Consider the following 55,459-nt stretch of genomic DNA (forward strand, 5'->3'; position numbering starts at 1 on the left):
TCATTACAGCATGTCTTTGCTTCATAAATATATTGCCGCGAACCATGCATTGGGTTTGTTTATTTGTGTTTTGCTTTTACCGCCCGGCTGCGCCGGTCTGTGTTATCTCTGTGCCAAGGGAAGCGCGTGTTCCGTTCTTTCTTTCTGTGCCGCATGTGTTATCTGTTCTGATAGGCAGAGCATTCCGCTCTAACGTGAACAGCCCGGAATAATCTTCTTGGATCTACAATGTTCTCGATGCGAATCGACGGTTCGAGAACTATGCGTGCCGAAAGATAAAAAGCCGGCAGAGCAGACGCCGGGGTATTCGATTCTGCGACGTTCGCCGACGCACGTCACTTTGTTGACAGCTGTTTCGCCACCTCTGTATTCTTTTGAGTTGTTAGGGGAGCACAAGTTCGCTCCAATAAACTTGTTTCTTTTCCAAAACAACTGCGTCGTCCCTGGCTTCGTGACATCGAGGTGCGGGGTAGCACCCTTCATGCCCACTACAACCTCTGAAATCCGCCAAGCCAGTCCAACAAGAGCCAGCCTCCCCCGGCAAGATTTACCACCCGAGTTCGGTCTGCTACCGAAGAAAGACGTCGCAACCAACACCATGGTCAACCAAGCCGATCGTCCCGTCGTTCTGCAGCAGCCACGGGATCCGCCATCATTCCGAGGAGCCCCCGCAGAAGACCCAGAAGATTGGTTGGAGAAACTGGAGCGCGTCCGGAAATTCAACAGGTGGGACGACGCAGAAACCTTCCGGCATGTTTTCTTTTACTTGGAAGATTCGGCTCGCACTTGGTTCGAGAACCATGAGAGCTCCCTGACAAACTGGGCTCGGTTCAAAAGCGAGTTCCTGAAGACCTTTACTGCCGTGGTGAGAAAAGAACGCGGAGCGCTTTTGCTGGAAACTCGAACGCAGGACCCCAACGAAGGGGTCATGATCTTCGTCGAGGAGATGAAGCGACTTTTTCGCCGAGCGGACCCAGAAATGACGGAACAAAAGAAACTACGGTTTCTGATGCGAGGTGTGAAGCAAGAGCTCTTCGCGTGCCTTGTTCGCAACCCCCCCAAGACCGTGTCCGAATTCGCGTCTGAGGCCGCCGCGATGGAGAAGACGCTCGAAATCCGAACGAGGCAGTACGACCGCCCAATCAATTCGCTGGTTTCGGAGACAATTGGTGCCGGCGCTATTAACTCCGACTCACTACGCGACACCATCCGTGCAGTGGTGAGGGAGGAGCTGCAGAAACTTTTCCCGACGACGACGCCACACCCTCAAGTCGCTTCCCTGACTGACGTGATCCGGGAACAAGTACAGCAGGCTTTGGGAACTTTTATGCCGTCCGAAGCACCCCGCGAGCCAGAGGCTATGACCTACTCCGCGGCTGTTCGTCGACACCGCCCTGTTCCAACACGTCGTCAAGAGGCCCCGCCCTACCGCCGCCCACTGTCGCCCGCCCGACCCCCTGTAGTACGAAACCAGACGCCGAGGAAGACTGACGTATGGCGAACACCGGATAATCGTCCTCTGTGCTACCACTGCGGAGAGGCCGACCACGTCTACCGTCGCTGCCCATACAAGAGACTCGGACTTCGTGGTTTCTCCGTCGACGCACCACGCCCCCAACCCGGCCAGCGCCCATCTGACATTGAAGAATACCTGTCCAACACCAGCCGTGGACCAGCCCGTTTCAACCGTTCGCCGTCGCCCTACCCATACCAGTCGCCGGGCCGCCGTAGCAGTGCTGACTTCGCACGTGGAAGGTCCCCCAGCACACGCGGGGGAAACTAAAGGCGGCAACTTCTGGAGGTGAAGTTGCACAACGGCGGAAAACCGAAAACCCTCCAATGACGCAACGATTCGCCGAAGAATGTGACTTACGACATGCCCTCATCCCGGCGACCCGACCTAACCCTGACGGGACTCCTGAACACGACAACCACACGGCGCGACGCGTACTTGACATGACCAAACCTGCCGCTGAGACGACGACAACGACGACGCACAGTACCCGACCGTCAACACGCACAAGCCGAGATGCGACGCCCCGACGCACCCGGAACTCGAGGAAGGCAGCGTCCGACGTCCAGTTGTCCATCGACGGCTTTGACGTAGTCGCCCTCATCGACACGGGAGCTGACAACTCGGTGATGAGCGGGTCATTCGCGTCTAAGCTGAAGAAAGTTACGACAAGATGGGACGGTCCGCATATACGCACAGCAGGAGGCCATCTCGTAACGCCAAGTGGAACGTGCACATCCCGCGTCACCATAGACGGCATCACGTACACTGCTGCGTTCGTAATTTTACCTAACTGCTCCCGCGACGTAATACTCGGAATGGACTTTTCGACGGACAACGGCGCAGTAATTGATCTCCAGACCAAGTCGATAACTTTTTCCTCTGATCACTCCACGACGCCGCCACTGAACCCCGATCACCGTGCTGCTGTAAGTCATGGACACGGTGCTAGCTGGCCTGAAGTGGCACACCTGCCTCGTATACCTCGACGACGTTGTCGTATTCGCCCGGACTTTCGACGAACACCTCGCAAGGTTGGAGTCTGTACTCGAGGCCATTCGTACGTCGGGGTGAACGCTGAAGCCTGAAAAGTGCCGTTTCGCGTACGAGGAACTCAAGTTCTTGGGCCACGTCGTCAACGCCGCGGGAGTCCTGCCTGACCCAGCAAAAACTTCAGCCGTTGCGAACTTCCCAAGGCCTAAATACAAGAAGGGCGTGCGAAGATTTCTCGGACTGTGCGCATACTACCGGCCACGCATTGCAGAGCCGCGCTCACGCGCTTGACGAAAGATAGCACCCCTTTCAGCTGGGACAAAGACCAAGAAAAAGCATTCGGCGAGCTGAAATAACGCCTGCAAAGCCCGCCCGTGCTCGCTCATTTCGACGAAAACGTCGAAACGGAAATACACACGGACGCCAGTGATATAGGCTTGGGTGCCGTCCTCGTCCAAAAACAAAGCGGGTGCGAAAAGGTAATCGCCTATGCCAGCCGTGGTCTGTCGCAGGAGGAGAACAACTACTCTGCCTCTGAGAAAGAGTGCCTGGCAATTATATGGGCGATTTCAAAATTTCGCCCATACGTGTATGGAAGACCATTCAAGGTTGTAACAGACCACCACGCGCTGTGTTGGCTCGCCAATTTGAAGGACCCCTCTGGCCGTCTTGGGCGGTGGAGCTTGCGCCTGCAGGAGTTCGACGTTACAGTCGTTTATAAATCCGGCAGGAAACACTCCGACGCCGACTGCCTGTCCCGCGCCCCCGTCGACCCACCAGCACAAGACTCTGATGAAGACAGCGCGTTCTTCGGAATCGTGACGGAGAGCGACCTAGCCGCCCAGCAGCGTGCCGATCCTGACTTACGCTTTATAATCGACTACCTCGAGCAGCTTACCAGCATTCAGCCTGAGAAACTCCGTCCTCGTGAAGAGGAATTTCAGCCCCGGAACGAGAACGAATTACCTTCTTGTCATCCCCGCAGACCTTCGTGACGAAATTTTGGAAGCGTGCCACGACGACCCGTCTTCCGGACATCTCGGCACAGCCCGCACAATTGGAAAAATCAAGGCGAAGTACTACTGGCCCCGCCTTACATCCGACGTCACCCACTACGTCCGGAGCTGCCGTGACTGCCAGCGACGAAAAACGCCGCCGACAAGACCCGCCGGACTTCTGCAACCGATCGCCGTCCCTTCGAGACCATTTCAACAGATTGGAATTGACCTTTTAGGCCCGTTCCCTACGTCACGATCACAGAACAAGTGGATTGTCGTAGCGACAGACTACATGACGCGCTACGCAGAGACCGCCGCTCTTCCGAGGGGGACTGCACAAGAAGTGGCGAAGTTCTTTATAAGCCAAGTTGTGCTGCGACATGGAGCCCCGGAAGTCCTAATCACAGACCGCGGAACGGCATTTACTGCGGAGCTGATGCAAGGAGTATTACGCTACAGCAACACGGATCACCGAAGAATGACGGCGTACCACTCCCAAACGAACGGACTAACAGAACGCCTGAACAAGACAATCGCAGATATGCTGTCAATGTACGTTGACGTTGAACATAAGACTTGGGACGAAGTGCTCCCATATGTCACGTTTGCGTACAACACGGCTATCCAGGAGACGACGCAGCTGACGCCGTTCGAGCTTGTCTACGGTAGAAGGCCGACTACGATGCTCGACGCCATGCTTCCGCACGTAGACGACGACGACCTCAACGCCGACGTCCACGGATATCTTCAACGTGCGGAAGAGGTTCGCCAGCTCGCTCGAGTTCGTATAACGGACCAGCAGCTGGTGGATGCCGGCCGCTACAACCTCCGACGCCGAGCCGCTGAGTACCACCCAGGAGATCGTGTGTGGGTTTGGACTCCCATCCGACGACGCGGACTGAGTGAAAAACTTAAAAGCGCTGGACACATGTACGACTAGTGCACGCGATTCGCATGCGACTGATAGTTACGATTGATCTTTAGGACCCGTTTTGGCGTCGATCGCTGGTCGGAGGAGGCTCACGACGTGCGACTGGCAAGCCAGATGCAGTCGTGCCATCGTTGCCATCGTCGTGAGACCACAGCCAATGAGAGCCCGCTGAGCCCGCAGCCGGCTTGCGTTCTGTGGTCGGCTCGGGTGTTGAGAACTTTAGGCTTAGCGTCCTGGCGAATATTTGATCGCCGCTATCTGTGCAACTGCGAATGACAATCTGTAACACAACTTTGCACCGCACTATCATCCCCTTTCTCGCATGTGAAACTTTATTTGAGCTACAACTGCCGCTGGAGCGATCGGTGACCGAGACATCTGTGTAGCCTGTTTCGATGATGATGATGATGATGATCGTTGTGGCCAGAAACCCTTTGTATCGGGCGGACACCGAAATGTCCAAGCCAGGTGAAAAAGTTAACAAAATACATATAAAAAGAAAAAAAAAAACCGGCTGAATGCCTAAAGTCATTGCACCGTCCCCACCAGCGAGAAAGCTAAAGGTAGCAGTTTTCCTGCAGTCTTGTGCATATGGTACACTGCATGCGTATGTACGTTCACTGCACTGTCACCATTCACTGCAGTTCACTCGTGCGTTCACTGCACCGTCACCACAGCCGCACCCAGCCGAACCGATCGCTGCCAGAGTTGCAGTCGCTCTTTCGTCGTGTGTACGTCCATGGCATTGTCGACGCCGTCCTCGAACCCTAGCGCCTGTTGTATAGTGGCGTTGACTCTGGCGGGTGGGCGCAGCTTGTGGCAGTGCAGCACCAGGTGCTCCATGCTTTCCTCGTGGTCGCCGCATGCCCTGCACTTTGCTGCTTGAACCTCTGGTGTGCTATCGTAGTGCCGGCAGTACAGCAGCGTGCGCAGTGCCCCCGCACGGGCCTCGAAGAGGAGTGTGCTGCCGCTGCTGTTGTCGTAGACACGCATCCGGCCTATATCTTGCCTGTGGTTGCGGTACAGTTCCAGGGTAGACTTTTGGTGCATTGTGGTCTGCCAGTGAGCGCGTTCCTCTTCTTTCACCCTGGAGCACACCTTCTCCGTGATCTTGCGCGGCGGGCCCACCTCGATCGGGCTTGTAGTGAAGCCGAATTTTCGACGGAGGTGGTAGAGGCGGTTGCACCACTGTGTGCGAACACCCTTGAATGCCATGTAGCGGAAAAGTCGCCGCGCCCAGCGTTCGTCGTTCATGACTCGGAGTCGCTCTTCGAATGCAATTTTGCTGGTGGCCTCGCGAGCCTCAAATGTGACCATCCCAAGTCACCCTGTATGGCCTCCACAGCCACTCGGCCATGGCAGCCCAAGGCAAGGCGGCCCACCTCTCGCTGACCACGCTCGAGCCACCCCCGTGTTGGCGCCGACACACACACCACAGCGTTCGCAAAGGTGAGACATGGGACGTGCACCGACTTCCACAGGTCACGGACCAACAGGTATCGGTTGCAGCACCGTCTGCGCAGGATACAGCTGGCGCGTCTCGACCTTTCTTTCAGTAAAGCCTCGTGTGTAGCATACTTGTCGCCAGTGGTGTTGAAAGTGATGCCAAGGTAACAATAGCTGTGCATCGGTGGAACTTCTTCCCCGCCAGGCAGCAGCACAATGCGAGCTTTGTCCTCTGGGTCGGAGAAGCACAGGACCGCTGACTTGCGCGTGTTGAAGGCCAGTCCCAGTGTTGACAGATGCTCAGCCGAGGCGGTGACAAGTCCCTGTAGCTCAGCCACACTTCCAGCGAGCAGGACAAGGTCATCGGCGAAGACCAGCCCCGGTAGTGTCCACATTTGCGGGAGTCCATCTTCAGAATAGGGCAGCGTGAAACCAAGTCCCGACGAAATAAGGGCTTTCTCTAGCCCCGCTACATACAGCATGTATAGCAGCGGGGAGAGCGGGCACCCCTGCTTCAGTCCCCGGTGTATTGCCACTGGCTCCGTGTGGACCTCTCCGAAGCATGCCACTGCCTTGTTGCTGGTGTATAAGCGCCGCAGAAGGTCAATCCATTTGGATGGCATAGCCAGGTCGCTCATGTGCTGCAGCATACGGCCGTGTGGGACATTGTCATATGCCTTAGTGACGTCGAGAAAGCATGTCACCAGGCCGCGGGATTCTTTCCGTGCAATGTCTATGCACTGGGAGAGTACAAACAGGTTGTCCTCCACCCGACGACCCATCTAAATCCATTTTGCAGCTCCGTCAGGTGACCACTTTGCTCCGCCCATGCGCTCATCCAGGCCTTAAGCACTTGGGCAAAAAGCCTATACAGTACGCTGGTGACTGTGAGTGGCCTGTGATCCCTGAGAAGGGTGCTGTCACCGCCTTTCTTTGGTATTAATGACACTTTTCCCAGTAGCCATGCCTCTGGGATGGGGTCGCCGTGGATTATGCCGGTGAGGATTGCTGCAAAGTGTGCTTGCGCCACTTCCCCCAGACACTTGACCAGTTCCGCAGGGATGCCATCGAGTCCGCTTGCCGTGTGAGCCCCAATGCGAGCAAGAGCACGTTTGAGAGCTAGCGGTGTCACTTCCCATTGGCAGTCAGCCATGTACGAGTCCTGTTCACTTGGCGGCTCTCCTACCGGGCTGGCTTTGTGCTGGACGTCACCTTGGTTGGGTGTATGGTCAAAGATTCTCTCAAGATGCGATTGGAGGTGCCGACGTATATCAAGCACATGGAGCACAGACTGAGTGCACGGATAACGGCAATAGAGCGGCGACTCGACGCCCTGCAGGAGTTCCTGTACGAGAAGCTTGGAGGCAGTGGCAAGGACGCGCACGATAATTACAGCCCCTCACACGCGGACGCCCCAACATGGCCGGATCGATCGCCCAATCAGGACTAAGGGTCTGGCACTGGAACGCGAACGGGTTCCAGTGCCGGCGCGCGATACTACAACAACACCTGAAAACGGTGGACCGCACACCGGATGTAATAATGATACAGGAAACGCACATGGAAACTCCCCCCACGCTGCCGGGCTACAGGATGCACAGCGCCCCGCCCAGTGCGCGCGACTGTGGAAAAGGGGAAGCGCAGGGAGTGTGCACGTTCGTCAGGAAGGGTCTGACTTTTGTGCCGCGCGAGGGGTTCCTCGGACGCAGCACGATCGAGTACTGTGCAACGGAAGTGGTGACGGGCAGGAAGCGCAAGGAGACGCTGCTCCTCGTCAACGTGTATAGCAATCCGACCCACAGGCAGCAGCGGTTTAGGGCGCTCCTGCACAAGGCCGTCAGGGAAGCACAAGGCGGCACTGTTGCCGTGTGCGGAGACTTTAACGCGCCGCACAAAGAGCTGGGATACACCCGCACTACAGTCAAGGGCCGGTGCCTCCTCGAGGACGCGGCCGAAGCAGGCTTCACCCTTCACACGGACCCGGCGGACCCGACGAGGGTGGGCACGTCCGCATCAAGAGACTCAAACCCGGACCTGACCTTCGTTCGACAGTCGCCGTCGGCGCGGGCAGGGGCCACGTGGAGAAACACGGGGCACAATCTGGGGAGTGACCACTTCATACTGGAGCTGGACCTGCCCAGGTTGGTGCCGGCGGGAGGAGAAGCCAAGCGGAAGCACAAATTCACGGACTGGAGCAAGTTCCGCGAGGGGCTGAGGGAGCCGAAGAAAGAAGTGGACGATATCGAGCAGTGGACGGCCGCGATCGTGAGGGCGACTGAAGAGGCCACCTCGGAGGTCGAAACCGACGAGGAAACGCAGAGTGTGGATAGTCGGCTGGCGCACCTGATCGAGGCGCGGCAGTCCCTGCAACGCAGATGGCGACGTCAACGTCACAATCGCAAGTTACGCAAGCGCATAGCGATGTTGGGACGCGAAATTGAGAAATACAGCCGCGAGCTCTGCGCCCAGCAGTGGCACGCGGCGTGCAGCGAGGCGGACGGGCAGTTACACCGGGGTCGCACCTGGGCGCTGCTTCGCCACCTCCTCGACGAGACGAAGACGAGAGGGTATCAGCGCCATCGGCTGGCGCAGACCATGCACACCACCGTCAAGGAATTGGGAGAAGAGGAGACTCGCAAGAGGCTCAACGAACGGTACCTACCGCAAACCCCGGAGGAAGTGTTCCCAGAGTACTGCGGCAACGAAAATCCGTGGCTCGACCGCGACATCGAGGTGGGAGAGGTGCGCGCCGCCCTGCAGACGCTCAACTGCAAGTCCGCCGCGGGTCCCGACAAGATCACGAACAAGGCCCTTAAGAATCTGAGTGACGAGGCGCTAGTGGCCCTCACCGCGTATTACAACAAGTGCTGGCGGACGGGTAGGCTGCCGAAACAATGGAAAAGTGCGAGGACGATCCTCATACCCAAGCCGGGCAAGCCGCTGAGCATCGAGCACATGCGACCGATATCCCTGACCTCCTGTGCGGGAAAGGTCCTAGAGCACGTGATCAACAGCCGGTGGCAGCGGTACTTGGAAAAGGAGGGCCTTTATCCGAACACCATGCTCGGTTTCAGGGAGAGGCTCAGCACGCAAGACGCAATGTTGCTGTTACAACACGACATCCTCGACACGTCGATACCGACGCAGGACAACAAGGCGGTGCTGGGCCTCGACCTGCAGAGCGCATTTGATAAGGTCCGCCACTCGGCCATACTGAGGCAGGTCTCCAACCTCAACATGGGGAAGAGGACGTACGAGTACATTCGAGACTTCCTGACGGGCAGGACTGTGGAAATACAGGCGGGGGACCTCTGCCTGGACCCGAAGAGATTGGGCAGCGTGGGCACCCCTCAGGGCTCGGTGATCTCGCCGGTGCTCTTTAATTTGGTGATGATAGGCGTGGCCCGGCGACTCTCGGCGGAACCGCGGGTGTGTTACACGATATACGCAGACGACATTACCCTGTGGGTCCCCGGGGGAAGTAACTGCCACATCGAGGAAGTGCTGCAAACGGCGGTATACGCCATCGAAGACTACCTGACGGACACCGGCCTGAGGTGCTCACCGCAGAAGTCGGAACTCCTGCTAGTCCCGCCCCCGGGAAGATATCGCAAGAAAGGAGAGGAGGATTCTCGAGTGATTACGGTGCGCACGCGGGACGGCACCGTCATTCCGAGAGTCACCACCCTGCGGGTGCTGGGGATGTATCTGGAGGCCAGTCGTTGCAACGGCACGTCGGCCGACCGTATAGTTACGAAACTCGGCATTGCCACGAGGCTCATCAAGCGCCTCGCCACGAAGCACAGCGGCATGAAGGAGGCCAGCCTCCTGAGGCTCATACAGTCGTTTGCAATGAGCCACGTGGCGTACACCGGAGCATTCCACCCCTGGAAGCGGCCGGAGCGTGACAAGATCAATGCGGCCATCAGGAAAACATACAAGACGGCGCTGGGCCTGCTGGCCAGCACCAGCACGGAGAGATTGCTGGAGCTGGGCCTCCATAACACCTTGGAGGAGGTCAGCGAGGCCCAGAGGACGGCTCGAACGTCTGTCAACGACGGTGGCGGGGAGGGAGATCCTCGCGAGAGTCGGCTACAACCTACGAGAAGTGCGGGAGTCATCGAAGACGCCGCGGCTGCCGCAACCGGTGCGGGAGCGCCTGCGCATCCTGCCGCTTCCCCGCAACATCCACCCGGACCACAACCGGGGTAGGAGGGAGGCCAGGGCGCGCGTGCTGACCGAGACGCACGCGAACGACACGGGGGCGCTCTACGTGGATGCGGCCCAGTACCCCGACAGAAAGGACACCTACGTGGCCGTGGCGGTGAAGGCCACCACGGGAGAACTGTACAGCGCCTGCAGCGTGCGAGCGAAGAGGACCTGCCAAGCCGAAGAGACGGCGATCGCCCTGGCGCTCACGGGTGCCGGGTGCACGACGATCCTCAGCGATTCGCGCACGGCCATCACGAACTTCCTCAAGGACTCAGTGTGCGCGAGTGCAGTGAGAATGTTACAGTGCAGTGCGGGGTCCTCGGCCCCGAAGACCGTCACGACAGTTCGCTGGTTCCCGGCACACGCGGGTGCGGGGGCGAGCGGAAGCGGCTTCCCAAACCGCAACGAGACTGCGGACGCCGTCGCGCGCGAACTCACGGGCCGCGCGGCGCCTCCCCGCGACTCGCAGGCGGCAGAGGGACGGCCGGAGGAACTAGAGATGGAACCCTTGGTGGCTTACGGAGACATCCTGCAGTGGTACCGTGCGGGGCGCCGGCTTCGGCCGCCCCCACATCCCCGCCTCAGCAGGGAAGACGCGGTACTGTACCGGCAGCTCCAGACGAACTCGGTGCTGACGCCGATGTTGGCGCGGCACATGTGCCCGGAAGTGTACGAGTCGGTGTTGTGCAGTGTGTGCAACGTGTCATGTGCGACTTTGGCCCACTTACTGTGGGACTGTGAACTCAACCCGGTGGAGGCGAGTGCCTCGAAGGACTTGCCCGCTCGAACCACTAGTGCCATGAACACTTATGACCCCGACGTGCAAGCACAAGAGATCCAGCGGCTCAAGGCCGCCCTTGCTCGGCAGAGGCGCAGGGAGGTCCCGGCGCGCGCTCTTGGGGCTTCCACCCCGAGAGCCCGCGGGAACCGACCGCGCGGAAGCCAGCGGGCCCTTGCTTTGAGGACAACCTAAGTCGCGGGGGGAGGAAGGCCCTGCATGGCCCTTACCTCTCCTCGTTCGCAGGACACCAATAAAGTCTTTCTCTCTCTCTCTCTGTGTCACCCGTCATTTCATCTCGGAGCTTTGGCAGTGGCGATTTGCGGTCGAGTGAGGAAACATAGGTCCAAAACTTCCGGGTGCTGCTGCGGCCTGCTGCAGTGATCTCCTCCAGTTGCCTTTGGTCGTTTTCTGCGATTTCGCATTGGACCAGCTGTTGCACTGCTCGTTTGCAGCGCAGATACTCTTCCCAGGCTAGGAGGCATTCACTGGCTGTGAGATTTTTCACTGCATGCCTGTGTGCCCGGTTCGCCGCACGCCGCTTTTCAAGGGCCTCTTTGATTTCCCTGTCCCACCACCGCTTTCGCTGAGGGCCTCCACGAGAGCCTGTGCGAACCTCGTGCTTGCGCATGATTCTCTTGAGCTCATCGACAAACTCCGAGTACGTTGCCTTCCCTGCGTGGATGGGGCTGCACTCGAATTCGCTGGCAACTGTTTTGTATGCAGGTGCCGGCAGATTGCGCTTTGCAGGTTTCCGAGGCTGTCGCACATGTTTTTGGTGGGGCGATGAGAGTGACAGCTTGATGCGATTGTGGTCACTCCCCAGGCTGAAGAGGCCGCCTTCGTCGATGTGGACCTGTCTGATGTCTGCTGCCAGTGAGGACGATATCAGTGCGTAGTCAATGCAGCTACGACTGTTGCGAGCACACCACGTAAAGTCACCTTCACAGTCTCCTCGCAGGTTGGCTATCTCGAGAGAGAGCTTCTCAGTCAGGCCAACCATAAGGTTACCATTATAGTCCTGGAACCCATCGATGGCCTGAATGTGCCCATTGAAGTCTCCCATCAGGAGCACTTGTTTGTTGGTTCCCCACCGTGCCACATCCTGTTCTATGCATTGCAGTATGCTGCAGTTGCCGTCGTGTGGCCCTTGGGTGACAGCTAGGTACACAACACCGATGATCGTGGGCTTACCAAAGATGTTTCCGGTGATCCAGAGATGTTCCCGGCACGATCCTTCCAATCTCGCCCATGCATCACCGTGTCGCCACAGCACGCCCACCCCACCACCTCTGCAGTCAGCTTCCCGGTTGCAACCCGCCCAATGCCAACTTCCATGTATCGGCGGTTCCTCAGAGCCCCGAAGGTGCGTCTCAGTTACTGCATAGATTGCAATGGCCTCCCGGTCAAGAGTTGCATACAGCTCTTCCCACTTTGAAGCTTTCCTTGCCCAGTGCAGGTTTAGGAAGCCGATGTTTACCGTTCCTGCCCACTTTGTGCGGTGTCGACAGGAACGCTTCCTTTTTTGTTGGGCACTTTTCCGGGGGTCAGTAGGAGGTGCTCCCTCCCTCTGCGGGATGTATCTGGTCTGTTGGGTTGGGGGCTTCACGGTGGTGGCTGTGGCCTGCTGAAGAGATGGCGGTGGCGGTGGTGGGCTCCCTCGGCCATCGGTGTTGTTGCAGGTGTCTCCTACTGGGTGGGCGATTCCTTGGCTAGGATGCTTTCCAGGGACTGTGCGATGAGCTGAACCAGCTCCATTTGGTGCTGATTTGTCCCGCTCTTCCGTCTCTGCTGGTTTTTGTTTACCGGCCTTTTTTGGGTATGGTGCATCACCCCTGTACCTTGTTTTGGGTCTCCACGCTTGTGCCCATGCTGTACAGGCAGCTGGCCCTCCTTGGACGGCATCCTTGTCAGTGGTTTTGGTTTCCCCAGTCGGGGTGGGCCTCCCCGATCTAAAAAACGCACCAAGGACTGTCCAATGAGTCGGCTGATGAGGCGTGTGCTGTCCTCGCTGTAGTGGAAGCCATCTTTGCCATAGCCGATAGGCAGCTCTATCTTGTTCATGTCGATGAAACGTTGCCCGGTCTTCCGACACCACTTTTTGAGCTTCGCATTGGCCAGCACAATTGCAGCGCGCACCTCTCCGCCTCGGCTGGTGATCTCTGGGATGGAGCACACAGTGAGCTGTCCGCGCCGACCAGACCATTCCCGCGAAAGGATGTCTGTGATTCCCTCAGAGGTGCCTTGCAGGACGTCATGGATTCCGGCATGCAGGATGTACTGTCTCTGGGTAGATGGGGCCTTTTTCTCAAAATCAGTGGCATAGCGGACAGCATCTGCCATCATTGCCTTTGCTCCGTATAGGAACTCAAAAGTTCCCCGCGAACCAGTCTCGGCCATCAAGGTCTCCGCCAGGAGGCTCACATTTTTGTCGCCGGCCATCACAACCTCCCTCTGCCTGCTCTGTGGTGGGCACCCCCTCGCGTTCTGGTGTCCGTGCTGGTCGTTGGCAACCTGTGACTTATCCGGATTCTTTCCAGCAATGGTCAGAGCCTGAGCTCCACCACTGATGCGCTCTGGGGTGTTCCACTGCGAAGCCTTGTTACTTTCATTACGCCGCAGCTTCCGGTGCGTTTTCCCTCGCATTCCCTTTAGCTGAGCATGTCCCAGGTCACATGACTCTTCCACATCCAGGGCATTGGGCAACTTCTCTTGGCTATTTTGTCTGAGGTTGTTCTTCGATGCGGCATTTAGTTGCGTGTCACCTTGCCCAGTCCCAAAAGCCACCTCATCTGGACTTGTTCCCGAGGATTCATGTGCGGCACTTTTCTGTATATCTGGCTTACGCGCAGGTATCGCCATCTCTCGACCGCTCGGCGCACCGCGCGCCGCGACATCCACGGCCGGTCAGCATAGGCTTGCATCGCGGCAGATATCTGATCGCCGCTTTTAAAATAAGCCCTGAGAACAATCCCTAGCACAATTTTTCCCCACACTAACACCTACTTTCTCGCATGTGGAACTTCGTTTTAGCAATCAGATTGATTCGGAAGAGCAGCGAGAAGCGGTTGCTACCGTGGTCTGCGCCGGTTCGAGCCGCTGAGTGTGCCGAGCTGGCAGGCGCGGCCGGCGTGTGCGCGGACTGTTTCCGATGCAGAAAACGCTTCACGATTGCCTGCTTTATCCATTTCTTGCGTACAAACGCGCGGAATCTACAAATTCAGCTCAGCGATCGTCGTAGTTGACCATGGAGCAAAAACAGTGGGCGGAGCGGCGCCGACGACGCATCGCACACGCGCATCGGGCCATGTGTCTCAAATTCACGCGTACGACTAGTCGTGGTGACAGTCGTAACGATCAGTCGCATGCGAATCGCGTGTACCAATCGTACATGTGTCTAGCGCTTTATGCGACGATATTTCGGACCCTACAAGATTCTACGACGTGTTGGCCAACTTACCTACGAAGTGATCCCCGATGGTGACTCCGGCACATCACGACGACACACGCGGCCCGAAGTCGTCCACGTGGTTCGCTTAAAACCTTTCTACAGACGATGACGAGCTTTTATTTTTATTAAAGACGATAGTCTTTCTTGGGCTACTTAAACCCAGAAATTTTGGTCTGTCTGTGTGTCTGTCTGTCCGTCTGTCTGTCTATGACTCGATTCAGCCACCCGACCAAAGCAAACAATGCCTGCGCAATAGTCTTATATAGTCACAGCTAAATCTACCCGTCTTGGTCCAGTGTAATGTTCATACTTGTCAACATTGTTGAAGAAGAACAAGACATTACGCAAATATGAGACAACAAATCAACACAGAAGTGATATTTGCAATGTTCCTTTATAAAAATTCAAACATGCTTTACTTTTGCGATATTAAATACTGCATCAACTGCAGAAAAAGAATTCACTCCGCCGTCGCCTGCTGTCGGCCGCGCCACTATAGCTTCTGGCGCCATTTTAAGAAATCAACCGGCAACAGTTACGCAAGGTTCCACTACATAGTTTCCACGTTCTGCTTGCAACGCACGTGGAGTAGGGAAACGCGGTTCTATAAACGTTGAAGTAGGGTGCATCGATTAACGCGCGTCTTCGCCGTACGGCAGCGTTCGCATCGAGACACCCGGTTTGGAGCAGTGGAACGCGGGAAATTTAAAATGATTTAAGCAAACATTTGGCGTCTTTACCTTGGGAGGAGCGCGACGCAAGAGGAACAACATGAGAGGTGAGCGGTAAAGCGAAGGGAGGCATTTACTTCGCAAAAGCCGATAAAGACTATCGTCTTTTGACGTCATTTGCAATGAAAGGAGCAGATACGCCGCCAATTTTTGTTCGGACTGTCGCTTATGTTAGTATCGGGTCGATGCACTTTTAGAGGGGGGGTAATGCCACGAACCATGCATTGGGTTTGTTTATTTGTGTTTTGCTTTTACCGCCCGGCTGCGCCGGTCTGTGTTATCTCTGCGCGAAGGGAAACGCGTGTTCCATTCTTTCTTTCTGTGCCGCATGTGTTATCTGTTCTGATAGGCAGAGCATTCCGATCTAACGTGAACAGCCCGGAATAATCTTCTTGGATCTACAATGTTCTCGATGCGAATCGACGGTTCGAGAACCACGCGTGCCGAAAGATAAAAAGCCGGCAGAGCAGACGCCGGGGTATTCGATTCTGCGACGTTCGCCGACGCACGTCACTTTGTTGACCGCTGTTTCGCCGCCTCTGTATTCTTTTGAGTTGTTAGGGGAGCACAAGTTCGCTCCAATAAACTTGTGTCTTTTCCAAAACAACTGCGTCGTCCCTGGCTTCGTGACAATATTCACGCATCCGGGCCACCACCCTTCCCACTAACAGCACCGTTGCGCATGTAAAAACTACACAATCAACGAAGCATCACACGCATCTTTGGAAAAACAAATTAATTCAATTGATTGATTGTAGGGTTTAACGCGGCGACGCAACGCAGGCGATGAGGCTCGCGGTAGTGGAGGGTTCCGGATTATTTTTGACAACCTGGGGATCTTTGACGTGCGCCGAAATCTCGTACTTACGGGCGTTTTTGCTTCTCGCCTCCATCAGAAAAGCGGCCGCCGTGGCCAGGAATCGAACCCGCGACCTCGTGCTCAGCAGTGCAATGCCTCAGCCACTGAGCCACCGCGGGGGGTGAATTAATTCATCTGCTTTGCCTCGTGCCATAGCACTCTGGAATGACCTACCCGACGTCATTGCCAATTTAACTAATCGTGCAAATTTTCGCGAGCCAATAATGATTCATCGATCTCGATAGCATTGTATAACCTCCTTCAATGCTGTTTTTGTTCATGTTATTTTTTTGCAACTGTTAAATACTTGTGGCCTGAAACACTTCCTTGTCATTTGTGCAACCATTGTTAGTTACAGTGGCAGAAGTATCACCCACTACCATTCTTTCCTATGTACCCCCCTTACTCCATACTCCGTAATAGAGCCTGTAAGGTATTTGTTAACTAAAAATACTTTCAGGCTTGTGTTGGACCAGCGAGACCCGCAATGGAAAAGTAATTGTGGCCCAATACAATGGCGGCTCACAGCCTGTACACCCGGTCATCAGCAGTAGAGAACAGGCTGCGCGGCATAGAATGAAGAACCGTTTATTCGAGCCGTCAGTGATTAAACACTTCCCGCGAAAGCACACTTATATTCACACAAAGTACATGACATCCTTGAGCGCTTCGGCCACCTTGACGGCCTTGTCGTAGCTCCTGATTGAGGCGCCCCCGTGAGAGGCGCGGGCGCTCGCTATGTGCTCCTTGGCACGAAAGGCAGCCAGGTGGGCGTAGTACACCGGGGTAGGGATACTCACGCTGCGCGGGCAGCGGGCGTACGTGTGGCACAGCTGGTAGCTGAGCTTTTGCCAAGTGTCCAACTCCAAGTCGGAGTCGTCGTGGAGGACCACGTAACGGGCCGGCCGGCTGGTCCCCTGGATACCAATGTGGCTGCAGAGGAAGAAGTCCTTCTCCCGCGGGTGGGTGACCACCGAGTCCACAACAGTGCCGGGGGGAATGTTCTTCATTGTTCCCACGCCATCGGCTTCCCTAACCGGCTTGAACCGCGTGCGGTGCCGCTTCTGGACGACGATGAAGGAGATGGGCGGAATGGACGAGATAACCTCGCTGCAGGCCTTCTGAATGGCAGAGAGTTCATCGCGCAGCACCGAGGAAAACTGGCCCTCGCTTACGCCGTCGCGGTAGAAGAAGATCCGCTCGGGACGTTTCCTCCTTTTATCCCGGTAGGCCCACAGGAGCTCGGCGACCATATCCTGCGGTGGAGAGAACAGCCAGAGCTCAGCAGGTCAGCTAACAGCACATTCCATATTGACGGAAATGGAGATGCAGGACGGCCCACCACAACATTTGGAACTGTCAACAGTAGGCCTGAAGAACTGGCAAGAAAAAGCTTTAGCATCCATTCCTGAAACGAAATTGGCGCAGCTTGCATTTGTGGTGCAAAGCTGGAGGAACAGCTGGCGACCCCTCACTTCGTAGCGTTGCGTTCACCAGCCAGGCATCCGACGAATAACCCAAAGAAAATGTGCTCAGGGAATGCGATGAGAGCTCAATAGGACAGGCGCGGGTTTCATAACACGAGGGACCCGAAAACGCTTACCACCACGGAAAAAGGTTCCTTCCAATCGGAGGTTTTCTGTTCGCGTTGGGCAACGTACGGCCGGGTTAAAAAGTTCCACTCGTAAATTTAGTGAAGCGCGACAGCTCAAACTGCGTCCGATCGATCCTTAAACCTTCAAAAACCTAAGTCGCACACAAAGAACATACCCATGCGACGATTGATCGCGCACTAAGCAAACGCATCGACGATGCTATTGTACTGCTCCTCCACGATCGATGGGCGTACTGTTATTTAGAATCTTCCTTTTTCGCGATTTTCAAGTACGCGTTTTGCCACAATGAAAGAAGCACGGTGTCCCGCAGGCGCCGTGTGTACAGAGATCTCATATAGGAGCTGTTTGGTCTGGGTGGAAATGCATTCGTGTTTTGACAGGATGCCAACGGTTCAACTAAGAAAGCTTTCGCTTGGACAACATTGACACGTGAAGAGGAACGAGCGAATTCTTTACAGGGGTCGTGGTGCGTGGACGTGACTAGAAGAACAAGACTTCCCGAATGTCAAAAAATTAGCAGTGGCTTAGCTCGGCTATGCCAGGATATACGCAGTGTGAGCTAAGGTTCAGCTGGTTATTCTTAGCTCTCCTGGTTCTCTAGCTTGATTATCATGCTTACTGCTGAATCAATGACACACACACAGTATACGCGTTATGCGACACATGCATATTTATCAAGCGGCCCCGGCGCAGCGTCACCAATCGCCCAAGAGCTACGCTGGTTCCACAGGTGCACGCCGCTGTTGCTGTGACACACGAGCCATAGGTTCCACACCCGGCCACCCCTCGCATGATCGTCGCGTGGACCGGGCCGCCACGTGCGGAACGGAGGTCGGCGAAGGCGCCGGGCGCGTGGGGCGTGTGAGAGACGCCGGGCAGCGAGCAACGTTCTGTGCGCCGTGTGACGTCACTGCTCATCGCGCATGCGCAGCACGACTCTCCAGGAGCCACGCGAAACTGCTCAACCTCGGCCAGTAGCTCACGCTACGCTAAGCTTTGCTCAGGGTCGAGTCGACGGCGACAACAGGAGATAACCCATGCACTGTTCGATCTGGACAAACAAGAGCGCTTCTGTTTGTATTCTTTCTGTCGTCGATGTCATTGTCGGGCACACGAGGCAATCCGGGTGTGAGATATGCCGAATGTGATCAAACCAACCGATGTGACAAGTCGCGAAATTTCTGCCTCTGCTTTGCAAGTACCGTCCGAAGAATGTGAACACCGAGGAAAAGAGTAGAGAGAGCGTCTACTCAAGCACACTGGGCACAGACCTTGAGGTTTGTGATAATTTCAACCCGGGCGACAGCTTCGTTCTCCTGCCTCTGAACGCGAATCGATGCCCGGTACTGCGACGGAACATCGTCCAGGCTTCCGACACAGGCAGCAATGGAAGGCTTCTCCCTGCGCAAAAAGAAAAGGAGACATGGTTCCTGAGGAGACATGCGGCCTATGCAAGCCCGATGCTGTGTTAGTGGAAAGGATGCCATCCTGGAAACGCTTCTGGAAGTACAGTTGAGGGTTGGTCAATCATCGTGACCAATTACAAACTCTTGACATGTGCCTTTGTCACGATCGCACTTCCTTTGAACACCACCAGCAGTACACCGATGTTCCTGAATCACGAAGTGCTCGACGGAGCCTATATGGCAGCTCACTCGGAACGTCCCGGTACACCAAGTTAAAAAAACGGGGGTTGAGGAGGGGGGTGTTGTTTCGCCGACTATCAGAAAAAATGTTACAGGAGGCCGATTGTACTTCAGCCAAGTTGATTGATTGTAGGGTTTAACGCGCCGACGCAACGCAGGCGATGAGGCGCGCCGTATAGTGGAAGGCTCCGGATTAGTTTTGACCACCTGGAGATCTTTCGTGTGCACAGAAACATCGTACACACGGGCGTTTTTGCATTTCGCCTCCATAAGGCCGGGGATTGAACCCGCGTCCTAGTGCTAAGCAGCGCAACGCCTTAGGCACTGAGCCACCGCGGTGGGTTACTTCAGCCAAGTTACTTTAGGGAATGTTAAACCAACAACTGGCGTCAGGGCACCTCGAATCGTGTTCACATCCGAGGTGACATCTGGCACCTCATTCATTACCGCATTGAAAAAGGAATGTAAACACTGACAGGCACTGAACAAAGCAGACATCTTTTTTTGTAGTGTTAAAAGTGGTCTCACAATTATTACGAGCTATTTCTGGCTCCTGGCCAAGTGCCAGACACTAGCCAAAGGTCAGCGGTTACTCGAACGACAGCGAAATAGATGCGGAAGAATGCGAATGCAATCGCAAATTAAGTAGAGATGGAGAGAAAACGAAACTAGTACCAGAAGCACGTGACGTGAAAGTAAAAGTTACTGCCACGAGTTCGAGGCCCTCTGCCGCGAGCAGCGCAACATCGTATACTGTTCACCTCCCGTCTTGAACTTCGTTATGCCAAGTCTACTATACCAACACAGCCTTACGACCTTGCCTAACGCGTCAACCGTCTTAAAATGGTAGTAGTAGGGACGTTCGAGGCGTGTCCGCTGGTGCGCGCCACACCACGGATCAGCGGAGAAACTAGGTGACCTACGGGACCCAAGCATGGAGGCGTAGAACCACCATGCACCTTGAGAAGGCAGTACAGACCCTTTAAATCGTTTTAACAGGTTCCGCGAAGCGGCGCTGCCTCGCAGACAGTGTTCAGGCCGGGAGCACGCGGAAAGGCTAACGAACGGGGAAGGACTGGAGGCGATGGCAGGAAAGTGTCCGTTTCGCAATTTTCAGCGGACGCGATCGGCGATGTTACACAGGTGGCGTTGACTGTGCGAAAGAATTCTAGCCTTGGAGCCTGGCATGCACCGTCAAGAGCAAAAGTTGACGGACCCCGAAATCAGCATTTTTGGGTTATTGCGGTGCTGCACGGCAGCCCGAAGTACAATGTGCGGTATTTTTGAAATATTTTAGGAATTCTACGACATCTCACATGCACACCAAGGTTTGTGGGCTGCTACAGGAAAAGAAAACGTAAGTTGCCATTTCCGTGGTCCGTAAATTTTTGCTCGTGGCTACGGACAACGCGCAGGAGGAATCCCCGAACCAGAATACCTGTCACGCCGGTGCCCTCACTCACTTGTCTCCGGGCGCAGGGTGAGTCACGTCGGCGCCAATGACGAGTGTATCGGAGAATTGCTGCTCCTGGTCGCCACAGAAGCCGTTGTTGATGCCCCCGAGTTTTGCGTTTATCTTGAGGCACAGGTTGGTCACGAGGGTCGATAAGTTTTTCGCGCCCTTAAAACTCTTCTCCATTACGCACTGCGTAAGGATTCCTAGACGCACATCGGCCACTTCCTTGACGACAGCATAGGGCGCATTTTTCCCTAGAAGGACAACCACGAGGCTCAGATTGTGGAGCTGCTTCTGCAGGCCCGACAGCTTCATCCAAATGGAATCCCGGGTGGGCTCCGCGGTCTCCTGGGTCAGGGGATGGTCCACCCGCATGCCCAGATTGCCGCCCGTGTTTTTTAACGCTTCGATCAGGGTGCCGGCGCTGCGATTTTTTTCGCAGCCGCACGTCAACAGGACCCAGTTCTGGATAGGTTTGGCGTGCAGCAGGCCGGACCTTGGCAAGGCCCACTGCCCGTCGAGCGGCTGCACCTCGTCCCCGCCGAAGGCCAGCAGCGGCGCTGTGAGACAGCGGCCCGTGAGCTGGGTTGCTTGTGTGTCGAGAGTGATGCCGAACTCTCGCAGGTAGGGATCAGCGAGGGGCACTAGGTTGTTGAGAGAGTCTTGAATGTGACGGAATCGTTCGGAGGGAGACGTCGCGGTCTGTTTAATCATGGCCGAAGTCATGAACGGGCTCAGCTTTTTTCGGTACGGCTGCCCCTCTACGATGTCGCATACCTCGATCGGCAGGTACACTGGCCGCTTCGAACTGCCAGACTGTATGCAAGGTAGGTTGCGCTGCCTAATGACGCCAGGGTATTTCTCGTCGAAGTAGTCCGCTACCGTCTGCTTCACCCCGTCTCTCCTCGTAAATTCGACCCTGGAGGCCGGCTGTTGAGTGACGCTGGCTACTGCGTAGGTTCGAGGGTCGGCTATGTGGGTGACCCTCACCCTGACCATCTTCAGCTCTTCAGACAGCTTGGAGCGCTGCCTAGCGTCGAGGTCCCCGAAGGGAAAATTCGCACGGCCGTTCCACAGAAGGTCATTCATGAATTGCACGACAGGTCCGGACCTGTAGAACGCCGTAGCAGAGCGGTCAATGTTTAGCGTGTGCGTCGTCTGGGCTGGCCGCACACTGGCGTAGTAGCCAAACACCACCTCGGTGCCGGCGTGGAGCGAAGCGGCCCCTCCCTCGCTTGGCTTGGGGAAGAGAGAGCGGCCGACAGGGGTGAGGGTCATGCAGGGTCCGTGTCTCATGGCGACGTCCAGGGCCTGGAGCACGTCCTGCGGCACGGCACGCGTCCTGCCCTTGTAAAGCTCACTCAGCGTGTGCAGGTTCAGCTCGGCCACCAACTTGATTGCCACGCCGAACTGTCGTTCCGGCCAGTCCACCACAACAGTCACACCGAAGTCCTCGCCCAACAACAACTTCTTTCGGGTGTACAGGTTCTTGCGGCCGTCAAACACTGGATGGCCGGGAAAGTAGTACTGGTTAGTCGACAACAGCTTAGCAATGACCTTGCGGTTGACACGAGCGACCAGGCAGGGCACCTGCTGCACGACGGCATCCTGAGCAGCATCCACAGCGGGACCTTGGGCGCGACGCAGAGATGAGACTGCGACGTCGTAGTGGTACACATTGCCGCCGCCTACTGCTATGGCGAAGTGATTTGCGACCAAATCGATTTCTTCCGGCGTGCGGGATCCTTCAGGCGACGGCTTTGACCTTTCGGCAGCCGGCCTCATCTGGGGCTGTGCGGGCAGGGACCTTTGGACGGAAAGCATGTTGAACGGCTGCATCGGCGCCCGAGAGTACAGCGCCTGCTGCGGGTGATTGTACGGGTCCTGCTGCTGCTGCTGCTGGTGGTAGTGGTACGAAGCCTGCTGCTGCTGCGGGTGGTGGTACGAAGCCTGCTGCTGCTGCGGCTGCTGCTGCGGGTAGTGGTACGAAGCCTGCTGCGGCTGCTGCTGCGGGTAGTGGTACGAAGCCTGCTGCTGCTGCTGCTGCGGGTAGGGGTACGAAGCCTGCTGCTGCTGCTGCAGGTCGGGGTACGAAGCCTGCTGCTGCTGCTGCTGCTGCTGCAGGTCGGGGTACGAGGCCTGCTGCTGCTGCTGCAGGTAGGGGTACGAGGCCTGCTGCTGCAGGTAGGGGTACGAGGCCTGCTGCTGCAGGTAGGGGTACGAGGCCTGCTGCTGCTGCTGCAGGTAGGGGTACGAGGCCTGCTGCACATACTGCTGCAGGTAGGGGTACGAGGCCTGCTGCACATACTGCTGCAGGTAGGGGTACGAGGCCTCCTGCAGATGCTGCGGCGGGCAGGGGTACGACTCTCCACTCCGAAGAGCCCCATCGCGCGGCTCGTCTCGATCAGGACCCTGGTAGCTCCCAGCAGGTGCGTCTGAAACAACCACTCTTTAAATGCGAAGCGCATGGAAACATACGGCACGCACGTCCCCGCCAGAACGTGGAAAACAAGGCATGTAGAGAATGCGAACTATGGAGGTTCGTTTAAGAAACAGAACGCAAATATGGAACTTGCTGACGCGAAATTCGTGAAAGTCCCTCAGCCAAACCGACGTAAGGGACGATTCCTCTCGCCCCGCAAAGTGCATTTGATAGACGAACAAGGCAAGTCTATGTACCGCCATCTACAATACCAACCCAGGCCGACTTTTCCGGAAAGCCTACGCCCGCTTTGACGGCAAGCTGGTTACGACGGTGGAATAGCGCGAAAGCAATTTGAATGCGAATAGTCATGCCATCTTCATTGTGGTTATGCTGACGCAGATCCCGTACGTCGGGCAGGGTTTTGCTGCGGGTATTTAGTTTAGCACGTGAAGTTAACGTCGGGCCTTGCCTTGTACCGAAAAGTGTTTGCCTTGAAAGCCAAAGGAGTTTTAAGGAGTCTGTTCTGTACCTGACGCCGGAAAGACTACCGCTGAATGAGTCGCTGAATACTGTCGCATAAGAAATACCTTCAGCATCGGTCGCATAGTCAGGAAGTTCGAAAAGACGCGAAGGGCCGGAATAATGGCCAGTGTTACGATTACTTGAAAACCCGGCTTGATAAACGTAGGTGGCAGGGCATCTTGAAGACTCTCCAACGCTGCATCTCTCCTTCGCTCCCGGCAGGACTGCGAAAGCTGCCCGTATCGCCAGCACGAAGCGGGCGCGGAAGAGAAATTTGATCGTTGCAGAAGATGCGCACTCCAGTGTATGGTTTGCTTTCGTTGCAGTTCATAATGCACTGCAGCTGAAAGAAAGCCGGTTAACGCCCGGGACATCGCTCGCATGAAGACATTCCAGCGAGAAAACAACGTGTAGGTTTGTTCATCTTAAGCGCAGAAAAAAGCAGGGACACAGTAGACAAGGACAAGTGCTTGCCCTTGTCTATTGTATCCCTGCTTTTTTTCTGCGCTTAAGATGAACGTTATGGAATACCAACTAGCCCGAACGCAAGCCCTTCTTGTGCAAGTTTGGGAACGAACGAGTTGTGGTCGGAATGGGGTCTGCTTGCGTGCTTTGAAGGCTAAAGCCTAGGAAAAGGAACATCAAGCACTCGGAGGAGGAAAATACCTGTTATCACTAACGTACGCGTCGGGTTGGAGGGCGAAACGATGAGCGGAAACTGACGCGACTGCGCGTGCGTTTACCGCTTCGGGAACCGCGGTTCGGCTGCCGGACAAATGATCGTCCGCTCCGCCCAACCTGCCGGATAAAGTTTTAAGTGCAATGCACTTCTTAAGCGACCCTGAACCTGCGTCCACCGGCGATGTCCGCGCACGTGGAGATGGGCGCGCGCAGCCTGGCCGCTGACATAGCACATACCCACGTGGGGGATTGGCCAGGAATCTCCTCGTCTTCCTTGGCAACGGGGTGAGATGGGCGCGCGCTGCCTGGCCGCTGACATGGCACATACCCACGTGGGGGATTGGCCAAGAATCGGGCGTGAGAAGGGCTAATGCACCCGCTTAAAGGAATACTGACACGAAATTTCAAAGCTGAGATCCGCTCTAGTAATCAAGTACAACGACAACACAAATAGGTGTCTGTGCATGGCACATACCCACGTGGGGGATTGGCCAGGAATCGGGCGTGAGAAGGGCTAATGCACCCGCTTAAAGGAGTACTGACACGAAATTTCAAAGCTGAGATCCGCTCTAGCAATCAAGTACAACGACAACACAAATAGGTGTCTGAATAAATGCATCTTTCTTTCTTTGTAGTTGTGTGTGTGTGTGTGATATCTCTTTCGCGAACATTACCGAACCGCGCAAATTCAACTCGTGCATTCGCACTTTCACATTCTTCCCCTCGGGGAAATGCGGGGAATTTTTTGCTGCGCCGCGTCGGCAGCAGGATCACTGGACCGCGCATCTGCTGGTAAAGGCGCGCAGAGTCCGCAAATTTTACACATTCATTTGAAAATGCCTGAACCCTAAGTGCTGGTTGAATTATATCGAGGGTTGTATAATAACGGGGCGATCATCGCTATAGACTCGCTAAAACAAGGTGGCCCATTAAAAAAAAAAAAAAGACCGCCAGTGATTGGAACCCAGGTCTCGTTAGTGTGCAAAAGACTCACACAAAGCCCTTGGATTTGCAGCTCTGCTTTCGCTGCTGATCTAGGTGTAATCCGCGGTATTCGTAGACTCCACTTGCATTTCTAGTACCAGAGGAATGGGAGATTTCTTAATACAAAAGCCCCAGTTTTTGTTGACCTTTACTGCGTTCAGCGAAACTAAGATGTGAGCAGTAGTCTCCGGGGGATAGAACAAGAAATCGTAGGACGAAAAAAAAAATACGAGGGCGGACGTGGGTGAACCTTTACCAAAATGCGAAGACCCCCCCCCCCCCCTTTTACGATAATAATTAGCGACACTTTCACCCTCTCAATCCTTTTGTTTTTTTCTTCGTACGTTTGGCTTGCCCTACGATCTTCGAAATGCTCGCCTGCGTGTATCAATTAGTGCGCTACGTTGTGCGTATGTATAACGTTCTAACGCTCGAGCATAGAAACCGCATCGCAAAAAATTTCCCCGCATTTCCCCGAGGGGAAGAATGTGAAAGTGCGAATGCATGAGTTGAATTTGCGCGGTTCGGTAATGTTCGCGAAAGAGACATCACACACACACACACAACTACAAAGAAAGAAAGGTGCATTTATTCACAGACACCTATTTGTGTTGTCGTTGTACTTGATTGCTAGAGCGGATCTCAGCTTTGAAATTTCGTGTCAGTACTCCTTTAAGCGGGTGCATTAGCCCTTCTCACGCCCGATTCCTGGCCAATCCCCCACGTGGGTATGTGCCATGTCAGCGGCCAGGCAGCGCGCGCCCATCTCCCCCCGTTGCCAAGGGAGACGAGGAGCGCGCGCACCCGCAGCTGCTGCTATGTGGACGGACGGCGGTCACCGGAATTCAGGGTCGCTTATAAAGTGCATTCGCACTTAAAAAGACGGCGCAGACGAAAGGCGGTTGCCCACTAGGGCTAATCCGAGAAACATTACGCTCAGAAGCTAATCTCGCAGACGACGAACATGGACAAACGCTCGCTATCACGCACAGCCAGAAGCTGCACTTTTACACAGGTCACATAGAAGAGGGACAGAACGGAAGGAAAGAAAATGGAGGTGGGGGGGGTGCACACGCCGTTACGGCAACCATCCGGACTGGACTGAGAACTGCCGCTCATAACTGCCAAGACGTACAGTCGCGGGCGATTTGGAGGTAATCGCGCGAGCTTCGACCGATAAAGGCGATAACGCCCCCGCGCGGCCTTTTTCGGAGCTACTGGGACCTAGTTTATGCATTCTCCTCTCTCTCGGTCGTTGTTCCGTCAAGCAGTGATCACTCCCGCGGCTAGTAAACCACCCTTTCCGCTTTGTGGTGATCTTGTCTGGTTGCAATCACGTGTGCGTTTTTTCCTTAGTTATCGTGAGCAACGATAGCACCCATTGTTATAAATGTCCAATATTTCCCGAGAATGCTTTTCTGCGCACCTTTTCGAGAACTGCTGTAAAATACCGCGAGTGGGACGTCGTCGCTGCGTGCGCGATAAAAAAAGAGGAAGGGGTTATTGATTTTGCTGCTGGAGTGATGGCTGCTGGAATAAACAGCGACCGAGGGAGAGAAGAATGCGTAAACCAGGAACCAGGCAGGGTAAAACAAGCAGCGTGGGGGCGTTATCGTCGTGGTCGGTCGCCGCTCGCGCGATTACCTTCAAATCGCACGCGACTGCACCAGTTCATCACCGTCAGCTTGCTAACAATGAGGAAATACGGGGATCCGAAAAGCCTAATAGCAGGAAGAACAATACGATGCAGTGTCGAAACACGACACTGACACGCTGGAAATAGTGCGGGGATAGTGCACTAACGCCGGCACGACATACCGAAATGTCAGACTGTTATGAACACAAAAATACGAGCAATGTTTGTTAACCGATTATCTGTCAAATGTGCTGCCACTTCTTTGACGTGGCGCTCCAGGAATCAATGTGAACGCAGTAGCTGGCCCACTGCAAACGCCGGCGTCATTTTCGACGGTGCGAGCGCACAGGTGCCGTCAGAAGTAATTGGAGCACGGGAGATATGGACGAACCGCGTAGGAGCGCCGTGTACAGGGGGGATTAAAAGAAATGCGAAGAACGGAGCGCACAGCCTCCGACGCATGCCGCACCGTCTGGCTGCAAGGTCAGTAAACTGCGCGCATGCGTAGTTCTTTCAGAGTGTTTGAGACTGGCCTACTGTCAGGGGAAATTCTTGATAAAGAAGCAACGCCGGCCGTTTACTTTGAGGCATCTTTTCAGGTTGCGTCGCCAGTGAGCAGGATGCTCGTTGAAGGGCATCATGCTAGCTGCAATCAGCCTGCTGCGCGCTTGGCTCCCGAATGTAGGGGATAACAGGATGCCCAGTGGCGACAGGCCATAAAAAGACTCAAAATGAATTACCTGCGTCGCTTCTTTATAAAGTATTTCCCCTAACAGTAGGCCCCACTCTGAAACGCTCTGAATGAACTACGCATGCGCGCAGTTTACTGAAAGAGCAGCCAGATGGTGCGGCATGCGTCGGAGGCTGTGTGCTCCGTTGTTCGTATTTCTTTTAATCTCCCCTGTACCTGCACCGGTGTCGTCGGAAGTAATTGAAGCGCGGGAGCTGTGGACGAACCGCATAGGAGCACCGTGTAGCTGCACCGGCGGTAAACGAAAGGAACAGAACACGCATGCGCGCCTGCCAACGGTGATAGCCCATCTATACTTCTCAACCCACTTCTTTTAACGAGGCTTCGAGGAAATTATTCGCAGCATACTGGGCTCAGAGATGGTGCCGATAGCAGAGGCGGTATCTGGCAGCGTCGCTCACTTTCAGCGCACGCGAGCTTCTGGAGAGGCGTAGCAATCGCACGGATCTGAAGTGACAATTTTTTTTCTTTTCTAATATTTTCAGGTGCACGGGTATGCTATCAGCGCCATCGCTGAGACCAGTATGGTGCGAAAATTTTCCTCGAATCCGCGTAAAAGAAGTGGGTTGAGAAGTATCGATGGTCTATCACCGTCGGCAGGCGCGCATGCGTGTTCTGTACCTTTCGTTTACCGCCGGTGCAGCTACAAGGCGTCCTCTGCGGTTCGGCCACAGTTCCCGTTGTCCAATTACTTCTGACGGCACCTGTACCTCTGCAGTAGCCAGAGGCGACCGAACAGGCACTAAGCGAACGGAAGAGCGGAGCGAAAAGACAGGCAGCAAAACGCACCGTTGTAGACTCGACCGTTACATGGTGGCAGGAAGGAGCCGCGGCGCAACGCGCGCGCGACACAGATCGAAGCCATTCGAAAGCGTAAAGGCGGATCGCAGAGTGTAACGTCTCAATCAGAAAGCTTACACTGCAAAAGTTCTTCGACATTTTAACGCGAGGTGCAAGCAAAGAGTCATCGTTTCCCCTTTACCACTCGGAAGAAGCGCTTAGGTGTCCCGGCACTTCTGGGTCACAAACGCAGCTGCGGTTTAGGTGCGGAGTACCTTAGGACCGTACAATGTCCGTCCGCGTCCGTGCGCATAGCATTTGCAATCGCAAAAAAATCACATAGGCACCGGCAGGACTCTAGCCTGTGCCTGGTAGACCAGACAGTGTCAGTCGTCTTACCCGTTGGGCTACGACCGTGAGTTAAACGGCTTACTCCCTCGCCTGCAACGGTACGAAGTACCTTAGGAACTCCCAATGTCCGTCCGCGTCCATCCGTGCGCACACCACCATCAAGCGAAAATCAAGCGAAATTCGACTCGAGCCGCGAGCTGCAGTTTTCTTTAGGGAATAATCAAGGTGCAACTCGCGGCTCAAATCGAATGTCTGTTGGGGCGCAAATCGGAGGACGTCACTCGGGGCGCAACTTGGATGCAATTTCGAGTCCCCGAACTCCGCACCCAAGCAATCATTCAGAGAGTGGAGATGCTGCCATTTTTTTTTACAGAAAGCCCGGATTGCGAAAAAAAAAAGCCAAAACAAAAGGGCGTCGACACGGTATTTTTTTCTTTCTCCAGACACATTCAGGCGACGTCGTTATCAAATGTAGCACAACTGGACAGCGTGCGAAATCCTGCGTTATATATATAGTTACAGCAACGTTGCTAGACACGAGTGTTATATTTAGCAAGAGACTGCGTCACGCACTACGCTACCTGTAAGCTATCGCCGTGGGCACAGTGCCTGGTGATAATTAGGTCAGCCATGGCAGTTCTTACTTTGACCGCGACCCCGTCCCATGCCACGTCCGCCACCGCCTCCGCTTTCTCTGGAATTCCGCTCGCCGCCGCCTCCTCCCCGGTTGTCGCCTCGATGTCCTCCCGGGCTGCTCTTACCTCCACTATTCCAGTTCCAGCCGCCGTCTCGTCCGCCGTCCCATCCATGTCCTCCCGAACCGCCGGTCGCCATGGCCTTGTAGCCCCGAAAATCGTCACACCGAACAGAAGTACGGACGCTGACGCTATCGGGACGTTGCGCCCGCACTGCGAGCAGGCCGCTTCTTTGTAAGCCGACCGGTGGGTGGGTCAGAAACTTCATTATCGCGGCGGAAAGCGTCGAAGTGGACGAGAGTAGGCGCATGCGCAGTACGAGGTCCCGGCAATGCGACCGTTGTTTGCCAGAACGACAGAATCTTTTAATCTGTAGATCAGCCGGATTCGGTCGCTGATCGCAACAATGCGCGACAAAGATTGTACACGTGTTGGTAATTCGCCTGTTGTCTGTTTATTTTCCCTCAACGGTCTGCTAGCTGTTACTCTGTGCTTGAGTGAGGTAACAAAAGTGGAACAAAAATTGAAACAAAAACGTGGTTGTGAGTAGTGGCATTGCTAAGTGATAGAGGGAATTTACGAGGACGAAGAATTTTAATCAAGCAATAAAATAATAATGGGACGCAACGAGTGCACCGCCCGCGTCATCATGCGTGTAATGCTGTCGGATACAGCGGTCTTATAGTGTCTCAGGAGAAAAAGTGAAACACTTGGGATCACACGGACGACATTGTTTAACCCCCTTTGTGCCCCTTGAGCAGTTTGACTGGGCACATTGATCACTACATTATAACTGCTGCAAAATCAACCTTGACCTTTTTCCGTGATCTCCAGAAGCTAGGAGTGCCCCATGTTACATCGGAGGACATCGTGTTTCCCAGGGACCACTGGATTGTGCGAAGAGAGGTGTCTCGTCTTCTGCTGGGATTCTTGCAGTCCACAGGACTAAGTGAGGTGTGGTGACATAGCGTGTCTCTGTTATAATAGGAGTAAGTGAGGTGTGGTGACCTTGCGTGTCTCTGATTCGTATAGGGGACGATTAGGCGGAGAAATTGCCGGCAGTTATGCAAGGCTAAGTCCACCTCATCCAACAATACATACTGCTACTACTACTACCGTAACCTGGATGATGCAGGCCTTTTGGGATGAAATATTTAGGTTGAAAGAGCACTGATGAAGAGGGCGCTATGGTCGCGGTGGTCTCTCTGGACCCTTTTATGACAGCGGGAATGGTAAAAGAGGTTCTCTCTTTGGCGGATGCAAGAGGCCGGCCTAAAAAAGACAGCACTGCTCGAAAACCGTCACTGTCGGCAGTCAACAAGGCTACATGTAGTTTGCCTGAGACCATCTACAGAGGCCCGTTGAAGACGTGTGCAGAATGTGGCGTTCACAGCTGAACCTACGCATTGCGCGCCGTGTGATCACATGCATACGGTGTTCCGTCCAGCCCTGACAAGGTTGTTTTATTGTTTATATATGATGAAACCACCATCTGCGTGCCATTAGATGAATAGCTCATACCTTTTGGCGTGCCACCCTCCCGAAACTTTAAGTACACAAACAATTGAAAGAGCAGACTGCTGGTATCGTCCGCACGTCAGGTGATGTCCCCCATAGAGATTCATACTAATGTATATACTTTTATCATTGAAAGCTCTTCTTGGACAATGGTCATCTCCATCATCCCAGCGAAAAGTGTTAGATGCACTGTTTGATTATTTATGCGACATCGGCGTCGCAGAGACACTGTAGAACTCTACATCGTCATCCTATGAGACCACCTGGACTTTTACGGGTGATGGCGATGGCGATTGTGGCTGTACCCTTTGCAGCGGGTCGCCTCGTCTCACACGGCGGAGCCAAAAAAAGAAAAAAAGAAAGAAAACACAGTTTCCACATTATGTGCGGCGCAGAGCACCGTGAGACCACCAGTGTTCCAGGCGCCTCTTTGTCACCTCTACTACCTCCCCACGCTCTGCCTCGGTTTCCTCTTCGGCGAAGCCAAGCGCGACATGTACGGCTGTGGTGCGGGCGGCGGGGAGGATGTCTGGGCAGTTGACAACCACGTGCGCAATAGTCTCTTCGGCGCCTCCGCAGAGGGCGCAAGTCGTCGACAGGCCCGTCGTGAAGCGCGCCCGCCATACTCGAGTGCGCAACACCCCGCCCCTCGCCTCCGCAAGCAGGCCGCTGCCCCTGGAGTTGTCAAACAGTGTCTCCCGGCGAATGTCCTCCTTGTGGGTGCAGTACACCTCCAGAGACGGCTTCGCTGTCGCAAGACCCCGCCACTCTGCCTTCTCGGATCGCTGCACCTGGGCCCGGACCACCTCCCTCGACGGGTTCACCGTGACGAGTGTCGCCGCTGGCAGTCCGAAGCGGTCCCGAAGTGCTCTGGTCCTCTTCGTCCACCTCATTGGCTGGCTGGCGTAGATGGTGTGCAGGAGTGTCTGACGAGCCACGTTTGTGACAGACAAGCGAAGCAACCTGTTCTCGTAGCTCGCCTTCGCCACTGCTTCCCTCGCTGCGAATGTGGACCACCCCATGTCCCCCTGCACCGCCTCCGTCGTACACTGCCCATGGGTGCCCAGTGCCAGTCGCCCCACCCATCGCTGGCACCGTTCCAGGAACTCGCGGGTGCCCGAGGACAGACAGAGCACGGCGTTCCCGTATGTGATGCCCGGCACGGCGACCAACTTCCATAGTGCCCTGGTCACCTCGTACCTGTTGAACGACCACAGGGACTGGCTGACCAGCATGCCCTTACTGCGGGATGCCCTTGCCTTGAGCTCGCTCTCATGCTCGGCGAGGTAGCAACTGGTCCCAGTGGTCAGCCTCACGCCCAGGTACTTCGCCGTTTGGACCAAGTGGATCGTGGCTCCCTGCAGGCGCCAGGTGGGGGCTGTCTACTGTGCCCCCACACCCCAAGCCATCACGACACACTTGGCTGGGTTAAAGACAAGGTGGCGCTCGGTCATGCCCATGGCACAGGTGTCCAGCAGCTGTTGCAGTTCCTGCGGGGAGCCAGCAAGGACCGCAAAATCGTCCGCGTACACGAGCGCCGGAATGTTCACCACTGTCTGGCCACCCTCATGTTCCAGCCTGAAGCCCTGGCCGGATCCCTCGAGGCGTCCTAGCACCCCCCCCCAACATACAGCATGAAGAGGAGAGGCGACAGAGGACAGCCCGGTCTCAGTCCCTGCGTAACCTCAACCGGTGCTGCCGTGTGACCCTCCCAGACCACCTGCGCTGTTACATTTGCGTAGATGGCTCGAAGCAGGTCCACGTCCTTCTCCTCCAGGCCGTACCTATCCAGGATGGTCCACAGGAGCTCCCGGTCCACACTGTCGTAGGCCTTGCTGATGTCGAGGAGAGCGACATACAGGGGAAGGTTGGTGCGCTGCGCGATCTCCATGCACTGGGTGAGCACATATAGGCAGTCATCAATGCGCCGGCCTGCCCGGAAACCCATCTGCAGCTCTCCCAGCAGGCCCTTCCTCTCTGCCCACCCCTGCAGTCGCTCCCACACCACCTGCATCGCCATCCTGTGTAGCACGGGGGTCACCGCAATGGGCCTGTAATTCATTGGGTCCGTCTTGTCCCCAGCCCCCTTGTACAGTGGCCTTAACAGACTCCTTGACCATTCCTCAGGGATGGCAGCCTTCTCCAGAGTCTCAGTCAGGAACCTGCCCACTTGTCTGCACATTAGGGGGCCCAAAACCTTCACCAAGCCCATTGGGACACCGTCACAGCCAGGTGCCGTTCCAGGGCTCACCTTCTTCACTGCCCGTTCCAGCTGCCTCTCTGTGGGAGGAAGACGGAGTTCCGCTTCACACTGGGACGACTCCTTGCCGCTGCAGTGGATCCACAGATCCGTGCACCCACTCTGCTGCTCCGGGGGGCCTCTGACTGCTTGCAGTGACTGTAGCCAATTGTTCCACACTGGAAAACAGTCCTTCCCCTCTACCGTGTTGCCCTCTGGTGCCCGCAGAGATGTGCCCGTTGCCGTCCGTGTGTCCCTCTTGATTTTCTGCCAGAAACGCTTAGGCGCCTGACGGCCCGCCGCCTTGAGCTCCTCCATGAGCTGCTTGTTGGCCCCTCTGATGCTGGTCTGCACCAGCGCTGCTGCTGAGCGTTTGCAGTCCAGGAAAGTCTCCCATGCTCTGCGAGTAGCCTCAGGGTCCCCAGCCTTGTTCAGGGTTCGATGGAGGCGGCTGGCCTCCCTTCTCTGCTGTATTCCAGCAGCCGCCTCGGCATTCCACCACGCCTTTGGGCAGTGTGACCGGGCTCTCAAAGGCACCTGCCTGCTCATCTCATCCCGCATCACCGCCATCATTCCTGCGTACGTGGTAATCTCTTCCGCCCTCGTTTCCAGTCGATCCTCCACTTCCTGGAGCTGCCGTTCATTGAGTCGTGTCTGCCGGTGCCCCTGACGTCTTGAGTGACTGCTGTGCCCCCGGAATGTCAGCACGATACGGTTGTGGTCACTTCCCAGATTCCCCTTCCCGTCCTCGTGAATGATCATTGCGTCCAGCACCGCATAAAGGCCCTCGGACATCAAACAGTAGTCAATGCACGACTGTAGATCACGTACAGCCCATGTCGCCCTGCCGGTGCATTTGCCAGTGAGGTTGCCTATCACTAGGCCCTCGTCTTCCGCCAACCCCAACAGCAAGTTGCCACTGGCATCAGGTCGGTCACCAAGGTCCTCTATGTGGGCATTGAAGTCGCCCACTACGAGGATCTCATGTTCCTCTCGCAGGCTCTGGATGTCCTTTCGTAGACATGCACTCATTTCCGCGTTGTGATCTCTCGAGTTGCCTGTCCACCAGTAGACCACTGCCAGGGCAACGGGTTTCCCAGCAATGGACCCCCTCAACCACATGTGCTCCCGGCATGTGGTGAGTGTTCTAGTCAATCTCTGTGGTTCTGTCCATAGGCACCCTAGGCCACCCCCACGGCGTTCCGAGCAGGCCCTGTTACACCCCTCCCACCCGAAGCCTGGCTCACTCGGAGGGGCTTCCTCCTCCCGTAAGTGGGTCTCAATCACTGCAAATACTGCGATGTGTTCATCTCGCATCTGCTTGGTGAGCTCCCCCCACTTCTGTTCACTCCTGGCGCCATGCAGGTTGAGGACAGCCACCACCATCTCCTGTGCCTGCTTTCGACGGGGCCTCCTGTGTCTGCGGGGACGCTCTCTCCAAGCCCATCTGCAGCTAGCCTCTTCCCCCGCCGCTGGTAGCCAGGGTGCACTGTCCCCAGCCCCCGTTGAAGGGCCATGGTGCCCTAGATCTGCGTGCCCAGTTGTCTGAGGATTTGGCCAAGCTGGCGGACCAGTTGGACCTCGTTGGGCTCCCTGCTGCAGTGCCCCGACCTGCTGCTCCTCCTGCCACCAGCGGTAGCTTTCGCTGGTCTGGGACTTTTGACCAAAGCAGGTGGACGGTGCCCTAAAAAGAGCTGAACCTCCTGCTCAGCCTTACACCAAACCCATCCGCTGACGTCTTTGAGTAGCGAACTCCCTCCAGGCTTGCTTCCCCAGCCGGGCGAGATGGCCACACCATTTCCACCATCGGGCCAGCCTCCCGACACATGTTCCGGGCAGTGTCATTCCAGCGCTGGCACTTGCTGCGTACACTGTCACCGTTGCATGTCACCTCCGGAACCGCACAGATAAGGAAATGGCTGCGTGGGTACTGCACGGTCCACGCTCCCAGGCACGCCTTCAGGTGCTGCAGTTCCTCGGCCATGTCGGCTCCCCGAAGTAACTCCGTGAGGCCAGCATGGATCACTACCAGCCTTTGTCTGTCTTGCTCTGCAGCCAGCTTTCCCTGCACTGCTTCAGCCACTTCTCTGATTGTTGCCTTAGCGTGCGTCCAGAAGTTGACTCCGTGGTCCACCCCCTCTTGGCAAAGTATGGCCGACTTCAGTCTGTAGGCATTGGCGTCTCCAAACACCCAGACCTCCCGTCCCGCGACTACGCTTGGCTGGCTGTTGTCACTGCTGTTCTCAGGCACTTGTGCACGAACCTGCTGGCTTGAGCTCAACTGCCTCAGGGTCTGGGTCCCTGCCTGGCTAGTCACCCTGCCGCCCGCCACACCACTGTCCCGGCCTCTCTTCTTCCCTCGCCTGCCCTTAGCGCCTGTGCTTCCCACCTCATCACTGACCGGCGGTCGACCGCGATCCGTCTCCAGCTGCTGAGGTGCACCAGCACCATTCTCGTGGTGTGGCTCTAGCTCACCATGCAACCCTGCTTGGGTGCTAGCCTCCACCTCAGTCAGGTGGAGACCAGTGGAGACAATCATGGACCCTTGAGGCCCATTTCCTTCGTGAGCATTGGGGGCCAGTCCATCTGGGTCAGTTGTGGCCACTGCATCATCCCTGCCCTCTGCAACTCCGGACAAGCCCGCCGCCTGCACCTCCGCGTCTCTTGTTCCCGAACGTTGCTCTTGCAGCTGTCGCACCTGCGCTTCCAAGGCCTCCCTTCGCTGAGCCTCACTCAGCAGCTGTGTCGGGCTTCCTCTAACTTGCCTTCAAGTTCGCTTTGAGTTGCTGCGAGCTTTGCTTCTAGCTGCTGAAAGCACAACGACCATCTCTCGTCCGTCGCCTCTGCATCCGCCGCCGTCTTCTCTGCCAGCGCCCGCAGCCTCACGCATAGGGCGCAGTCGTAGTTTTGCGCCTCACTGGCCTCTTTCACGGAGCCGAAACGAGTCGTTTTCAGGTCGACCCAGGATCCGCAATCCGTGCAGGCCAACCAATCCTCGTCCCCGTCAGCGACATCCAGTGCCGCATCCTTCTGTCCACGACGTTTGCTCATTCTCAGGGGATATCGGTCCCTAATTACAAACGCTAAAAAAACCACCGTTCACCACCACGAATAAATTCCACGATTAGGCCACGATTAACACCACATCAAATAAACCGCTGCGAGCCGCTTGCACGCCGGCGCCGCCATCGCCGGCGCCGCCATCACCCACGGGACCCACGGAACACTCCATGTTGCCTTCTTTTTTACCTCTTCCTTTTTCCCCCCTCTCTTTCGCCCTACTTCCTTTAGGGCCTTTACTACCTCCACCCCAGCCCCGCAGAGTAGCATGTAGGCGAATACATGCCTGCAGACCTCTCTGCTTTCTTCTAATAAAGAGCTCTCTCTCTCTCTCTCTAGAGGGAAATCTGGCGCCACTGCCTAGGCGAGCCGCGTTTCAGCGAGCGTTCCGTCATGTACAGGGCAGGTACGTTCTACTTGTCCTTGGCATGGCTCACGAACAGGCTGGATTGCTTCTGGCTACAAAAAAGCAACAATATTACTGCAGACGATTAATCAAATTTTTTTTTGTTATTAAAAAGTTGAGGCTCCAAAAATATTTTATTGTTAGGGATTACTTAGAAGCGTCATCCAAGATGAGCAAGAAAAAGATGTTACCCTTTTTGTTGCTTTTGGCTTCGAGGTGGAGGAGGAATGCCTTTATTATCAGAGGGGGCTTGAATGCCCTGCTCGGGAAGGAGAGGGAAACGAAGGAAGGGAGGGTTATAACCGATAAAAGAACAGTGTTCAAGGTTCAATAACTTGAAATGGTGGATATCATTTCAAAGTCCGTAAACATATAGTTCGCAAATTTCGTGAAGAGATACGTGCAACGTTTTTGACAGGTGTCCCAGGAGAAAAAGATTATTACACCATTATTGCAGGTTATCACAGATTATTACAAGTTATTACACCAACTTGTAGAGACCGCTGGTTAGTGAGTATTCAATAACTTTCTCTAGCACTGAGGGGTCCTCTCGAACGCGTTGCAGATGCGCTTCTTCATCTCCGGTTGGAGAACCGAGGTCAAATAGTGGCTCGCGACCGGTCTTGAAGTGTGCACAGTGCCATATCAAATGGTACAGGTTAGGGATGCACTTCTCGTCACAATACGGGCAGCGTTGAATGTGCGAGCTGGCTCCGTGGGTCCATTTACGTAGTTCATGAGGGATTAGGGCCGTGTTAGAATAAATCTTATTAGCTACCACCTCCTCCAGCGTGTGAGCTTCTTGAGTGGGCCCAGTACACCCACAGGGGTGGTATCTTGAAGCCTCTTGCGACTCTCCTCCTTGAATTTCCGCAGGTAAAGTTGCCAGTCTGGTCGTGGTAGGGGTTGCAATGGGGCACTGGAAACCACTGGAGGTGTGTCAAGTCTCTCCCGGGCGGCGATGTGAGCCGCGTGGTTGCCATGTGCCCCAGGCGTGTGTCCTGGGGACCTGACGATGCGGATGGCAATTGCCTTCCAGTTGAAGATCTCGGATGGCATGTAGTATATTCGTGGCCGTATAATTAGGTGAAAACGTTAGGTTCAATTCTTTAAAGGCGACGTGAGAATCCGGGATGAGAGTGAGTCACAATGGTCGTGGATGGAATGGACAGCCCCCAGGACACCCATAAGCTCAGCTTCTTCAGCTAGGCCATATGTATTGGAGATTTTCCGGGAACCATTTAGCAAGGGGGTGTCCGAAGATGTCCATGCAATCGCAGCCTCATTGGCGCGCACGGCGGCATCCGTGAAGAGGTCGACTTCGTTCTCCATGTTGTCGTTTTGGATGGCGTGAACGTACAACTCGCGTGCTCTCACCTTCCGCCGAGGTATAGGGCGACGCCGAGGGATGCCAATCGCAGGGAGCTCCCAGGGCGGAAGAAACAATAGGTAACGAGTGGGGTCGAATTTACTGTCCATATTGTCCCATGAGCCGATACGCTTGCCTTAGGGGTGGGGGGGGGACTGCTCAAGATGTTCCTTAAGACGTAGCTTGGTCTCTTCGACCAGAGTATCAAGGGAGGGAAGGGGTACAATTCGGTGAAGAATGTCTATGGGGGTGAATTGAGGAAGACCAGTAATTGTACGGAGAAGGTGCCGATCTAATGGCGAATTCTATTGGGCGAACAGGAGCAAGTGGAGCGAGCAGCCAGAGCAGCACACGGGAGTAACGGAGACGTGTGCTTTCGTTCCGCGAATGAAACATTCGCGCTGCTCTGCTCCGGGAGCAGTGAAAAGAGGGGGATGGCGCGATGTCAAGAGTCATGTGAGCAACCGTTTCCCGCGCTCGCTACCCGGAGCATTTCGCGCGCTCGTTATGACCGCACGCAGTTATTCCTCGCCAGTTTTGCCAGATACGTGCCGGTGATTTTGTGTCTGCCTTCCGCATGGCGACGAATGAAGAAGCCGAGCGGATGTTCATGTTCATGATAAAGGGGTCACCATTGTGTCTCCCAAACATTAGCTGCAAACGATAACAGCGTCCACCGTCTTTTCCAGATACGACTCTACCTTCGGTCGCTGCTCCGGCGGGGTGAACAGGTGCTCGAACATAAACTAATGCAATGTCAAACCGTCGTCGTCGTCACTGCTGCTGCTGTCCGAGGATGAGCTTGCGCTTGAATCTGCGGTGCTTTCATCATCTAAAAGTAGCAGCAATCCCTTGTCCAGACGGCCGCGCTTAGCTGCTGCCGTACGCACTGAGCGACTACCGCGGCTGCTGGATTCCGCCATTTTTCCTCCGCCACCCGGGGATAAAACCAGAAGTGACGCAAAAGAGGTCATGTGACTTCCTCGGCGTTCCCTGTTACTCCGCCGCTGGCGACGGAGCACTGAGAACTGCTCCCGGCTGCTCTCGGCGCCAAAAAAGTGCCCCTCATCGACCAATGAAACACAACGCCCCTGCTCCTGCCCGACCACTGGAAGACGCCAGAACTCGCGAGAGCACTTTGGGTGCAGTTAGAAGTTCTCCTGTTCGCCCAATGGAAAGCGCTTTGCGTGAGCTTGGCGAAGATCATATACCGGAAAGCCGTAAGTGAGGCACCCGTGTACTATTGCACGACCCAGCATTGTACAAGGCTGCTGACGGGCACCACCAAACTTATTGGATAGGCGAAGGATGGCAGGCAAGGTGTTCCGCCATGTGGCTTTCAGATTATAGATCCATTTACGGGGGTATTGCAACTGCTAATGGACAGGACGAGGAGACGATTGGTGCCGTTACGAGAATCCAGCTGAGAATCCCCGATCTGGATGGAAATGATCTGACCTGAATTTGTGCCATTTTTGCTGTCAGCGCTGAGTAGCTCTGTTTTAGTGGGTAATAGCCGTAATTGGAACTTGGAGGAGGACGAGGAATAAATGTTTATTCCACGAGCGCTGGTGCTGCTGTTAGGGCACCCGCCCGATGGGGGGCGTCCTCAGTCCAGGACGCCCTGGCCTTGGCTGGCAGTCCAGGCCCTCTTCACCAGTATGCGCTGCGTCCCAGGGTCCGGACTTTTCAGGCAGGCCACCCACTGCTTGTAAGAGGGGGGGAGTTGGGGGGTAGGCCTGGGGTTTGTCCGCACTCCCATACTTGGTGGTATAGGTTGCCGGGCAAGGAGCAGAAATTACAGGTGGCCGGGTATATGGTGGGATAGATGGCGTGAAGAAGGGTGCGATTAGGAGTTTTTATTCCTCTCAGGCTGGTGGCTTCTTGTCGTGATAACTGGGGATGTTCAGCCGGGAGCAGAAGGTAGTGGCGTTACCTTCTGCTCTGGCGATAGTGGACCAGAATATCTCCATATTTTACGATAGGTTCTGTTTTGGGAGCAGCAGACGATGTTTGTCCCTCGTAGATAATGGCCCGGTGTACGTGCGCGCGGGAAGCGGCATGGGCTGCCTCATTACCGGCGAGGGATGTGTGTCCAGGTACCGGGACGATTTCTATTTCAGGTAGCTGACTGACCCTTGGCTTCGAGAATGCGGAGGGCTGTTTTGGAGATGCGTCCCCGTAGATACCTGCGGCACGCTGCTTGCGAATCCGTAAACACTGTGATTGTGTCCTCACTAGTCATTGCGGCTAGAGCAATAGCCACTTCCTCTGCGGTTTCCGTCTGCGTTGTACGTTCGGTGAGGCAGGTCATTTCTCGCCCTGTTGAATTGGTGACGCATACCGCGTGGGCTGGCCGCTGAAGATAAGGAGACGCGTCAGTGTGACGCGTCAGTCGGGTTTCGCCCATACTTTATGTCCCTGACCCTGGCTCGTGCGATTCGGGGAGCTTGATTGTAAATTGGGCGCATGTGGCGCGGTAGTGGCGTTACACTGATGTTTTGTTGAATAAGTAGGGGAATCCTAACCTTGTGGTCTTGTATTGGCGGCGCTGAATCTTCTTAGAGTCGCGCGTCCTGTGGATGTTAATTTGAGGCATTCTATTTGAGATGTATGATGGGCTTCCTCCATCTCTTCCCAGGTATTGTGCAATCCAAGTTGAAGCAATTTCTTTGTCGATGTCTTGCAGAACAATCCTATGGCTGTCTTATAGGCTTGGCGGGTATAGATATTCAATCTTGCCTTCTCATTCTTTTTGAGAGCCAAGTGCGGTGCACTGTAGGCCATCCGGCTGACTAGTATTGCCTGCACCATACGCAAGGTGTTAGACTTCTGCAATCCAAATCGGCGATTTGATACGCGGTGTATTAAGTGAGCCAATTGACTGAGCGCCCTTTGTAGTGGGGCTATGGTGTGCAGGCCTCATCCATATTGGGGGATTTTAAGCCCCAAAATGGCGCAGATGGGATACCTTAGGGACTGGTTTGCCTGCTATGTGTATTTCCGGATCCGGGATGCACCGCTTCCTTTGTTGAGCCGTCCCACTAATGAGAGCAAGGAGGGCTGACTTTTCTGGTGCGCATTCGAGACCTCTAGCCCGCAGATAAAGATGCGCCTCTTCTATGGCTGTTTGATAATTCTTGCTGCTCACCTATGGATCCTGTGGGGGTTCAGAGGGTGAGGTCATCTGCGTACAGTGCGTGCCGGATATGCGAGATGTCTTCCAGAAGAGGGGGAAGGTCCTTCATCGCTATGTTGAAAAGAAGCGGCGATATGACAGATCCTTGAGGGGCGCCCCCATGGGTACTGCTCTGAATGTCGTCGAGCGAAGGTGACCGATTCCTATAGTTGCTGTGTGTCCGGTAAGGAAGTCTGCGACGTAGTTGTACATTAGTTACCAACAGTTGTTAGTAATTAGCCCTTGAAGGATGGCTTGGTGGCTGATATTATCAAAGGCTCCCTTGATGTCCATGGTCAGGATGCACCTCGTGTGTGTATTAGAAAGCCGGTCAATGATCTCTTCCTTCAACTGCAAAATGATTCCTTGTGTGGACAAGTGGGGGCGGAACCCGTACATGGTGATGGGGAAGTGCCCATTATCTTCAATGTAGGGGTAGAGGCGATTTTGAACCATACGTTCTAGCACCATTCCAACACAATTGTCGCAGGTTAGCAGGGGTTAGCGGTTTTCCAGGGTTGGGTAGCAAGGTAATAACTGGAAAAGGGAGCATACGGCAGCCTGGAGTTCCGTTTGCATGGGATCTTTAGAGGGATAGTCTTTAGCTTCTGCCCAGACCACTACGTCGTCTGCATAAAAGGCAAACCGAGCAGAAGTGTCTTGTTCAAGTGTTCGTGCCACCCGATTTATGGCTAGGTTAAACAAAATTGGAGCTAAGATGGAGCCTTGTGGAACACCGAGATCTAAATAGAAAGTGGTCGGCTGGTGTATGAAAGTATTTAGTCCAATGGGTCGATGCTGAAGGAAATTTTGTACCCAATTTTGAGCGTTCCTACTGGGGAACGCACTAGCCAATTCCTACAATATTCCCGATTGACTAACATTATCGAAAGCTTTGTTAATGTCCAGTGCAATCACATAATCTGGCAAATCCTTGCGAGCAGTTCTGTTACTGACGCGACGCAGGAGCCACAGGTAGTCATGAGTGCTCAGATGGAGTCAGAAGCCTGTGAGAGCGGGGTGGAACCATCCTGAGCACTCAAGGTGGTTCATTAGTCTATTGTTTATTATTCTTTCGAATAGTTTACATAGGGCCGGAGTCAATGCTACTGGGCGCAAGTTCTGGGGGGTATTGCGGTCCTTACCAGGATTAGGTATTGGATGAATGATGGCAATTTTAAGATGGTCAGGGACCGCCCCTGAGGTCCAATGATCGTTCACGAGGTTAAGTAGAGCGTCCAGGGCATGCGGGGGAAGATATCGTAGATCCTGCCGTTTGATATGATTATGCCCTGGTGCTGATTTTGAGTGGCCTTGTGAGATGGCTATCTGAAGCTCTCCCATAGTGAAGAGAGAATCTAGCCCTGGAAGGGGATCGATAACGTCAATAACAGGAAGGTCAGGGAGAACCGATGGGTCCTTCACAGCATGAGGGAAGAAGGCTTGAATGAGATTATGATAGTAATTTTGCGTTAGGCGCATGCCATCAATGATGGACAGCTTTTTCTTGGCGCGGCCATTCAGGCTACAGAAAACACGCCATAGACGAGAGAGACCCGATTCATGGCTGAGTTGCTGACAGAGATCGTGCCAATGTTCGCGTTGAAGGTTGACCTGATTTTGTCTAATGATGTTATAATGGTGTTTGAGCTGCATTAAATGATGATGTTGCTTACCACCCATGCGATAACGATGGGTAAGGCGCTCTGCTTTTTTTGAGAAGGCGAAACATGTGCGCGTCGGGTTGCCCGACATCCACCGTACACTTGATCAACGCCGCCTGTATAAACAGTGCCTAACGCGTGAGCGAAAAATGGCCAAACAGCCACTCTCCTGTTGCTCTCTCCTACCCTTCCCCGCTCCGTAGCCTTCCAGCGTGCTTTCTTGTCCGCCAGCCAGCGCCGCTTCTCGGAAACTATGCAAAATAGTGGAAAGTTTGTTTAGCGTTCCCGAGGCGGCGCTCCTACGCCTTCTTGTTTTTCACCATGCCTGTCTACACCGTGCCTGTCTCTCTTGGTCTGTCACCACGGTGTAAGAATATTCTTACACCGTGTCTGTCACTGATAAAACTTCCTTTGTCACGAAGCAAAATCCCTTGCGCTGCAGCAGGCTGATGCCGGCCTTGCGCGCTTATCTACTCAGATCACAGGCCCTGAAATTTTCTGAGTGGGGCATCCCACCTCTATCCCCTCCGCATTTAGGTATTTTTTTGACCCCGCTGTTCGCACTCCGCATCGGTACGCACTTCTAATATTGAGGACTGTACTGTAGAAGCGCCCGGACAGCGTGGCGGGATCCCAGCTGCTTATCCTTTTGTTTCCTATAATTTTCTGAAGTTTACAAGCACGTGATATTATTGGAAAGTAATCGTAGAAGTGAGCACCTGAACAAAAACGCGCACGCCAGTTTTTCTTCTCTAAATACTCCAGAAAAAAAATATCAGTTAAATAACGGCTGCCCCAGCAGAAAATATCGTTTTTCTGTTAGCTATATGTCTACCCGACAACCAGTATGTTCTTACACTATTTAAGTTCGCCTCCGTCTTTATCTTTCGAAAATTGCAGCAAGTATGAAGTGAGCGACACGTTGAACGAGATCCCCAGTGCGCCACAGAACTAGCGCCCCGTCGCGGCTAAGATGTAAGCGAAACGGCCCTTGAAGCCCAACAGGCAAGCTGACAGACACACGTCGTAGAAGTGGGTGCAGCGTTCGCGACTCGCGAGCAGTGACGTAAGGCGAGATGTCCGCCGGAACGCGCCACATAGTGGATCAGTGCCTGAACTAAGCGTCCCTACCCTTCCCATTGAAAAGCGCGCGACGCGTCAGGCAATGTTAATACAGGCGGCGTTGACTTGATGGACTCGATCGCAGTGTTGCGAGCTGAGGTAAAGGATATAACAAAATCAGCAAAGTCATAGCAGGAATCAGCAGAAAAAAAACTCCCCCCACCTCCCCGAAGGGGATCGTCCGGAAATGCGAATGCATTGGGTGCACCGATGAGTGCGCTGCGGCAAGCAGTCACGGAGAGAGGCGCGCGCTCCACTGCATTTATATATATTTTTCCGAGCGCAGCGAGCGGAGAGAGGGTACGCGGAGAGGAGAGAGAGACCCGCGCACACGCCCGCCCCGCGCGCGAGCTCTCTCCGCCGAGCTCCGCGATGCGAGCGCCCTCACACGCCCGAGCGCGCTCCTCCTCTCCACTCACTCTCCGCTACTCCTCCCGAGCTCCGCGATGCGAGCGCCCTCACACGCCCGCGCGCGCTCCTCCTCTCCCCTTGCCCTCCGCTACTCCCGCCCGAGCTACCACCTGCTCCGGTTGCTAGGCGCGCCACAGCTGTTGCTAGGGGCGAGGAGAGATAACACCTGCGTGCGGACGCCGGCCAACGCACGACAACCCCCGACTAAGAAATGCATTCGCATTTAAAATGTTCTCTAAATAAAGTCCAATTTACGTGACTCAAAGTGTGACGGGTACGAGGTTTCTTACTGTTGAGATAGAGAAGGACGGTATAGTGATCACTATCCAGGTGCAGTTGAGCGTCTTCCACGTTCGGATGGTGCTAGGAGTGGTGAGAGTTAAGTCCGGAGTATTGTCACTTTGTTTAGGATGAAGGCCTATGCGGGTATAGACGCCAGGTTCATTCCGCAGGTGTAAGGGGCTAAATTCAAGTGCCTGTTCGAGGAGTCTGCCACGCGGATGAGTGCAAGAGTAGCCCCAAAGAGCGTTCGGGGCGCTGAAGTCTCCTCCCTCTAGAATAGGTCCTGTAATATTTAGTTAACTAAGATATGGAATCCAATCATATGCATTCGAAGGGACAGAACCTTTACAAGGGGGATAGTATACGGACACCAGAAGCATTGGCTTTTTCCCAGGTGGAACCACTCTTACGATGACAACTTCGCGATGAATTGTACTGGCCTTATCCCACTTGTACTCCACTGCCTGACATGAATTATGGACAAGAACAGCCGCTAAGCCGCGAAAATGTGGTTGTCCGGCACAATTGCGTGTGTATGTTGGAATAGTCGGATCTACAAACGTGTTATAATTTGAAATCCTACATGGTGCGCGAGTTTCCTGCAAAAGAAAAGCGAGAGGATTTAAGGTGGCTCTCTGATATTTTAGAAGTGGTCCTGTTTGGAGGACGTTATGGCAATTCCATTGTATGATGAGCCGATTAATCGAAGATGCGGGTTGCATTTTGGGGACTTAAGTTTTCTTTTTTCGTTTAGTTGCGTTAGAAGCAGCGTCTGTGGTTGAATTGTTTGAAACAGCTGACCAATCTGCGTGGCGATATGAGTGATCTCATCCTTGAGGGAGGTGACTTGCACTTGGAGAACGACAATTTCGTTGGATGCCTCCTGCCAGTCTTTGTTGTTTTCAAACTTCAGGCGAGCGTCCCGCTGTGCGAGCTTCTGCTCGGTAACGTAATTCTGAGTGGGAATTTTTTGGTCGACCTGTTTTCTTCTGCATTTTTTCGGCTTGTACGGGATCGGCTGCGATGCTTTGAGACGGAGCGGACCGTGTCCGCCGAGGGCGACTGACGATGCGTCAATGCCCTGCGAAGGGCTGCCATTTCTTTGTGCATAACCGCTATGTCTGCATGCCCGCAGTTCGAGAGACCGCGGCGAAGCTGGGCATTTTCGATGACCAATGGATGATTTTCGGGTAACTTGAATTGGGTTCCCGCTAGGGTAGATGCCCATGTGACCCCTTGTGGTACGGTGCGGGTGCCCGTGGTTTGATCCTTTGCCGGAGGGGATTGCTTGATGGCGGACGTCGAACTTGTGTTACGTTCTTCTTTCTTGGGGACGCGGCTAGGGCACATCTTGCTCACTAGGTGGCTGTTCTCCTTGCATACGACACAGTACGTTGTCGAGTCACATTCAGCTTCTGCGCTGTGCGTTCGTCCACACTCACCACACACGCTCGGAGAGGGGGCTATATTTAGAAATGTGGCCAAGGCAGTGGCAGTTGAAGCTTACGAGTCTTTTAGGTCGATATTCCGCTACTCATACTAATTCCATGTAGTACTTGACGGGTCGTGGCAGACTTGATGAGTTGAAGGTCAGAACAGCCCGGTGGGATTTTCCAATCATTTGCACTTTTAAAATTTCGGCGTGCTCACATCGCACCCAGCTGTGAATGGTCTCATCGCTCTCGGCTGGATCCACCTGAATTACACCATGTGTCGTGTTCTTGTTGGACGGGATCAGCTTAATGGCTTCTTTGTTTCAGTGCGGACGTTGTGAGAGATGGACAAGTGGTCAATTTTGCTGAGTCGGTTAGCATGCGCTTCATCATACAGGGCTGTGAGCGCTGTTCGCTACATCATCAAATGTGACAGACGCCATCTCTGCCAGTTCGGCACTGGGTGCAGCGTGCCCAATGATAGCGCGATTGCATGTCTTGGGATTTGGCTTCGAGACAAAAAAAGAAACCTTGTGGCTAGCCAAGCTAAGCAGGTGAGGAACGTCGCTAGCTGCAATGGCGGCGCCCACGACGGTCCGCGATTGCAGCGCCAGATTCCCCTCTAGTATATATTAGTATAAAACTTTATAATGTTACCTTCCCTGACTTTTTAACACGAAAGTGTGTTATGCCGGGGTCCATCCAGATCTCACGACGTCATATCCGTCACGGAAATGACATCGCCGGAAAAACTTCAATTGAAATGGGTGCGCCGGGATTCATGCCACGGACTTTTTCGCCGCAACAAGAGGTACGAAACCCGCTCCCGACTACGCTATGAACAGACGCGTGAATGGGACTACGAACGCGCCTTATATCCTTCCTTTCGGATGGTGCTGCCATCTAGGACAGGCGGAGCGAAGTAGTATATCGTGACGCTAATGAGCGCCTGCAGTTGGCGCCTCCATGCCAGCGCCTAAGTTCTTTCAGGGACCTTAAGCGCCTACGTGTACTTACGGGGGACGCGCAGCGTACGCTGCGGAGAAGCCGACTCGCGGATGTCGCGCTCGTGACACGGTCCGCTGCTCCTTTTGCTGCAGCAGACCGTGTGTTCAACTAAACGGTTCGCGGACAACCCATTTGGTTTCGTTCGCACGGACGGTTTGCGAGCGTCTGTGGTTTAAGTCGGGTTTACGCAATGTTCCGGCGCGTGCAATACAGTGCCTAACATTGATGCGTATGACGGTGCCATACCGACGAAATATAAATAGCGATGTGCAAGTTCATATCGATACATAATAAACATTCAATTGACTGCTCCTGTGAAGGCACATTTCACTTTCGTGTTTTGCCGGTTTCTATGGAAGAGGAATCGACCGCAATTTTTTTTCAAACAACGCTTGGTCTTGGGCAAAATTATGCCGCTCAGCCGAAAAAGTCTCCAACAGAACTGCTATCTTACGCTAGACGAGTGTCAAGTCGCGCTTCAGGCGATCAGTCTGAACCAGAGTTACCCAATATAGACAGTTGCGAAACTACGCTTCAGAATCCGGGCGGCGCTAGCCCCCCCCCCACTCCGTGGAAGCTGAGGGGCAAGTCGACGCGCGCGGCACCTAGGAGATAAAAACGGAACTTCGCTAAACTATTGTTTTTCAAAATTCTTCTGTAAAATAAAGACTGCTTTTTAAATTAAAACACAATAATTACGTAAAATAAACTTGTGTTTTTGCGGCTTTTCTTTTTATGACTTACGGCAGCAACCGCAAGCACTTGAGTACTGCTTCAACGTCCTGCCGACAGACGACAGGCTAGTCAACTTGCCCCGTGCTTGTCCCGGCGCAGGGGGGCAACCGAAGACCGGCTTTCGATACATGGGGCCTATGGGGAGTTTCGCAACTGTCTATATCCAGTAACTCTGGTCTGAACGGTGTGTGTGTGAAGGTGTGGACGAGCTTTGTAGGTGCAAAGTGAACAGTGACAGGCTGCCGTTGCGCAGTGAGGTATCCTACCTTAATGAAAAGTAGTTTTGCGTATTGCCGTCGGATAAAGAGGGAGGTTTCGCTGTTCTTCCGGGGGCGCTGCGGTCGCCGCAGGGAGCGGACGCACTTCGCATCAGCTCCGACGTTTTCGATTAATTGCGCCGGTCCAATCGATTATATCGACGAGATTCTGTTGTAGGGCAGTGTAGCTTGGCCTGAGGAATCAACCGATACCATTTTCGGCAAGTTGCAGAGATTTTTCGCCGATTTATCGACGAGAAGAGATCGGCCAACGTGGCCGGCTTGCTAAGCCTAACTTAGGCTTAGCGCGACTTCGGAGCCGGGCGTGCCGGGGGCGGCCGCCACGGCGAAGACAGCAACTATCCACGAAGAGATGACGACAACCATGGATCTCGGTACCAATTTTCTTCCCGAGGAAGACGACGGAGTATCGGCGATGCAAGTCAGCTACATTCACGGGCGGATGTCGGTGGCGGTCGCCGGCAACGCGGAATCAACACCAGCGAGAGGAGCGCAAGAAGGCAGGTGGCAGATGGCGAGGCGGAAGATGCGGCGGCAGGAGATCGGCGCGGCTGGCGGTGAGTCGGACCCCGTTGTTTCTGCTCCCCCTGCCCCCCCGCAGCCCCTAGAGACCCAGCAAAATTTGCGAGGCAGGTCGCAGCTAAGCTAACTAAAGCAGCGCGCATGCCGCGTACGCTGCCGCGTGAGGACATTAAGATTATACTCAGCCCACGTGGCGGGTTGGACGTAGCCCGTACCGCGGCACCCACGCTAATGGAGGCCATTTTCGCAGTGGCAGGAACTACCATGCAGGAATCCAGAGAGGATACAATATGCACTAACAACGCGCAGAACATTATCGTGGTCAGCACGCCACACGAGCACAGGGCTCGCATGTACTCGGAGATCCGCTCGCTAAAGATCGCGGGTAGGGAACACGAGGTGTACGCGTACGTGCCGGCGCCCGAGGGCACGGTCAAGGGTGTTATCAGAGATATCCCGCTCACGTACTCCGAGCAGGAACTGCAGGAGAATATAGTTAACGAAACGAATCCGCTCGGGCTAGAGGCGCATAGGATAGGTAAGACAACTACAGTCATCGTAGCCTTCGAGGGCTCTAAGGTACCCAACACGGTCAGGTTCGGAGCCTTGGTTACAAAGTGCAGCCTGTACAAACAGCACTATGAAGTGTTCCGATGCTGCGGCAGATTAGGACACAGGGCAGACGTGTGCCCCCACCCGGACGCGCAAGTATGCTTTGCGTGCGGAGCGTCCAACCCGGGACCCACGCACGACCGGGTCTGTAAACCCCGATGCAAGCTTTGCGTAGGGGCTCATCCAACCGGGGCGGCGGGCTGCAAGAACCGCTACAAGACCCCGCACGTGGTCAAACAAAGAAGATGGGAGCGCAAGCAGGCGGAGGAGCAGCAGAAGAGCGCGCCGAAGCTAGGCTTAGTCGACTTCCCGCAGCTGCGCGCGCCCGAAAAAGGCGCGAAACAGCCAATGTCACCGAAGAGGACTGCTGGCGAGGCTGGCGAGGCTGGCGGGAAGGGCGGAGTAAACAAAGCCCCCCACCACCGCTCTGGCTGTGCGCCGCGCGCCGAGCCTAGCTCGAAGACAGGAATCACGTGGGCCGCAGCGGTAACGCGCCCGAGGCGGGAAATTCAACCGCAGGCATCCAGAGAGAACGATGGGGAGCTGCGACAGCAGCAGCAAGGGCGAACATCAATGCAACCCGCACCGGAGACGATCTGCTCCAAAACGAGGTTGCGCGGCTCCGAGCGCAACTCGCGCAGAGGGACAGACTAATACAAGAACTCAGCAGTAAGCTGGACCAGATTTTAAGCAGCCAAATGCAGCTGCAAAAGACCCCGTGCGAGCCAAGGAGGGCAGCGCGCAGGCGGATGCGGCAGCACAGACAAGCCAGCGAGCAAGAATTATCAACACAAGAACAGGCGGTGGACCCACAAGACGAAGAGATAGTCGAAGAAGAGGAGAGCACCGTAACGGTGCACAGTGACGATTACTCTGCGGAAGAAGAAGTAGAAGAGGAGGCGGAGGCCGAAGTAGAGACGGAACACACGTACGCCAGCCCCAGAGCAAAGAGGCCAGCTACAACTACGAGCGTCATGGAGCGCAGGCAGCAACAACTAGAAGACAGTCACCAGCAGCTCGAGAGAGAGCAGGAGTCAATCAGCAAGAGGCAAGCGACGCTAGAAGCGACAGTGGCCGATGGCAACGTCCGGTTTACCAACATGGAGCGCATGCTACAGCAAATCCTCACGCAAATGAACGAAATGAAAGAAATCATCCACCAACAGCAACAGCAGCAGGCGCAGATGCTGTCAACGCAGCAGCAACAGCAGCAGGCGCCACCTCAATCACAACAGCAACAACCAACGACCAAGACTCGCCCAGTATGGCCGAAGCAATGTTAGGTCGAGAGTTGGTCATATGGCAATGGAATGCGAACGGCCTACGCACAAAGAGGGCATCGTTACAACAGTACATACGACACGCCGGCCGAAGACCGGACGTTATTCTAATACAAGAGACACACACCGAAGACACTCCGAAACTGCCGGGGTACCGCTCCTCCGCCAGCCCGCCCAGCGCGAGAATCGCAGGGAAAGGAGCCGGGCAGGGGGTGTGTACCCTGGTGAGGAAAGGAATTACCTACGTAGAGCACGGCCTACTCCGGAATACCGCCATCGAGCACCTCGCCATCGAGGTGGTAACGGGCCGTAAGAAGAAGGAAAGCACCTACATCGTAAATATCTACAGCAATCCAAAGCAAGTTCAACAAAAGTTCAGAACCCTCATACACAAGACCATGCAGCTGGCGGGTAACAACACCGCGCTGGTGTGTGGCGACTTTAACGCGCCGCACACGGCGTGGGGCTACCCGAGGACAACGACCAAGGGCCAGAGCCTCCACGAAGAGACCCTGGAGGCAGAATATCACCTACTCAACGACCCGGCAGTAAATACGAGACACGGCACGTCAACGCAGAGGGATACCAATCCCGACCTGGCCTTCTGCAACGCTACCACCGGAGTCAGCTGGCGGAACACGGGCGAAACTCTGGGCAGCGATCACTGCATCCTCGAGATCGTGGTGCCGCTGCGCGGACGGATCCCGTCTCCCCGGAAGCACGCGACAACGGATTGGAACAAGTACAGGCAGGAGCTGGGTGCCCTGACAGGGCAAATCGAGGACATCGGCGAGTGGTCGCGCAGCGTCAACGCGGCGACCAAGGCAGCCACGACCAAAGTCGAAACGGACGAAGGGACGCAGCAAGTAGACAGCCGCCTAGCGCACTTGATGGAGGCGAGAAACTCGCTGAGAGCCCGGTGGAAGCGACAAAGACATAACCGAAGGCTCCGCAAGCGCATCGCCTTACTCAACATCGAAATCGCAAAGCACAGCGAGGTGCTCTGCCGACAGCAGTGGCAGACGGTCTGTCAAGAAGCGGACGGCCAAATCCACAAGAGTAGAACCTGGCACTTGCTCCGTCACCTGCTCGACGAAGGCAAGACAAAGGGAACGCAACATCACATCCTGGCGCGAACGTTACACAGGGCCAAGCAGGAACTCGGGGAAGACGAAGTCCGCTGGTGCATAAACGACAAATATCTACCGGCCACGCCGCAGACCCCCCTCCCGAGCTACACCGGCGCAGCCAACGCCGAGCTCGATGCGGACATCGAGGAGTGGGAGGTCAGAGCGGTGATCCAAACCATCAATTGCAAGTCGGCTCCGGGGCCGGACGGAGTGTCAAACAAGGCGCTGCGCAACACGAGTGACGCGGCCATAACCGCGCTCACCGATTATTTCAGCAGATGCTGGCGGGAGGGCAAGCTCCCCGCCGGCTGGAAGGAGGCCAGAACGGTCCTAATTCCAAAGCCGGGCAAAGCACCGAGCCTAGAGAACCTGCGGCCCATCTCCCTGACGTCCTGCATGGGGAACGTGCTGGAGCACGTCCTCCTGAATCGGTGGCAAGCTTACCTAGAAGAGGAGGGACTCTACCCCGACACCATGCTGGGGTTCCGAACCAAACTCAGCACCCAGGATGCGATGTTGCTGATCAAGCACGAAGTCCTCGACAGGCCGACCAACTCCCTGGATAACCGAGCGATACTCGGACTAGACCTGAAGGGGGCGTTCGACAACGTTCGTCACTCAGCCATCCTCCGGCAAGTATCGCGCCTGAACATGGGGGAGCGCAGGTTCGCCTACGTGCGAGAGTTCTTGTCGGACCGTACCGCTACGATCGTGGCCGGTGACCTATAACTCCCGAAGAAGAAGCTGGGCAGCACGGGTACGCCGCAGGGCGCTGTGATCTCGCCGACGCTGTTTAACATCGTCATGATCGGGGTTGCCGAGCGCTTGCAGAGCATCCCGAGAGTCGGACACACCATATATGCAGACCACATCACGCTCTGGGTGTCCGGCGGCAGTGACGGCGAGATCGAGGCGTCCCTGCAGGAAGCCATCGATGCGGTCGAAGAACACCTGCTGGACACGGGGCTCACGTGCTCCCCGAGCAAGTCCGAGCTGCTGGTGATACCACCCAAGAAGAAGAGGAAGACGACGGAGAACGGGCCCGACATTAATCTACACACCAAGGACGGAACGATCATCCCGCGGGTGAAGACGCTGCGAGTCCTTGGACTGCACGTGGACGCTCTCGGGCACAATGGTCAAACCATAAAGAAACTGGAGGTGAAGATCATGACGGCAGTGGGGCTGATCAAGAAGGTGGCCACGCGGCACGGGGGCATGCGCGAAAGCAACCTCCTGCGGCTGATACAAGCCTTCGCGGTCAGCCATGTCGCATACGTGGCGGCCTTCCACGACTGGTCGGCGGCGGAGAGCGGGATGCTGGACGCTCTGTTACGCAAGGCATACAAGTCGGCGTTAGGCCTCTATTGGCCGCGAGGCCCACCACTGGAGAGGCCGGCGCTGCGATCGTTTTGACGTCACTTGTAGGATCCCCGTTCCTATCTTGCTGCGTAGTTGGCTTGCAGCGCGTGACACTTCGCTTAGGAAGCGCGTTCTAAAAGTATTTTCGTGTTAATTTCCTTCGTTTGAAGTTAATTCTCAGTTCGTCAAGCGCAGTTCGACCTCATGGGGACTTTATAACCGTATCAACTGTGGTAGATTATCCGCAACCACCATGAGCGTGGTGGTGTACTACGTATGCGACCGAAGCGTAAGCAGCGGCTTGTTTCCCCGATCAACAATGTGGACTACGGCGATCGCCGAGTGAAGTTTCTAGATTTCTCTTGTTTGCAAGAAATGTATAAAGCAGGAAATCGTGAAGCGTTAACTGCTCGCAGAAGCACACGCTCCCGCCTGCCTGCCCGCACGGCCGACGGTGCGGCTCGAACCGACGCAGCTCGCGGCAGCAACAACAAAGAAGTTCCAGATTGGTGAAAGTGGATGTTAGTGTGATGACAAATTCTGATAGGCAGTGTCATCAGCTGTGGTTTTCAAAGCGATGCTAAAATATCTGCCGCGATTTACGCCGACCGGCCGCGGAGGTCGGTCCCGGCAGCGCCGGCCCGTTCACGCCGGTGAGGCGAGCGGCTGAAGGATGGCTATGCTTGCGCGCAAGAATCGGCCGAGGCCGTGCAGGTATCTTGAGCGTCGATCGCTTCAACGGAGATCACCGCGCTTACAGAGTTTCCAGCGCGGTGAAACGTTCTGTTAGGGGCTGTCACTCGCAACTCTAACGGCGATGAAATATCTTCTGCGACGCCAAGCCTAAAGTTCTCAACATCCGATTAGTGCATTCGAAGCCGGCTGCGTGCTGTTGGAGAAGGCCCTCCCGTCACGCACGCGCGTGTTGCGTTTGGGTTCCTCTAACTTCTTGGGGCCCCCAACGCTCGGTTTTCCATTCTAAATCTCCCCAATTACCCGAAATCATTAACGACGTGGTTCGCCTCGTACGCAGGCTCGCCTTCTATGAGCAGTCGTGAGTTTCGAATTTGTTGCTTAAGAAAGGCCGGCTCACTTTAAGCATACAAAACACGCTGCAATTATAAATTACCACGCCGAACACCTAACGAAAACTAAATATAGCCTTGTTCAGACCCGCGCGAAGGCGTTAAAAACTCGCGTTCATACCGTTCATACATTGCGGACAGTCGCGAAAGTAAACATCAGCCGTGCAGAGTACACGCTACGGCAGTAATCGTTAATCAAATCCGGGCATGACTATAAAAACATTGTAGGGGAAATAGGCACTGATTAAGGCAAACTACAGACCATAACAATACTTTTAAGCATGTGCGGCGAAGCAATCCGATCACCGTTCTCGCGTAGTCATTCATTTACCAGGCAATACGAGCAGTTCGCGTGGCGAGATCATAATTGAGCGACGCGTTTCCGTCGCTGTTACAAGGTGTTTCCTTGCACACACATGTACCGACACAAGTATTTCATAATGAATTTACAGCGTACTTTTCTCGGCATCAGTTGCATCGTCCTTGGCGTTAGCTGGCTGCGTAGCTGTGGGTCGCGATGGTACCTAAACGCGACGGTGTCGCCGGGAACAAGCGAGTTGCTGATTGCTTGCTCGAATTATTTGGTTTACAGACAACTTTTTTGGTAATTTGCATCAAATCCACAAGGAGGGGGCGAGACGGTGGCCACAACAAAAAAACACGGTTCCGCATACGCACGGGAAATAAACCGGTGATTTGGTCTCATGCGGATCGGCGTTACTTCGTCGGGCGGGTTCGGGCTCGCGAACCCTTTACGCTCGAAGGGGGTTCTTTGAGTATATGCTGGGACCAGCATGCAGGCAACAACGCTGGAAGCCACGTTAAAAGAAGTGGGTTGAGAAGTATAGGGGGGCTATCGGCGTCGGCAGACGCGCATGCGTGTTCTGCTCCTTTAGTTTACCGCCGGTGCAGCTACACGGCGCTCATATGCGGTTCGGCCACAGCTCCCGTGCTCCAATTACTTCTGGCGGCACCTGTACGCCCTGGCAATGAGGGACACTTGGCTGCATGGTGCTTGTGGTCCGTTATTGGAAAACTGCAAAGTGCTTTTCAGGTCGAGGGACCAGCGCACCAGGGAAATAATGGAAGCAGGGAATGTTCTATTCAGGCAGTGCATGACAAGCGTGTGCCATATTTGCACGTTTTAGTAAAAAAAAATTGAATTTCTTGAGGTTGCTGGCTCATGCGCTGTTTACGCGGGTGCGTGTGAGTGTGCAATATTATAGAATACCAACTAGGCCAGTCAATTACGTTACTAAATCATTAGATGAAGTTAGAAAATCATTTCTTTGCGTATGACCCTATGCATG

At 54.9% G+C, this 55,459-nt stretch overlaps 1 protein-coding gene across 4 annotated transcripts; it reads right to left on the bottom strand.

Annotated features, from left to right (window-relative positions):
- Positions 1-16,487: 16,487 nt before the first annotated feature.
- On the bottom strand, positions 16,488-29,770 carry LOC144162361 (protein argonaute-4-like). 4 transcript variants are annotated; one of them, XM_077692859.1, is made up of 6 exons: positions 29,522-29,769; positions 22,623-23,065; positions 22,551-22,580; positions 20,638-22,514; positions 18,800-18,929; positions 16,488-17,168 (listed from the first exon to the last, which is right to left on the bottom strand). In XM_077692859.1, the coding sequence occupies exons 1-6, from the start codon at positions 29,763-29,765 to the stop codon at positions 16,551-16,553; spliced, it is 3,342 nt and encodes a 1,113-aa protein (XP_077548985.1). In that variant the 5' UTR covers positions 29,766-29,769; the 3' UTR covers positions 16,488-16,550. The 4 variants fall into 4 exon arrangements, with proteins under 4 accessions (XP_077548985.1, XP_077548983.1, XP_077548984.1 ...); XM_077692857.1 differs by having other exon boundaries at positions 22,551-23,065; positions 29,522-29,770; XM_077692858.1 differs by having other exon boundaries at positions 20,638-22,580.
- Between the last annotated feature and the right edge of the window lie 25,689 nt (positions 29,771-55,459).

The sequence above is a fragment of the Haemaphysalis longicornis genome, unplaced genomic scaffold (assembly GCF_048455015.1).
Source record: "Haemaphysalis longicornis isolate Haplotype H1 unplaced genomic scaffold, Haemaphysalis longicornis Haplotype H1 scaffold_12, whole genome shotgun sequence".
In the NCBI taxonomy this organism is placed as follows: Eukaryota; Metazoa; Arthropoda; class Arachnida; order Ixodida; family Ixodidae; genus Haemaphysalis; species Haemaphysalis longicornis.

Bases quoted from the DNA above. Each gene is read 5' to 3' on its own strand.
- LOC144162361 (XM_077692856.1), bottom strand. From the start codon at position 29,765: ATGCGCCTACTCTCGTCCACTTCGACGCTTTCCGCCGCGATAATGAAG. The intron at 23,066-29,521 runs GTAAGAGCAGCC...TGGTTGTTTCAG, and splicing joins CTGGAACTGGAATAGTGGAG to ACGCACCTGCTGGGAGCTAC. The intron at 17,169-18,799 runs GTCTGTGCCCAG...TCTCCACCGCAG, and splicing joins AAATTATCACAAACCTCAAG to GATATGGTCGCCGAGCTCCT.